Source organism: Schistosoma haematobium, chromosome 1 (assembly GCF_000699445.3).
Source record: "Schistosoma haematobium chromosome 1, whole genome shotgun sequence".
Classification (NCBI taxonomy): Eukaryota; Metazoa; Platyhelminthes; class Trematoda; order Strigeidida; family Schistosomatidae; genus Schistosoma; species Schistosoma haematobium.
This window is the reverse complement of record NC_067196.1, coordinates 38,199,755-38,271,378: the sequence shown is the minus strand read 5'-3', so window position 1 is coordinate 38,271,378 and position 71,624 is coordinate 38,199,755. Positions and strand designations below refer to the sequence as shown.

At 35.1% G+C, this 71,624-nt stretch overlaps 1 protein-coding gene across 2 annotated transcripts; it reads left to right on the top strand.

The window, feature by feature from the left end:
* Positions 1-14,433: 14,433 nt before the first annotated feature.
* Positions 14,434-59,890, top strand: PACSIN2_1 (Protein kinase C and casein kinase substrate in neurons protein 2). Of its 2 annotated transcripts, XM_051217875.1 has the most exons (8): positions 14,434-14,926; positions 18,711-18,980; positions 29,568-29,693; positions 33,874-33,974; positions 38,654-38,774; positions 42,260-42,477; positions 55,648-55,895; positions 58,701-59,890. In XM_051217875.1, the coding sequence occupies exons 1-8, from the start codon at positions 14,633-14,635 to the stop codon at positions 58,811-58,813; spliced, it is 1,491 nt and encodes a 496-aa protein (XP_051073972.1). In that variant the 5' UTR covers positions 14,434-14,632; the 3' UTR covers positions 58,814-59,890. The 2 variants fall into 2 exon arrangements, with proteins under 2 accessions (XP_051073972.1, XP_051073971.1); XM_051217874.1 differs by lacking the exons at positions 14,434-14,926; positions 18,711-18,980 and having other exon boundaries at positions 27,866-29,693; positions 33,874-38,774.
* Positions 59,891-71,624: the final 11,734 nt, after the last annotated feature.

Here is a 71,624-nt window from a genome sequence, read left to right as displayed (position 1 = left end):
CTCCTGATGGTACTCTGTGTTTAAATGATCGTGTTGTCATTCCACCTTCATTGCGTAAATCTGTTCTCGAAGATATTCATAGTGGTCATTTAGGTGTTGAGAAAATGAAGTCCTTGGCAAGGCTCACATGCTGGTGGCCAGAGATAAATGCAGATATATGTCGTACGACAAACAATTGTGAGAAATGTCATCAGTTGAAAAATCATCCTTCGAAGTGGGTGCCATGGCCAGTATCGTCTGAGGCCTGGCAGAGGATTCATGCTGACTATTGTGGACCATTTCTTGGTAAATACTACGCACTAGTAGTCATTGATTTTTTTTCAAAGTGGCCTGAAGTCTTTTTCACAACTTCACCAAATTCTGATTTCACAATACAAGCATTAAGAAAGGTGTTTAATCGAGAAGGGGTTCCCATGGTCTTGGTGACTGATAATGACTCACATTTTGCTGCAGATGCAGTCACTACCTGGTTGAAAGGTATAGGGTGCAAACATCTATTTACTGCTCCCAGACATCCGTGTTCTAATGGTCAGGCAGAGAATTTTGTTAGGACATCAAAGACTGCTATTGATTCTATAGCCCGCTCAACATTTAATGAGCTGGAGAGGGGAGTAGATACCTTTCTATTGCAATATAGAAATGCCAGACATTCGGTGACGAAGGAGACTCCAGCGAAGCTATTGAAAGGAAGAATTCTTCGGTCGAATATGAGATGTTTGGAGTCTACAGAAGTTACATACTATCGAGGAAATGATCTTCGACCATCTACGGGTATTGTTCTGAAGAATGTCGGAAAATCGATGGTGCGAATTCTAGACATCGATGACTTAAGTACACACAGTCGACGTATAGATCAAATACAATTTCAGGAACCAGGTGAGTCAGTTCCAGTTTCGATTGTTAATTCTAATGCTAATGAGCATATTCTAGATAATACAGAATCCTTATCCAATACAATGTCAGACAGACTCAGGACGAATTTGAGAAGAAGACGTACGATTGATTACAAACACCTAGACTCCAATTTATGCTGTGGCGGATGTGGTGTTTGAATGAACCAATGATACCTTTGCACTTGTTGAATGCTTGATTTCGAATTCCAAATACAATACATTCGTTTGTGCTTGTGTCTCACTTCTTAATTCAATTGCGTTATTTCTGGGACTCTTAGTTCATACTACAATTCAAATAATTGAAATATTATAAATTATTAGCATAAATGTTGTTCATACGTTTCAAAATTACATATAACCAAGTAAAAACCAACTTACGTAAAAATAATTACTTCTGTAACAGCTTATCACGTGTTTGGATTCGATAAAAAGTTTAGGAAGTAGACTTATTGTCCATTTCTTAATAGGCATTTACACCTAACCTAACGATACAGAAATATGAGATTTATATCTTTTGTGTCTTTAGTCTTCATATCGTAAACGTGTCCGTTAGTTTTAAGTACAACTTGGTATCTCTCAGGCCTTACGCTATGCCATGCAGACAAAATCCGATGAATAAGACTGTCATTTGGTAATTCTGTTAAGTCTGTTTTATATTTTGTCAGACCATACTGTAATTGTACCTTATAAACAACAACGGCATTGATTTAAATACGAGTGTGTCTATCTGATTTTTGCTTCACACCATGGTAATTTTTATTCCCTTCACTTCTTGAACAAAGCAATGTATTCTGTGAAGTTATACAGCAGGAAAATTTTAAGGTTGTTAGTTTTCTTACTGTTATTTTTTTCCAGGAATGATTCCGTATTCCTGAGTTTGCCTCTTTAGATTACGTTTAGTGTAATAGAACTTCTTTGTAGTTTGATATCTGTGCGCATTACAGTAAAACGTCTTAACTATGCCCACTTCGCATGTTCACTTTCCATCCACTAAGGTCCACTGTTCAAAATTAACACCATTACTAGCTGCAGACAAAGATCTATGTCAAAACGCATTCACTTGTAGCTAATAATCATCAAAAGATTGCCACTTGTGTCATATCGTGTACAAACTAAATCAAGCTATTTGTAGTCATTCAAAACTGTAGCCGTAAATATACAATTTGGCTAAACTCCATCAAATGAAGATATATTGAGAGGAAGATGGTTGGAGGTAGTCTGCAGTAAATTCTGAAATTAGGTTCTGTGCTATTTGGCGCAAGTTGTAACTGTGATTTTGAATGAACCGATTTTGTTCTGTGTCACCCAACTTCACATTTATAGACATCATAAAACAATTTAGTCCGGAATGAGAGGAACCTGGCATAAATATCTTTCGTCACCACTTAGTTACCAACAATTTGAAGATAAATTGATATTCTTGGTGACAGTTCAGCTAGACGAATCCTTCTTCGCGATAAATTGATAACCTTTAAACCAACCCTAATTGCGCAATAACCTGAATTAGAACATATGTAAATGCCCCACAAAAGACCATTGTCACATAATCTCCAAAATCTACTTGAAACTGACGAGTAACAACGGACGAAGTACCCATTATTGCTATGCTGCTTACTACAAATTAATAAGGCTTTCAGACAAGCCGGAGAGAATACACGTCAATACAACCTGTAAATCACCAACGTAGATGATCTGTGTCGAAATGATTGGAGGCCTACTCGAGTTAGACGTGAATGGTGTGATAAACTAGCTAATGTCGAAGTCACACCTCGTGGTTAGCACGTTACGTGGACTACCCCATTGACGTATCAAGGTACCACAGATGCTTTGAAGACTGTACAACACAGAGGGCATTATTACATAAATATATTAGTTAAGGTAGATACAAGCGAAAGTAAGACCACTGCTGCATGGGCCAGTCCATGGCATACGATTAACTAATGCGCGTTTTTGTACATGACCTTGGCAGGGAGCGACGATCTGTTCGGCATTCAGTGATCCAACTGCCGGATGACATTTCACTGGCCCTACAATACTCCCCCACCAGATTCAGCGGCCGTTTGAATCGGTACCAAACATGTTGGGAGCAGTCGCGCGCCGGAGAGTGCCAGACGAACATTATAAATCCTCCAGGTATTGCTTATCTGTAAAACAAATGGAAAGGGGGCGGCAGAAACTGGTCGGGAAACAGCGAGTCATAATATGTTAGTAGAACGTTGCTTAAACGTAAATTGATTAACCATAGAAATAATGAAAAGAACAAAACGTTTTATTGTTCTATCAAGTCGCGCTGAAATATATAGCCTTGACAAGTAATTCAGTTCCTCCGATGACAAACGTTAAGTCTGCCGCAAGAGTAATGATGCTATAGCGATAGTAGGATAAGTGTATTATCAATCGATGTCGATGTTTGTACTGTCATTAGTTTAAAGTTGTAAGTCGGACAGTGTCGTTGACAGCTATTAATTAGTGTCGAATTCTAGTTATATCTATATCTAACAGACTAACCGTAAGTACAGAAGTATAACCGTGAAGAGTGGTCGTGATTTCGTTGTGCAAAGCTATTGGCCAACTTGTAGTCAGAGTTTGAAAAGTCGATGACTGCTGTTACAGTCAGTAAGGGTTGAAGGCTACAAATCCACAGCAAAGGTGGCACGATGAAGTCTCTAAAAGATGATAAACGGTGAATGCTGCGTGTTTGTTCGGTTAGTGAACAGAAAAATATCGAAAAGAACATAAGAAACCAAGAGTGTCACTCTGGACTCATGTCAATTATACCTGTGAAAAACGCTGTCAATGTTGGGATAGAGGAGACAATATCATTTTCAGTCTGCAGGAGATTCGCTCGACTGCATAAACTGATGATTCGCGCGAATGATATTGTCGTCAGACCACCAATTGAACTGGACAGGTTGTAAATCGTCGAGTAGTTGAACAGCCGATTGATGTACCGGAATCATCTGTTAAACAACAGCCACGAGGAAACAATACTTCATAAAATGAAGTGCGACATCGAAGTAGAACAACTACAATAGTTCAAATGTGTTACAATGTCAAGTCTAAATAACATCGTTCTTACGTATACTGACAGTTGCACTGAACGTTCGTTTAGGTATAGTTAGCGTAACAGTTGGATGTGTGAATAAAAACATATACGAAAACTATGGTTGGGTTCGTGGAGAATTTTCGAGGACGTTTAGATATTTTCCAAACCCGTATCGCATGCAAATAAACCGAAAATAGAATTAAAATGACTGTCGTGTAATAAGGAAGTCGAGCCATGATTTACCGTGTGAATTAATAGCAAATACAAGGGGTATAATAAACATTAATTAAAATGGTAACCACCAATGTAACTAAGGTTTAGAGGGTCCAGGTAACGTGGCCATTTCGTAAAAGGCTGATGCAAAGAGCTTATTACCTAGCGTTAAGTGACATATTAAATACGACAACATGTGTACTTGGGACATGGACTAAGCGTGCTCGTGTACATGCAATATGTTTTACCACAGTATGTCGACTAACGAGTCATAAATGTACATGATTTCGACTAAAACTTGACGGCATTGACAGAATATATGACTGGTTTACGTGAAAGCAACTACGAAATGTTATCACGCATCATAAATATAGTACGAAATAATCTAATGAAATTATGAAACTCGCCTGGGTTACTCTTGCCTCTAAGTAATGAAGATATGAAGTAGGCAGTAGTTTGAATCTGGATTATGTACGAGGTACTGTTGATTAAATTTTTCGATTAGCACAGCATTGTAGACTGAATCGGTATAAGTCCAGAATTAATTTAAGCCGAATACATAGCATTACCTGACGAACAGTCTAAACGAGATCTAAGATCGCAGGAAATTTATAGTTCAAACTCACCGTAAATTTATAGCATTCGTATCCTCTGTTTGGCCATGGAACTCAGCAATTGGAAATTAGGCAGACAGTGGTAAAAAAAGCAAAACATTCTAGTGGATAGTGGTTAAGCAGAAAGATGAATTTATAGTCGATAGTTAATCTTGTCTTATTTATACCAGTGGATAAGTTACAAACAGATGTGCGTTCGTGTTGCCTTGTGGCTATACTCACGAGTGGTTTATATTTTAACAGACATATTACACAGGAGCATTTACATGCTGCTAATGCTTGTTAAAGAGCCACGATAGCCGATTGTAATCGTAGTTGATTGGTTAGTTCTGTCGATTGAACTAAGTATCTAAGTTTAAATACTAATCAACATTGACATGAAGCAACGAAAGTTCACAGTGATAGATTAACATAGGCGATGATAAAAATGAAAAAGAATAAGTATAGAATGCAATAATAAAGATCATACTGATACGTTGCGTTATTCGAAGTCTTGCTCACCAGTGTAAATCACCAACGTAGATGATCTGTGTCGAAATGATTGGAGGCCTACTCGAGTTAGACGTGAATGGTGTGATAAACTAGCTAATGTCGAAGTCACACCTCGTGGTTAGCACGTTACGTGGACTACCCCATTGACGTATCAAGGTACCACAGATGCTTTGAAGACTGTACAACACAGAGGGCATTATTACATAAATATATTAGTTAAGGTAGATACAAGCGAAAGTAAGACCACTGCTGCATGGGCCAGTCCATGGCATACGATTAACTAATGCGCGTTTTTGTACATGACCTTGGCAGGGAGCGACGATCTGTTCGGCATTCAGTGATCCAACTGCCGGATGATTTGGCTAGGGCTCAGTGACATTTCACTGGCCCTACAAACCTATCTCTGTTCGATGAGATCTGCTTAGATTATCTAATAAGAGCCTTCCAGGAATAAAAGACATTCTCCTTAACTGAGATCACTTCAACGCCTAACCCTGTGATTGATGATCTTATTCTAACGATTTGACACTTGCAAGTAGATTCGTGTGTGATAACAATGCAAGTATCTTCCACATTTTCATACTTGACTAGACAAATCCAGAAGCCTAATGTCACATATTTCAGATTGTCTCCATGAAATACTAGTGCGTTAAATGATAGTTTTCTTAGTTCTGTGCTTTGTTCAGCTATTTATTTTGTGTAGCTACAGAATTTAATGTTTCAGTGTGCTAAAATGCAGAAGTTAATGTAATACTCTGAATTTTGTAGCAAAATTTTTCCTCATTTTGCTTTGTTTTCTGCGTTTTGGCTGCTGCCGCTACTGAAGACGATGTATTTCTTCAGCCAAGCTGGCTAGTCTTATCGGTTTTGTTTTGACCTGTTTTCTAGATATCCAAAGCCGAAGTTCGTTTTTATTTAGCTAAAATAATTGTTGCTGCCGCCTGTGACTCTAACTGTTCGCATGTTCGTTCCAGCAGTAGGGTATATCGGTATTGATTTCGAAAGGACCCAGACTTCCGACAACTATAGATGAAGTCACAGATGATACCAATCTATTGCAGAGGGTTTGTTATGAAAAATATGCCATATAGCAGTAATAGAGGGGTTGTACTCATTACGCTGTGCGTCAAAGCACGCTTAACATTGAAAAGCCGGAAATCTGCTATTAGTGTGTAATGTATGTTTACTGTTTTGGTCATAAAAAGAAGCCGAAAGGTCATGCTCAGGGAGTAAAAAGGTAATTAACTGTTGTTAAGCTCACTTTCTTATAGATCATATTTCGCCACTCGCAAATCTGTGTTTTTTAAGGTATGACGTCAACCGGTACCTAATATGTTCACCCTTACGATGAAAGTACCTGCAAATTCTCACCTTCATATTCGAATTATTTTTGGACAACTGTCTTCCAGTTTGAGTGCTTCGTACGCCCTAGGAGACTAGATTCCTACATTATTTGTAGTTCCAGTATAACTTTCTAACGCAGTAGGTTCAGAGTAGACACTAGTCTTTCTAAATAAGCTTGTTAATCTAAGATCCGTATTCTCTATTTCAGTTAATCGATGAAGACGTGTGCCACGTGCATCTGCTGTATACTGCCATTTTACTGAAATTCTAACTGTTATATCTTACTTCAGAAAAATAAAATTGTTATATGCAGCAAATACAGACTTATTTGTTCTGATGGAGGTAGGGGGGTTCATGGGATTTTTAGCAGGACTGTAGTAATATTCTCACTAAAAAGCTAAGCGAGTGCGTAGACCAATGTAAGGTACCATGCAGGGTGCCTTTGAGTTACTAGTGTTCCATTAGTGCGGGTAGGGGCATTGCTTGCTTATCATATGGCATTTGAATAAGGAGCTATAGGATTAAACTCTGGGACGGTTATGATGTGTAACGCGTGTCCATCCATCAGCTGCCGTGACAACTCATGGTGGCTAGAATAAGTTGTGAAAGGACCCGAGTCTGTAGGTTTCCTAGGAAAATGACGAAGATATGCACCAAATCACCTTATGAAGAGCGCCTCCAATCACTTAACCTTAACCGTTTAGAGTATAGACGTCTTAGAGGTGACCTAATGGCTTACAGTATCCTTGACACTTTCAGACATCCTCTCAAACACCTACTTGAGCTTAGTTCCAACACTAACCTAAGGGGTAACACCCAGAAACTGGAGACAACATAGGAGAACGTACTGTAGACACAACTTCTACTCCTTAGGAGTTGTCAAATTCTGGAATTCGCTGCCCGCCGAGCTAGTCCAAGCGACTTCCCAGGAGTCCTTTAAGAGGCAACTGGATCTATCCTTAAGGATAGTATCACACTATTATTTACCAATTTCTTTCTCCTCTTTTATTGCTAACATACTTAGATCCGTGCCTGGAGGTTTTGGTGATCCCCTGCTACTAGACACGGAAGCCTGAACACATGAATTAGGTGCTGAGAGGCTCGTGTATCACAAGTTTCTTGCAAAGATTAAGTAGATAAGACAAAGTAGCATTAGATTCAAAAATTTATTCAAGAACTTTCATCAAGAATCGAATATCAAAAAAAGGTTTAAACCAAGTTCCCCTTTAAAAGTTGTATTGGTACTGTTAAGCTGCAGTTTTTGTTGTATTTTTCCAAACGAAAGAGTAAAAGAAGTCAAAAAATACTGGAAGTGGTTGTGAGACTAAATGGACGTCCAGCATCCTTTTTTATAATCTGCTGTTCGTTGGATCTCCCGTAAACAGTTTCATAGGGCCATAGTTCTAAGGGCGAAACGGTTCTTAGGATCTGTGAAGACTCACTCCTGTTGCATTCTAAATGAAAAAATAGTAATGAATTTAGTCAGAAATGTGGAATAGATAAATAACCAAATCAAATGTTTTTTAGCAAAGAATTTATACAGTTGTGGTTTACTTTGAGTTCATGAATATTAGATCAGGTCAGCTACTATTACCTGTGCAAAGCATAACATGGACTTAGTACCGTATCTCAATGCTTTTATTATTTTGCTCCCACTTAAGTATTACCATGCATCTGCGTCTGGTTTAACAGGGAGACATACAAGCAGAGTTAGTATCTGATAAACTAAAAGTCCCAGTTGTCAAAAAGATTCTTAATAGCCAGCAGCATTTGATTGAGACACAGAACACTCATCTTCTAAGGCTGTATACTGCTGTTTTGCGGGCAACTAAAAGCTCAGACGCTTAGCTATCTTGCTACCGATGTTATTGCTGGGGAAATCGTTTAGTGAAAGTGGTCTTGAAACATGAACAGTGTTAGACGTACTGTCTACAAATAAACACCAAACGTACTTATGGCTATCTTATAATGTATGACAGCAACAGCATCAAAGGCACGTTTTTTCCTACTTTTAATCAGACTGTTTTGAATCAGTATACTCACTAAAAACAGGCAGCTCTACTTACTAAACTGATCTGTTTCGTTACAGGCTTCAAGCACTATTCTTAAGTATACCATAATTCTTTCAACTAAAATGAATTATACGACAACCAAGAATACTAAACTAAGCAAGTGTCATAGTTATTGTTTCACTTGCAAAGACATGTTGCTCAAAGTAGTTAAATGGACATAATTAAGCCGATGAAACCAAAACACGAAATATAGGCCAGTCGAACTTACCTAAGAGAAAACGAAGGATACATATATACTGCTTTCATACTGAAGACAACAGGCAGTTGTTCATAAAAACATAGTTTGCAGTACAACAAACCTTTCTTCAGTAAAATCATGCACTGACAGTCTATCTGGAAACAATCAACTATGTGAATAAACTCACTATGACTTGAGATATCATCACAGCGTGCGATGGACGTACAGTGTAACGCAGTCGGACGTGGCGAATAAAAATTAAAAACAGAGCAAAATTAACTACATAATCTAGTTATTTAATTAAAAATACATTATGAGATGACAAAATCTGTGGTTGCTTGAACGCACAGATGACCCTGGGCGATACACTAAGTTTACGTGGTTGCGTTGCGGCTTAATTAACCCCGTGTTGCTAGAGTGAAATTTGATTAGAGCATCCACTTGAGAGAATGCAGTGGTAAAATACACTGAGTTGTGAAAGTTAAAATGGTGGAGTAGGTTCAAATGGTGGAAGGGAAGTCAAAGTTAGAATAAGTTAAGCTGTTTATTTGAACGAAAGTGCATCGAGAGTAAAGTATTAAGAAAACATATAACTAAATCTTTTATTGTCTGATTTCATTGAGGAGTTTGAGATCCGATTCCTTGACGTGGTGGTAGGGTTTGCCTATCACGATGAGCCAGTCGATCTATAATAGCTGAAACGATCGTTTCTCAAGGTCCTACCATGCCAGATAGGTCGGTTGAAGAGCGGTAAGACTAAAAGCAACAAACTCAAGATCCGAAGGCGAAGTCGTACTTCTGACTGTACAGAGGCAATGCAACAGTAAGGTGTTTCGTTCAGACAACCAGCATAACAGCGATGCTGCCTTCACACAATGAGGGGTGTGGTTAGAAAAGGTCGACCCTCTAGCAGTAAATAAATCCCCAAAATAAATAGCTCTAAGTTTTCGACATTGGATGCTGACCATATGTTTTAATGGACTCATCTAGCTGAAGGCGCTCGGTCATGCATCCGCACCAGATCACGTGTGGTAACGCTGTGCTCAACATCTTCCGCAATCGCTAGCCAGATTAGGTCAGAGAATTCCGATATATTGGCAATCGCCAAATACACTCTTCCGATCTCCTCGACTCTGTCTTTTGATTTCTCTGGGTGGGAACAAATTATATTAGGTGTTACTGGTAGAAGCGTTGTCAAACACTGAATACCTGTGTCATCTTCAACCCTAAAAACGCACACCTCGCCTTATCCTACAGATATCCGTCTCCGGCGGTAAGGTCTCAACAAGTAGGGAGCTAATACAAAAAATAAAAACGAACTATAACAATCATGACGAAAAATCCATTTATGTATCCGAACATTCTGTTTTCTTTACTAAATTTTGGAAATATGCATAATTTCAAGCTTTCGGCGACGTAATTATAATTTATGGACGGAGCGATGAAGCCAAGTACTGCGAGTCTTGGATTATAGCGCGAAATGCATTCATCCATAAGGCAAAATTGCAGTTTTTATTATAACTGATGTCATTTCGTGACAAAAACCTTTACTTTAATTGCCAACACTATGTCGTATCTCTGAATCTTAATCTCGGTTTCTTTAGACTCCTTTTTCTCAATCTGTTGAAGTACACTTGGTTAAGAGTTTAAGTAATAAAAAGGATCAAGTTTAAGTGGTCGTCTCTTAATTAGTTTATCACAATTGACTAAACTTTACTAGGTATTCTACTTTTCACCCTTCTCGATTTCCCTTTTTCAGGTTTTCTGTGATATAACATCTGACTTCGTTGTACGCCTTCATTAATATCTCCGATATTTCAGGAGGATATGTGGTATCAATAGCACAACAGATTAAGTTAAGTTTGACTCTTTTTTCTTGTTATTCACAGCCCTATGTTTTAATTCTATTAGTTCTACACCACGAGCCATTCGTTTCAACGCAACATTAGTTTGGCGTGCCCCCTTTTACATCGAACATTGGAGTCAGATTAACATTGTTCGTATTCTTGTGTACGAACATTTAACCCCTTGTTTCTGTGACCAATTTGTTTTACAACTTGTTAAACTGAGTAACTTATTACAGTAGTTCTTAGCGTTTATAACAGTTTGACCTTACTTGTAAACTGGTTTACCTAATGTAGCATGTCACTTGGGAGTGAGATATTATTGTTGATGTCGTACATATACCAACGAGGTCTCGAGAAATACCAATGAGGCCTATGGTAGAGGGAGCGTAAATATATATATAAAACAAGAGTGGACCTAATACACTTCCCTGGATGACTCCACTAGTTACTGGTCTAGGTGATGAGAGATAGTCACTGTACTTTAACATTTGTTTACGCTCTGTTAAGAATGAAACGAACCATGTTTAGAGTGAGTTGTCGATTCCGAAGGACTGTAGTTTGACTAGAATCCTTTTGTGTGGGAACTTATCAAAAGCATCCTTAAAGTATAAGAATAGGACTGATACAAGCAGTCTGTTGTCTAGCTTCAGAGTTATATCATTCAGGTAGTCTACTAGGCATGTATTGCATGATCTGGACCTAGGAATTCCATGCTGAGAGGTCGACACGAGATTATTAGTAAGTAGATGTTGGACTACCGCCGCTTTAACTACTTTTTCCATCACTCTTCATACCAATGAAGTTATGCTTATGAGACGGTAATTTTCAACATTTGCTTCAGTTCCTGTCTTAATTTTGGGAGTGATGTGTGTAGTTTTCCAGGCAGCGGAATAACACGCGGTAGAGAGTGGTATCGCAAGTAATTTGAGAAGTAAAACACACATCATCACCACGTTTTAGCGTGCTAGCCGGAAAACCATCTGGTCTATCGGTGAAAGAGTGTTTCAATGTACTAATTGCTGTAGAGATATTTTGTACATTAGTAATTTCACAGGGAGGTACTGGCATTCGTTCCGAATCACTTGGTGGTTTTTCGCTAGTTAATGAGAAACAAAAGCGTTCACTAAATAGTTCCGTAACAAGTTTAGGATCTTCGTATACGTATTTGTCTTTAATGAATATGTTCCCTCTCAATTTAGAACGTTTACGTTTAGTAAGAAAGAGTATGGTGAGTGCAAATGAGTTGTTAATAAGTTCGGCAGCACGTTGTTCGTGTGCAACTCTTTTTCGTGTAAGTATTGCCTCTGTTCGGACAAATATTTCTGTCGTCGTCACTAAAGAGGGGAAGTCATTAAAGTTATGGGATCGAGTACACTGTTTTTGAAAACGTCTTCGTGTACCGATCGGTATATAGAAGTCTTCGGATAAATTAGGTCTCCAGTATTCTAAAGGTACGATTTTGTTGTTGATACTTCTGGTGTTGTGATAAAATATATGAATTAGTGTGACGGTATTGTTCTCAGTAAAGAAAGTTCCGCAATCAGTATTTCTTAGGTAATTGTGGAAGTTATTCCAGTCAACCTTGCCATAGTGTCTACGAAGTGTTACAGTTTTACGTTTATCGGTTGTGGTTTTTATAATAAGGCTACATATGACGATGTTATGGTCACTACCTGGAAACGATTTTAATATACACATTATTGTGGGTGAGGTTATCGGTAAAGACTAAGTTCAAGATATTTTGATGTCTGGTAGGGCTACTAACATAGTGAGTTTGTAACAGCTTTGGTTGGTTGGTAAAGAGTTGACCTCAAACAACCAAGCATATGCCAAAACAGTACAGGTCAAGTATTCATTCACTTCCTTATTTTTTATAGGCGTTATATTTCTTATTATCTTATATTTAATGTTGAGAGGCTTTGTTTGTCTGAACAAATAATCCCACGCTCCACTGTGACTGTGCGACGACCTAAATAAAGACCTATTCATTAGTTGTCTGGTTTCTTCAATCAACAGCACAAGGGTTACCTATAGGCACGAAAAGTTCACTGTTCGAGCTCTGGACATTCAGTAAATGATTAATGACGTTTCAGCGCCTTGACTGGGTACCAGGAAATTTCAGGCATGTTGAAGTCACCACATATAAGCTTGCCTGTGAATGGAACGTATGATGCCAGTGTGAATACCTCCGATAATATTGCCATTTCACCCACTGATGCGTTAGGTTGACAGTGGACATAGCCGAACAGTAAAGTAATGGAACTCGATGGCTTCAAAACAATTCACACCGAATCCTTCAGTTTGTTTAGTTCAGGCATATCACATAAAAGCGATTTTGAGCTAGAGTGTAAATAAGGCATCCTCCGCCTCGTCCTTTAAACTTATCACTTGTTTATAGGAAATAGTAATCAAGAGATATACTTAGGTCGGAAATATTAACTTTAGTACATGCTTCAGATATCATTATGAGCGATGGTTGATAAATGGATACAAACAGGGCTAAATCCGTCTTTTTATTGCGGATCGACCTAGCGTTGATAAGACACATATTTAACAAATGACCTACTAATTTAAAATGGGTGAAAGTATCTCGATTAAAGTTGTCATAACCCTCGAGGGTGTGGTATGGGTTTAAAGTGAGGGATTGAATGTTCTTCAACAACTCAGTATTTTGATAGATAGAGTTAGTGTGGGATGTATCAAATGAGCTAGTAAAGTTGCTTGTAGAGTTTACCCAGGAGGAAGGGGTGAGGTTACCCTCCGATGAAAACTGTACGGAGGGAGCAAGTTTATATCCCTCATGTGAACAAGAGTGAAGCAACAGTCGAAACCCTAACAACGTTTAGATGATGACCATGTTTCAGGAACCTTAAACAGTATGCTAATAATGATTTCGGACAAAACTCAAAAGATGAGCAAAATGCATGTAAATACAGACAACCGTGGAAATATCGATAGATAAAAAGAAGAAACAAAGGAATATTCATGGCGAAAAACATATACAGAGGGATTTTCTCAAACATTCTTACCAGCCGGCGAAATTCCTCCGTACAACACAGACGTCCCTTTGATACTTAAATTCATGGTTCCGACCTGATAAATTAACATTTTTTAAAGACTGAGTAGAATTTCTAGCGATGCACCTGCCTGACATCTAGCTTCCTACTAATTTATATCGAACCAGAACATGAATTGTATGCTAGCAGAACGTAAGAACTACGATGTATGGATTAATTTAAAATAGAAAGAAACAAGAAAATTGGAGATTTGACCATCCAGTAAACAAATTGGACGGGATTATATTTAAATAGTGAAAGTGACTGATGAAAATCAGGACCAACTTTCACGCGTGATTAAGTCTGTCTGACAGCTAGTAAAGAGAGATTTTAAGAAAGTTGGAAGCGGGTTGGCAATGAAATCTATAGTGTAAAATAGTTCATTCACAGAGTATTAGAAGGTCCCGCTTTATTGACAGTGCCGTGGACTGAAAAATTAAGTAATTTCGGATTTTTTTAAAAGTTGATTCGTCGTTTCCTTAAGGGCTCAAAATAGTACCTTATGTAGATTTACTGTCAACTATCTTTTTTTCTGTTTGATTTTATATTTCTAAGATCTCGACTGGAATGGTAAATTTATAAAGATACGTAAATCTGTTGAATGAGGACTTTTCCATTTAAGTTCATAATCATTTGGCATAATTACCAGGATTTCACCAAACCAAATTTAGAGGTCAGAATATTAATTTTCGAAGTTAAAAAAACTCCTGGATTCAAAGTATTCAATTTGAAAGAAGGAAATCAACTTCTAGTGGTTAATGTTCAAGTACAAATATCAGATTCCAACGTAGAATTTTGCTTTGTCTTAACGAATTTATGACCAAATACAATTAGCGCGCAAGTAGAAATATTCCGGCCGTTTATGTTCTTTTAAGAAATGGTCGGTAATGGTGAATACGAGGATCAAAACTCCTCAAATGCGTCATCATTTTGGGAGTGTCGAGAATATCATCGCACGGTTAAACGCGTGGATGCTGCATACAAACTCTGTAATGAATTATGTTTAATGATACAAGAACGGGCAGAATTAGAAAAAGCCTATTCATCTAATCTTAAGAAATGGTCTTCTCGGTGGCTTAGTTTCCTTGATTCTGGTCTAGAGTATGGTTCTGGATCCTCCCCTTGGAAAGGATTATGTAAGGAAGCTGAAGCTGTATCAAATGCCCATCAAGTAAGAACTTTTTCAGTGACTTAATTATCGCGACCCCTTTCAAAATGCTGGCAAATCTCTGTACTGCTAGATCTAGTGTTCAAAATGTCAACTGAGTTGGGTCATACGATTAGTCAGTTTTTGTATTTGGGTAGTGGTTTTAGCAACGATTGAGCGAATGCATACATGATGAAATCGCTCATGTTATACACAACCTTGGTTGTCGTCCTCGTTGCTGACTAGTCCTTATTAAAATACAATCTCTGTGTACTTTGCTGTTTTTCCTTTTGAGACCTTTGGTGGCTATCTTAACTGCGATTATTTATTTGTCATTAATTAGTGATAATCGGTAGCCTGAGCGCATACCATCAGTGCTTATTTGTTGTTCGTAAGTTTATACTAAAAATCATTCACGGAATTCGAAAGTTGTAATAAACAACTACAAAATTATATCTATTAGCTTAGTCGGGAAAACCTTCGGTTGGGTATTAAGTAAGTCATAATAATACTTCCAAGTCATGGTTTCAGAAGAATCAGTAACAGCATGATTTGCTACTTTTTAAACTCGGGTATCTAAAGATTACGACTTGGATAGTGATTAGGTACAAATTGGGGCTGTTTGTGACTTCATTTTGTCTCATTCAGGAAAATACACTTTCAGAAACTTACTAGAATAATATTAACACATGCAATTGACCTTCTGTCCTCAGTACACAAATCCGCACCTCAGTCGTTTACCTAGTTTCGTTACATCCCCCGTATTGTCTTCTGGCTAAGTAGATTAGGTTGGTTCGTGCTACAGTAAAGTGGTTTTAGTCCACTGTCAACAAAAATAAATCGTACCAATCTATCTGCTTATTGGGAATTGCCAAAAACCTTAAAATAATTTCATCACTTGTCCTAGATAAGTGTGTTGGTGTCGGATTTTTTATTTGTGGTGAGGTTATCTTTTTAGCACGAAATATGATGAGATCTGTGGTAGTATTTAGTAGGTGGCATTGTACGTCTAGACATGACAGTCATCCCACGATTCACATAAAGCTCTTTGTGTCAAAGAATATAATCGGCTTATTACTAAAAATTGACATGCCCTAATATATAGGTCAGTATAGGTAAGTATTGAGCAGAATTCAATCTTTACTTTCATATTGGTTACAGTTGACTGTGTTCAAACTTTAGTGGTTGTCAGTGGCAGTATGATTAAACTTATAACTATTACTAATGTCTTTAAAAGCAATCTATAGATCTAATTGTGAGTGGTGAGTATCAAGTACTACGTTAACTCGTCTATTTATCGAGTTTATAGGGAGCGTTTTTAAAATAATTAGTAATTGACGTGAATGCTAAAAATACTTTTGGATGTTCTTGCGAATAAACCTCATTTATCTAATGAATATGGTGGTCTTGAGTGATTTCAAAGGTATGAGGGAAGTTATCACTTCCCGGTTGCTTACACAATGAAGGGTCCCTTTAGAGGTAACTGAAAAGGAAATTGGATTAGTCTTAGTGACCGGAAGCGTGACCGCGATATCCAAGAGGCAGCTGCTTGAGGCTGGCCACGCATGACCTTTTTGTGGGTAATTTTTATGTTAGCTTCGTAGTTATTGAGACCTTACCGCCGGAGACGAAATAAAGCGAGGTGTGCATTCTTCGGATTAGCCTTTCCTCATCCCCCTTCTTTTGTGGGAAGACGGCATCGTTGTAATGCTGGTTTTTTGAAGGAAGCACCTTACTGTCGTCATACCTCTATACAGCCAGCAGTACGACTTCGCCTTTAGGCCCTGGGTTCGCTGCTTTTTGTTCTAACGCTCGTCAACCGACCTGCCTGGCATGGAAGAACCTTGAGAAAGGATTGTTCTAGCCAGTATAACCCGATTGATTCATAACGACAGGCAAGGCCGACCACCAAGTCAAGGCAGCAGCACCGGTCAGGTGTAAATAAGCATAACACTGTGTGTGTGGCGCATTCTTGTACCAATATTTATGTGTTCAAATAAATAAATTAATAATAATAACACTGTGTAACCAGGGAATATCACATACTAATACAAGTGGTCACAATTAAATTTTACTAGGAAATTATAGCCTATCAAAACAAAGCAATTATTCAGGTTCAAACTGACCAGCATTTAGTTTGTTCTTACTCACCGCCTTCTCGCGGCACGAGTGTTATTTACGAAATTGGGAGAACAAAAAGCAAATGTCCAACGCTTTAACCGGGTTGGTGGATATGGAGGATCTACCTGAGGTAGTTGGAAAACCCTGATTCCAAACCAATGGTGCACATGGGCTCCAGTATCCTGAGGGAACAAATGGCATGTGAACCAATCGTTGGTCACCGGCTACCATGGGACTGCATCTCCTGGCGTTGCTCCACTGCCCTGTGGATTAGACCTTCAGGTCAACGGCTCCGGGTGTGGTCTTCCCTAAGAAAACCACCTGCTTTGGTTTGGGCATCCGGGTATTATCCCAGCCCCCTCTCAAGTCGAATGATTTATGCGGCACATATCTGTTTGGTACCACCTTGCACCAATGTTTGTGTCTGAATAAATAATAATAAATAAGATTGTGGAGATTTTAAAAGTTAGTGCTTTTCATGGTGAATCACGGGTCTTTCTATTACAACCTAAGCTCTTTTTATGGTGGTGAAACCTCATGTTTGTTCATTTGTCATTCGGTCTGTAGATGAATAACGATTAGAGCCTTATGTATTTCAAAACTTTTCATAGATTATTTCTTTTTCATAAATGGCTTTGTCATTGCTGTTAAAATGCTGTGAATTGTTCAGACATTTTCACTTTTTCTACAGATGGTAACTATTGTTAGTAAAAAGTCCTCTCAACCCCATTACTTGTTTACTGAAATCAGTCTCAGTGCCGTTCTTTACGATATCTTCTAAAACTGTAATATTTTTACAGCTTGTCTTTTATATTTGTGCGTTCAGCCACTGGATGCCTAAGCTAAATATTCTAATATTTCAAATGCCTGAATTTAACCTATACTACTCATCTTAACATTACTGTTGCGCATGTATGTTTGTACTTTAGACCGTGACCAGTCGTTATATGGGTTTCAATTACAACTACTGCTTTAGGATATTAATGTTTAAACAACTAGATACCATCTCTTGGAAACACTTGATAATTACGAGTTAAATCTTAGTATACAGACCTGCATGTGGTCTTGAAGTATCATCCTGTTCCCGCCCCCAAATGTAGCTTATTATATTAATCATTTTATGATTTTTCGTGTTACGTTTTGAGTTCACTGAATCTTCCCCCGATTTCGACTGCTTTTACAAACCCCCTTTTACTTTCTTAGAAGTTTAGTACACAAACTTTTATTTATTTATTCCCAGTTAATGTGCTCATAGTTTATCTTTTGTGAATCCAACTGGATTTTTAACTCAGAATTCCTTACTTACGTGGATAAGTTGGAACTGGGTTAATTTGAGATCGTTTTCTTTCATCCAGAAATAATTAGTTCTAAAAATATCCAAAAACCTGTCTCAGATTCTTGGCATCTCAGTTATATCTGTGATAATGATGATTGTTAATTGGATATGTATTAATATCCTATCTTCTGTGGTGTAGTACCTGAATATAAAAGTACTTGGTTGGTTAATAGTTAATTTCTTTGAAGTTCATAAACGGTATTAGTTTTTTTAACTCATTACAAATCTATCTATTTATTCATCTATACGCGTTTGTTCATGATTAAAGTTTATGCCTTAAGGGGTCATATCTCTTCTAGTTTTGATCTTATTCAGTTTTATATAATTGTACTTCTACTCTTATTTTTAAAGAATGTACGCAATATCCTAATAGACGACATTCAAACTGGAGTTAAGCAATGGCAAAAAGAGCACTTTCACAAAAGTTCGTTACCTCCGCAGACATTGAAAGAAACAAAACAATTTGAACAAGATTTTGAATTAGCGCAGAAACAATGGTCCAAACGTTTGAAAAAAGTTCACACTACTAAAAAGGAGTATTATCAAGCTTGCAAGACAGAACGTTCACTTCAAGTTCAGGTTCGGAATGCTAAGAGTGACCCAAGTGGTACTGCTGAGCAGGTAATGTATCTATTTTTGCAAGTCAACTATATGGTTTTTAAATGTGCTTAACTTCACACTTTTTTGTGTTATGTATTTTAATTGTTTAAAGATCCCCACCATGTTTAAAGACTAATATATGAACGAAAAATATTCTTTTCGATACATTGTTTTCAGGTTCTACAATCATATATCCAAATTAGTAATTCGAAAAGTGGCCAGGTTTAGGGCAAAGTGGATGGTTTAAAGTGAAAGCATGTGAATTTAAGATTGTCAAACAAAATAGAATAAAACTATTAATGTCAGAATGATAGAATGTTAATTAGAATCAGCTTATATGTTAAGTGAAAATTTTAAATTCGATCAAATGTTTAGTGGAAGATCATATTGTGCAGAAAGTTTGACTTAAGGTGGGATGAATGCTAAGCAAATAGACCATGTATTGGGGAGATCAATAAGGATGTTTTACCAATAATAATGACAATAATAATACTAAGGTTTCTGAATAAAGATAACAGAGACAGCTAAATTTGACTACGAAAGGTCGTAAGTACAATAATCAAACTAGGTCACTCGATAGCTAAGATTACTTTTGATTAACTGACCTTGAAGTTGATCAGGGGAGGAGAAGCGGTTTAAGATATTTCTTTTGTATGCATAGCTCCGGTTTCTTAATCTGGATGGCTACTGCTTCAGCCGTTTGAAGGACTTTAATTCTGACAAACTTTGGCAAAAAATTACTGACCCGACAAATAATTGAAAGGGATTAGTTTATACTGGCGCTATGACCAGTTTGCACTAAATGGGCCAATATCGAGCTGTTGACTTTCTTCACCAGACCTTTGCTTAGCCACCCTGGAAGGTGTTCGCGAGCACAAAAATGTAACTTCCTAGAACTTCGACCAACATAACTTGCTCCACAGGAACAGTCGAACTGATAAATACAAAATGAGGTAATTCATCTTTTAGCCTTGTTGTCACCATTGGGTGCGTAGGAAACACTAATCATAGTTCTCTGGCGTTAAAAGTTTTTTTGGGTTATTCTGCGTAATCTTTGAGTTGGTATTTCGCTAGCCGCATCTCCTCTGAATTGTAGGCGCATGATTTCTTATTCACTGTTTATATTTCGCCTATTCTCACCGTGATCAAATATTTAATTGTAAACTTTCTAGGGTATCCGTTCTCTTTAAAAGTATTACGCAAAGTGTTTAGCTCTTCAACTATATCCGTAGAACATATAATGCGTATTCGGTAACTAGGAGTTTTGATCAGGTGTCTTTTGTACTGTAGAGGTACAGAGTTAAGGAAATGTGTGTACTGCTCTGTCCAGGTATTTTTCTGTTTAAATTCCTGTTTAATGATCCACCCGTTCTCTTCGTTAAGAGAACGTCCGTAAAGGCTATTCTACTATCACTCTCTTATTCAGATGTAAATTCAATGGCTGGATGTACTTCATTAAACTGCCTAAGAACCTCTTGCTGTGATTTACCATCTTTACAGAGGATGAACGTATTATCCATATATCGGCAGTTAAATGTGAATTTTCGAATAATCTTTTCGAGTGAACTATTTTTTAGTTTGGCTAGAAAAATGTCAGCTAATATAGGGTTCAGTAATAAACCAATTGCAGTAACATCTGTTTGTTTATAGATTTCTCCGTTGAACTTGGAATTCACATTCATTGTGGATTTCAGTAATAACTCTTACGGCTTTGATAGGAACTGTAGTTTCAATTTCATTTTCACGCAGTTGTTCACATATATATTCTACGGTCTCTATGAGTGTAACATTTGTGAATAATGATGTTATATCCAAAGACATCATCTTTTGTTCGAAAGTATTTGCATTTTTGATCTTGTCAACAAATTGCAAGATATCCCTAACATTATGTTTTTCAAGTTTTTCGTGGAGAATTTTCAATATAGTTACCAACCATTTAGCTATAGTATGATAAGGAGAGCTATACATATCTAAAATTGGTCTTAATGGGATCCCCGATTTGTGTATTTTTGTCAGTCCATACAATCTTGGTTGATAGGTCCCCACTGGTTTAATTATTTCACATAAACCTGACGAAATAATCTGTTGGTCTCTGAGCTTCAAAGATCTGGTTAGCTCATTCTCTATCATATTATTGAAATCCTTCTGGCCAGTTATTTTTTGAAATTTCAGTTTGTCATCTAAGATGATACCCATTTTGTCAATATAATCACTTTTGTTAAGAAGAATAGTTCCTGAACATTTGTTAGGTTTCGTAATTAGTAATGTTTCATCCTTTTGAAGTAGGTTAATAGCTTCCTTGTGCTTCTTTGTAAGAATGATTTTGTAATTGAATTTATTGTTCGTATACTGGTGACACCAGTCTGCAATAATTGATTTAAAATGTTCTAGTTGTTGATCAGAATTTGCAACTAAATCTCGTGTTTGACTATATAGATTGTCGAACTTTGTATCTGTATCAATGTGTTTACAGTGATTACGAGTATCAAGAATTTCAGACAAGGATAATACTTCTAGTTTTCCTTTATCTAGTTCAACACTTGAGAAGTTATGCACATACCTTTTAGAGTCGGTTGGAAATTTGCTTTCAGTTGTTTTATTTCTCAGACCACATGCTTTAACTTTAAACCATCCACTTTGCCCTAAACCTGGCCATGTTTTGGATTATTAATTTGGATATATAACTGTAGAACTTAAAGAGAATTTATCGAAAAGAATATTCGTTCAAGTATTAGTCTTTGTCATGTATTTATTTAACTATATTTACCCTTGTCTTTTTTCATCAGTTCTTAAATTTTATTTTAATCATACTCAAACGATGAGGTAGTTTGATTCAGGTTCATATGGTAAAATATGAGAGATATATCATCAAGACTATTAGCATTAACTTGTAATCGAAACCCTTGGGTAAGACGAGGTTGGATTTCGTGGATTAATGGCTAAAAGTCTAATTTTTAAATTATTGAGTCAATTGCTGTATGCTGATTTCACAAACCAGTTTGTATAGTAATTATCTGATGCACTAAATCACTGTGAACAATATAAATTAGTAATGAAATTGCTGAAATGACGATCACCTATATAACCTGAAAATTTTCGAGATTGTGATAGTCAGTTAGTGTTTTAGTTAATGCAAACGTTTAAAGAAAGAAATATCTAATGATTGAAATTTTTCTACTCATAATTTGAAGACAAGGGTATTGAGATAACACACAACTTAATGCCATTTAGGTGGTTATCAGATATTCCAAAAGTATTTTAACGATACTGTTTCACCTTTTGCTCGTTAAACATGTTTGTTCCCGTAGATTATTTTGACTATTTTCGTTTAAATAATTTAGCTACGAGAGACAAACGAGATGCGGATTAAAAAAATTAATTAATACAATAATAATAATTTGTAATATTCCATTTTGATTTTTCATTAATTTTACATTTCTTTTTATTTCTGTTACTAATTAGTCTCAACTCGCATCAGTTTAGTATTCTCATATCTTTAAACATGCTAAAATTGTAACCATAAGTAATAAAAAACAATAGCAGTTGAAAAAGTCTTTGACTTTTTCGATAAATAATCTTCACCATTAAAATGATAGCCTTCTTAGGAAATAAATGAGCAAATAATAACCTAAAATATGGATAAGAATAAGTAAATGAAATTCAAAATACTGTTAGGAGCTGATAGTGAGTTTGAAGCTAAATAAGTTGTTCAAAAGTTTTTGTGTTGAACCAACAGCTTAACTGCTTTGTGTTTGAACACTTTTTCAGCTCATAAATTTGAATTATTGAGGAAACCTAAACTACAATGAAAAATTATTGAGTTCTTGATATTTTTTTAGTAATTTTATGGGTGCTTATAGCCTACAAACCAAACCTTATTTTCATCTTTTAACTGATTTCAGTTGGTATTGTTTACTTAAATCTTCCCATTGATGTTTACGGGCTGCAATTGATCAGTCTCATATTGGCATATGTGCATACTATGCGTATTGCCTTGATATCGCCTTAATTCACTATCCATCTTTGTTTAGAATAACTACTTTTATTGCAGGGATGATGACCACAAATATGTCTTCGGAAAATTTACAGTTATCCTTGAAAATCATAAAATGATTCTTATTGTTGTATGTTAATAACACTGCAACTATCACTATCAGTGTTTTGAATTTTCCCTGTTATTTATCACGTGACAAGGTCGCCAATCAGAACACCGGCTTGTACGACCTTTGCCCTGTGCCAAACCAATGACGCGTTAACCAGCAGAGCAGCCTAGAGTCAACTCTGAGTCCTTATTGGTTCTCCTTCCTCAGCCCTGCCCGTTTTTGTCCAGAAAATAATGTTAGCTCCCATTATGAATCATGCATTCCAGACGTACAGTTTGTATACAAACAAACCAGACCGCATCACACTATAAAATAAAAAATAAAAATTATACAAGATCAAGCCAAAAGTGACTATGAGTGTGAGAGACTGTAACTAATAAATCGGGAATAAGTTAAGAATGGTAAATCGTATCGTAATAACCAGTCGGTCAAGTTGAAAGGATTATATATATATAGTCTAGTTACTTAATAATTATCCAACAAGAATATATGTAATGATGGCTATAAGTAATTTCTAGCTGTGACCATTCATTTATTCTTCGTTAGGATATAACAACCAGGAGTTTCAAATCTTTGGGAATTAATTTCATTCACGAATAAATACAGTTATCTCACTTCATTATATACACACTAAATTCGAAGCTAACGAAAGAAGTCCGGCATCATTTACAGGAGTAATCGAAGTGACTTAAAAAACACAGCATTAGACAAAGTGGAAATCTTTTCTACTCACATATGAAAGTTAACAGCTGAACAAAAGGTCAATTAGTCTCTAATTCAAATAATAATATTACCGTAAACTCACATAACAAAGTTTTGGAAGACAAACGAATACAAGTGAGGTCACCCAAACTCACGTACGTAATAATTATGGAGACATTTTATCTAAAAGAAATTGTTTCTAAACATAGCTTATGAGTTATTTCATTCAGTCAGCTGCACAAATTCAATTACGCGCCATATTTTAGTACTCATCCAGTCTTTTGCAGAAAGTATGCTTATGCACGAACACCGGTTTTAAGGGTAATTAGTTTCCTGAGAATCTCAAACTTTCTTAGAATCACAGTTTTTTGATCGAAATTGCAAATCTTGCTTTTTAGTCAACTGTTATTTCCTAGTGACAAACTGTTGCGCAGCCAGTAAGATAGCATTTAAGAAATGAAACAATCGAAAGCTTTGTGGACTTCGTCGGTTTAATTACAAAATAATATATTTCTCCACCATGTTTGATAATTAATTGTAAATAACAAATCTGTCTTTATATAGTGGTACAGTTTCAAGAATTAAACCACTGAATTATGATATATTCTGTGAATTACTTTCTTTTGTTTCATCTTTTCTAACCATAAAATTTCGAACCATACTTAAACTAAGCATAGACAGTATTACCGAGAATAGTAGCTTTCTAACCCAATCATCAAGTTGAAAAGGGGTAGCACAATATAGTGATAACATGAGATAGACTTGTCTACCCATTACGAATACTTTCTATATTGAGTGGTTATGCGTTTTTTTAACATTATACTTTCCAACATCTTAATTTTTATTCGATGCACAATTAAATCGATTCGTAGGTGTAACGACTTGATAACTATAATCATTTTGTTTTTCATTATATAACCAAAGAATAATCTTAAAGAGAATTGCTGTAGTAAGTTTATTTGTTTTTGCTATATTGGTAGGAAGATGCTAAAAAAGTGAGTTAGCTATTAATGTATGGTTTTTCGTATGGTATAATTACTTTCTTCGTTGCTGTTATTCATTCCTCTTTAATTTGTTTAAATGTATGAATTTCCTACCTCTGATTTACTATGCCATATAAATTGGTTATTGTTTATTTTTGTATTTATTTTTGCTAATTATCTTAGTTTATCATTTTATGAGTGAATTTGATTCAATAATCTGATGCAAGTATTCAAACATTTCACGTGTTAAACTCTTCTGTAGTACAAGATAGAAGCACCTGCAGAATACAAATTATAAATATTAAGTTATTAGTTAAATGAGCTTTTCGTAGGTGCTTCCTTATTTTGTCCTCATTTTACATCCAAATATAAATGACTAACAGATTTATTAAATTCTGAGTTATTTCGTTCATGTAGTAGTTAACATATTTGTTGAATAAACTAGTTCGCTAGTAAGTTTATCAAAAATTTATTTGAAGGAATCACTAAAAGACTAAAGGACACTAAATAGTGACTTCGTTTTAGTTTGAGACTACTTAAACCATCCAGCTCAGAGAACAAAACTCCACCATAAACTACTTAATAGTCTGCACTCATGAATACATACACTTAGTGGAACCCAGGATCTTCAGTTTTTACGACTAGCATGATACATTTAGACCACTGATTACTAAATCCATTTGTTTACATTTGAATATTGTGGCATACTCACTTAATTTTATCAGTGAGTTACACGAGTCACGTTCTTTACTCGACAATTCATGACTTCTTATCGTAGCCTAAGGATATTCATTTTGATACTAATCAATTAATAAACATGACATTTCTATTTAAATCATTTTGTATAAATTTCTGTATATTTTTAAATTAATTCACATTACAATCTTAAGCTGAAAATCAGTGAATGCAGAAGACAACTGTACAGATGTTTATTTATCAGATCACGGTTTTTTGGTTACTCTTATTTACTTTTATATTTAATTATGGATGAAGTATGTTAATATCTTGTAAATACTTCTTCGCTTCCCCAAATTTCTGTTTGTAATGTGGTGACTGAATAAGTGGATATTAGATATACGTTGATGAATTCATTAGTTTTTTCCTAAAATAATGTGTAATTTTCTCTGATTATGACAAACTGTTAATCCGATTAAGAAATACTGATTCATTTTGTTCTGTCTTATGTTGATAAAATATGATTAAAAGGATTTAACTTTAAGTATGTGCAAGATTTTCTTTTGTTTCATTGTGTAATTTTATGCCAGCTTATTTCTTGTTCTGTTTTAAAAGGAATTTCCAACTATTTAGTTATTACATGATTTAAGCGTTCTAAAGTGCTTTTGACTTCACACGTCAGCACTAATTAGTTTCTATAAGATGAATTATATTTATTTGTAATATTGGTTCTTGGCTAATTAGGCATTCATACAAGGGGACTGGTTAGCGTTTTTTTAGCGAGTTAGTTTTCTACGGGATGGGGTCGCTAACCCCATGCCCAACCCTCTTCCTTTATCCGGGCTTGGGACCAGCAGTAGCCCCCTGAGGGACTCAAGGCGGAGTTATACAAGGGGACTGAATGTATGTTAGTTCAGTAAACTACTACTGTCATAACATGGAAATTGTTGAAATAGCAGGTATGATGGTCAGAATTTAGCTCAATTTAGTTTATAACAAAAGGACCTGGTCAGGTAATTGGCATTATGTAATGCAAACATTTACTGGTCTTTGAAATATGTACTGAGAATAAACCCAAGTATATGAAGCAGTGGATTGTCCTTTAATGAAGTTAGTAATGTGATTTTAATGATCTAGAGGCTTGTTTTCCTAATTCGGATGAAGTTTGGTTTTGGAATTGACAATTATTTAACTTATACTGACCTGGCAATTTTTTGTTTCGTTGCTTAAATGTAAGCTGCATTGATTTGTCCTCATGTCTATATCTTCCTTAAAGTCTGATCACTTTGGCAGTCTACTGTATGATGATTAATATCCCCCCGCAATAAACTGAAGTGTAATAGTCGCATTTATAAAAAAACACATGACTGCAGTAGACTGAGGTTAATGACCTTCAGATAATATTTCTTTTGGAAATTTGAGTCAACTGAATTCATCGCCCAAATATAGTAAATATAAGTTCTAGAAACCGTTCTTCACAAGTTGGGCGTAACAGTTAGGAGGTTCATCGATAAATATATGCGTATGTGAACGCCATTTACTACTTCCATGTTATGTATTTTCAGCACACGGTAAAATTGTCTGGGATTTGAGTTGAACACTTCTTGAACCGTCTCTTATTATTTAGCTGGCAGTTATAAAACATTTATGCTTTCTGGGATCCCTATTTGGCATTTAATCCTGAATAAAATAGCCGTGTCATAGACTGACTGCAATTTTCATTTTAACAGTTTAGCAGCTCGGTCATGGTGATCTATTATTTTGAAGCTTTTTAGTTTGTTCAGTTGTGGTTGTTGTTTAGTTTCTTTTTTAGAAGATAGAGTCTGAAAACATTCACTTTGACTGAAATATTAGTTTATAGGGCACATATTGTTTTTGGTTATAGACTACCAAGTAAACAGACCAAATGCACAAAAGGTCTTCAACGTTTCACGCTCTGTAAATACTTGTTTCCCTTATTAGCATACTTTTCAAGTCTTTTCATTTTGCTTCGTTCGGACTACTTGCCAATTTTTTTGGTGTTTGTTTGTTCATCAATATTTTATGTTTATACATGTAGTTATTTCCAGATACTAATGTATTTACACCTAACATGTTATGAATGATAACCTATTTCTGTAGAGCAAATTATATATATATCCTCCATCCCATTGATTAGTCATTCGTATTATCTTGTTTTTGTTTTCTTCTGTCTGCTTTTGATAAGCCAAATCGTTAGGTATCAATTAAAGTTGTTTATTTAAAGGTACTGTGATTTGTGTATAGTTAGGCACAGAATCTTTCCTTAACATTCAACTACGTGTGGATTTTCTGTGCAGGAGGTGCATTTTTTTATACTACAGTTCATGTCCAGTAGTACTTTATATTTTACGATAATAATTCTCTCTCTCCTATATATATATATATATATATATATATATATATATATAGCATAGGGATAGTTGAAAAGTTTTATCGTCAAAAACGAACCATACTGGAACCTACAAACGTTCATTTCTGCATACTATCACTAATTCTATTATTTAACAGCGTTGAGATTATGCTTCCTATGGCGTTTTTTGGCTCATGTCCTAATTTCATGTTTTAAACTAACTGGTTGCTTAATTTCGAAGTCCATGTGAGGCTAGTTTACATAGCTCTCAGTTGTTGCCTCCATTTGACTTATCTTTAGATAAGATTAATGCAATTGTGGAAGAAGTGATAACCATAGTTTTGTGGAGACGACAAAATGCTCAGCAGCCAGCAAGCAGTTCCTAACGAATCATAGAGCAATGTCTGTCAAAATAACTGTTGCAACTCTTTGAAGTCGATTTTCAAGAACTTTTTCTGGAATGGAACTTAATAAAATCCTACGGAAATGGATTGAGAACAAGGACTTTTTTGCCTCATCGAACGATAGTGTAGTGGTACGAGTAACATCTGTCACTATGTAATCGACTTCTGAACTGATCATACTTGTATTATTTTATAAATTAACATGTCTATCCATACATATATACGCTTCTGAGTTTCCCTACAATATATATAAATGTATAGTATATCTAGATTCTCTTTTAGCTTTTGTCATGCTATGTAGAAAGGCGTTAGTTGTAGCGCTAGGCATAAAGTAGAACATTTTGGTTACATCATAGTTTCCAATAAAAATGTTAATTAACTAGCACAACACCAATTTTTTTAAGACATATGAGGAAATTAAATATAAAAGTTCGTGTGTTCTTAATGATGAAGTCATGTTTTCAGATTTAAACCGAATATAGGTCTTAACTAGTAATGAGTATTGAGAATTATCTCCCAAACAACTGTTATGAGCTCTGGATATCTAGCTTAATTTATTTCAACTATCACGTTATATTTCACAAACATGTATAAATATTTTATTATACATCATGAAAACTCCAATTAATCGCACTTAATTTACTTATTTATTCAAATGCATTGATATTATTGCCAAGTTGCTACCGAATTATGAAATGAAATGAACTAACATAATTCTACATATTTAGTTTAGAGAATTTATTATTTCTATGAATTATTATTCTTTTTTAAACAACTATGGATCGTTTTTAAATGATATAGTGTGTGTAGTTTGGGGTGTTAGTCACTGATTTATTTGTTTTACCATACCAATTATTATACAGTTTCAGAAGGTTGGCTATCATTATTCCATTTTGTTTCTTATTTGTGTTCTAAAGTGTAGTTTGATTTGCTTGATTCAGTGCACTTTTTAATTATCATTAGTTCACTGCTGAAATATGAAACCTAAATAATCAGTGATCTTTTCATTCATTGATGTTTGTTATTAATTGTTGTATGTCAAAACTGCCTCTAGTTTGATAAATGTGTTACTTAAAATATAGGCTTTATAATTTTTCTTTTGTTTAACATCAATGTGATAAATTCTACAAGCCAAATATCTTAAAGAATCATCAACTTTTTCCCACTCTTGAAATTCTGTCGGAAAATGCTGCTATCACTAAAAAATCTAACATAAACCGGTATTTATTTGTTTAAAAAAGTTCACTTTCTGTGATTCAGCTGGGAAAATTATTCTTAATATCGATTATTCAGAGCTCTAAATTCATGAATCTACTGACAATATTCAGTTCCGTTGTAAAATTAACTGATTTCTTTTGAAATTCTTATAGCTCAAGAAAACACAAGAAAAATTAGCTAAAGCGGAAAAAGATGTTTATCGAACTCGTGATGCATATAAAATGGCATTGGCTGATTTAAATACTGAAAGTTCACGATATGTTGAAGAAATGACCAAAGTAAGTAGTTAATATTGAATTCCTTGTAGATAGGTTGTTTTAATTGTGCTTCATTGTTTCTTTTTGTTCGATTTATTTTTCTACGTATTTTAAAACGCTTATTTTGTTGTTAGACTGATAATATCTATCTTGAAATAGATCTTTATTTTTGAATTCTCTCTTACCCAGTGAGCAAACTGGATTGGTGGATGTGAAGAGTACACCTAGATTAGTTAAAAAAACACTGATTCTCGATCTACTTTAGTTGTTACTGGTTGCTGTGGGGTTACATCTGATATTGCTCCACTATGATGTCAAAAGCTTGGGGTGTGACCGTCTAGGAAAATTACCTGCTCCGGTTTTATTTAATCAAAACATTATCATCCTGTTTTGTATGACCCATTCTTTCAGTACCCTGTTGTGCCAAAATTTTTGCTTGTTATGAGTAAAGAAATATTATGCCTATGGAAGATAGCGATAAAAGTTGTCATTAATATATATATATATATATATGATTGTTCTACAATCACAACTATGTTTGTTTGTAAGATCATCTGATTCCGGTTGATAAATTTATCATTCAGTAGGTCAGTGCCATCAATTCAAACATTAATATCTACTGGATGATGTATAGAATCACCTACTAGGTTATGGACTTTATCCGTTGTCGATATCCGACTGTGTGTAGACCAGTTTCAATCGTTAATATTCACTTGATAGGGCTTTTGATTTTAAATTAACAAACCGCAGCTATGTATTATGACATAAACGTAATAAAATTTATGATATCTGTTATGACACTGTATTCGCATTCTATAACCAAACTTCTCCGTTTTGTCAGGTATATGTTTTCTCTGACGTTTGTTTTGTATAAATAGTGTTATTATTTTACCATATATTGACATTAGGTTTTTCTGTCGTTTTACTGGCTCTTTGCTACACAATGATTAAGTGTTTATTACTTTTTAACAATTTACATTATCATATTGGTTGTCAAATGACAACTATGCAACCAATGGTCTAAAGGTTCATACATAAAAGTCATATTTTATAAACTTGGACATCTTAGATCATTTTCGAAAGCATACAGGCATTGTAAATTATGAATCACCCAAATGGATGTTGCCTATATATATTACGAACGCACTATAAAATAGTCATCTCTGGGTAAGGGAAAATCGATCAGCACTTTGAAAAAACTAGTCATTCTACTTATTCATTGTGCTTCCACATTTACTACAGTGAATAGAATTTTTTTGTAAAACTACTATTAAAGCGGTCTCGTATGGGATATGAAGGGATATATGCTAAAAATTCAGTTAGATGTATAAAAATAAAGTACTTGAGTTAGTAACTAAAATAATTTGGTGTCAATATCGGATAATAACGACTAAGTTACTCACTATTTTTGTTTGGTTCGACTGAATAATGATGGTTCTAGGTAGGTGTATCGGTACATACACCCAGTAGATTGCACTGATAATGGAGAATTTCAATTGGATGGAATTATCTCGTTTTTCTTAACTTAGAAATAAAGCCATAATTACTTTATAAAAAATTAGTGTTCGAGTCGTAAAAATATTTATTCTGTTTAAAGATCTGACATGATTTCTCATAGTTTTTTTCAACTGATAGGAAATTTGTAAGTCAGCAATATTCTCCACAAAGTCAAATAAAAATAACCACTGTTAGGCTCTAGGGATGATCTCAGTGAGTTTTATTCCTTGTACATTGAGTGGATATCAAAAGACACTTGTGTAAAGTAACATTTATTTGGAGAACATAGAAAATATGCTATTGTTAATGCTATCTTATGTTCTTGGGACGAAAGTGAATTTTATGCATAGTACGAATGGAAATACTACAATACTGGTAGCCTGAAACGCTATTTTAAACCTGATCTATTTTGGTCCCCTCTTTTAAGTAGGTTCTGATGTGTAGTGCCTGTAAATTGAACAATTTAATTATAGAATTCGGGGTGACCTAAATAAGAAAGTTATTAGCAAATACAATAAATCAATAATGCTATTTTATTAAAGGTTTGTTGCTTTAATTTCATTTCCCTGGAAGGAGTTTAATCTGAAAAATGTGATTTTACTAGTTTACACAAAACATTATGAATTTTATGGTTTACCAAACTGCTTCTCATTTTTGTATCCATTTATTGTATTGGGACCACTAATCTATTGTTGTGTCCGAAGAGGATTGAGTTATGGGTAACTTCCGGGAACTATTTATAGTTTAATTTAAAAAGATGGTATAAAATAGTGAACACCGTAAAGTATGTTTGATATTATTGATCTAATAATAATGTACAAAAGTCGCGACTTCAACTTGAATTTGAACAACAGCTGTGTAAATCATAGAAACTTTATCATTTTGAACATTAATGAAATAAATTGGAAAAGTTTGAAAAATAGTTTGCACTTATGACCACATACATTTAGTTGAACCCAGAATCTGAAGATCTTGTGACAAACGTGATACCTGTAAACCATTTAGATCGTACTCCAACGGCCTACATTTTCAACTTTCGTTGATTGTAGATCTGGATGAATTCGTATCCAACATCATTGATAAGTTACTATCCCCTAGTTTGGCCGATTCTATGTGCCACAGTCGATCAGTCGTAACGTGGAACCTGGCACGTATGTGCATCAGTTCAAGTTATCATACTCCATTATCAAAGATGTGAAATTGTCAGGTCAAACTCCGGCATAGTAGAAGTAGTAACAGTATGGGTGGTGGTAGAAAAGATTAGGCATCGAATTTGCGCTTCCAGAAAATATAAATTAGTGAGATAAAAACACACAAAAGATTCTGGAGAATCCAGAAACCCAGAATTTAGAGGAGATAAAGGATGGCTGCATCTGCATCATTCCAAGCTATTTCGAGCCACATGATTCTTCGCCATAGTTTGCTACCATATTGAAACAGTCTCTCAGTAGATAGTGTTCGACTTTCATCCAGTAAGTCGTAGAGTCGAACTCCTCTCCACATACTCCTGTTTGAGCAAATAAGTACTATCATTAACCTTTACACTTGAAATGTGACTCAAAGTTTAGTTGATGAATTTTCATATGATAAACGAACACCAATAATTTAAAGGAAATCCATTTCTATACCCCTCTATTAGGTATCTGGCTACAGTTTAAACAAGTGTTTAGCTACTACATAGTATTACTATATTATGAAATAATAATATATTAGCAGCTTGTTCATATTGATATCTTTTCATTAATGTATGCATTCAATATATAGGTCAGTATCTTTACTTTATGAATGTTTCAGCCCTCTAGAACATATCCGGTAAACTGAGATGAATATAAAACTCTTTCGTACTGAATGAATAAAATCGGACAATGTTGCGAAAAATCCTTATTTTAAACTTAAAACGAATGTTCATTTTCCAGTTCCTTTTTTTCTGTAACCGGAAATCACTAATGATTAAAAGACTTAAATTTGTATACGTTAATAAGTGTATAACGAAAACTACTAAATCTTCATAGTTGTTTGTTTTTATCTTTGTTAACTTAGTTTAAGATACCCACATCGTGATCAGAATATTTCTGTTTATTGCGTTACAAATTTGTTGTTAGATAGTTGAAGGAAAACCACAGAGAGCATAAACATAAGTTTTATGTTAGTTAAAAATTACTAGCAACATATATTGATCTTCGTGAAATTCCTACCCGTACCATAGTCAGAAACATCACCTCTAAGCCATTTTAGCTGTCGATAAACATTTGTAGGGTTGAGATGTTTGTACTAATTGGTCTCGTCTTATGAATGATAACTCTCACCGCCTTCAACCACAAAGATATTAAATGAAGCCATTATGATGTGAAGTCACTAAACTAAGTGGGAACATATTAAGTTGATCGATACTATTCGATTTGAACTAAGGACCAGATAATGCAACATTCGTTATTACTTAGTGATCAGATATTGTATAAAGTCACAAGTTTCGATATTTTATGTACTTCACGTATAACATTGTTTAAATGTGTTTTCTTTTGAACAATAAAAACAAGCATAACAATAATAGCTAAAGAATTTTAATAACGATAATATATATGCTAATTTTCTTATTAGGACAAGAATTCATTTTCTTATGATGATTTAATATTCTATAATTCAATTATTTCTTTTGTCTACTTTACCTTTTATAGTTTTCATTTCTTTTGCTTTCTTTTTTAAGGTATTTAATCGAACACAGGATTTTGAACGTGAACGTCTTAGTTTTTTTAAAGATATATTTAACAGTCTACATGGTGCTCTTAATGTTTGTGCGAAAGTTAAGTAGGTTTTCCCAGTGTATTTAATGATAAATTTAATAATAGTAGAATTTTAATGTTAAGAATTCATTCATTAATGTTATATCAGGGTTCGATTGATAATGACAACAAGATAAATTGTTTCATGTTCATGAGATAATTGGATAATATTCAATAGTTATATGATTGACTGGACGTTTGATTAGCGGTAGTACCTATGATTGCTTTATCATGAATTTACAATTTGGTATTTTTGTTATTTACCTTACATTGCGATTCATTTATCAAGGTAAGGTTTATTTTATCAGGTTTGAAGGTACATTGAAAGCTCAGAATACTAAATAAACGCATAAACCAGAGTAGATGAAGTTGGGTTAATACCTATGACTTGTTCATTGGAAACCCAATGTTTTTAACTACTAAGAGAACCCACTACAATGTACTTCAGTTTTGGTTTCCGTATACTTACCTACTTTGGCCTATCATCGCTCTTCAGGCATAGGTCACTGACCAGAGATCTCCAACCAGCTCTGTACTGGGTCCTCTTTTCTAGTTGTTGACAAGTGCCATTCATCGTCTTAATGTTCGTGTCCAAGTCCTGGCTCCGTGTGGTTTCGGTCTGCCTCTTTTCCTTTTGTCTTGAGGATTCCAAGTTATGGCTTGCCTTGTGATTCGATTTGGTGGTTTCCGTCAAGTGTATCCTATTCACCTCGAGCGTCTTTTCCTAATTGCCTCCTCACTTGGTAACTTATCTTTTCTCTGCCAGAATAGGTTATTGCTGATGATCTTTGGCCAGTGGATCTTCCGTATTTTGGGTAGACAACTGTTTGTAAATACTTATGCTTTTTCAGTGGTGGTGGTATTAGTTTCCTAAGTTTCAGCACGGAACAGTAGACCTGCTTGGACGTTTATGTTGACAATCCTAACTTCTGTCTTAGATTACAATTCTTTTGAGTTTCGGATATTCTTCAGGTGTAGGAATGTTGTTCTTGCCTTGGCATTTTGTGCCTTCATATTTAGATCAGACTCTCTTTGTTTATCAATGATGCTGCCCAAGTACGTGAAGATTTTCAGAGCTTTGCCACTAAATGTAATTTGGTTGGTGCCCAATGTGTTATACTCCAGGATCTCGCCTTTTCCTTTGCGAATGTTGACGCCTATTTCTGCGGGAGCCACTGCTATATTGACTGTTTTCATCTGCATTTGTTTTGTATGTATAGAGGGGCTAAGTCATCTCAAAATCATCCGTGTTCACTGTATTCCGTGCTCTTCCTGCAGGTCCTCATAATCCAATCAACAACCAGAAGAAAGAGAAAAGGAGATAGTAAGTAGTTTGTCTGACTCTACTCCTCAGTCGAAATGCATCTGTTAACGCTCTCCTTCATAGGCGTCATTACCAAGGTTTGATTTGATAATTTCGAATAAATTGAGCATTGAGTTGATTGTTCCCCTTCATGTTAGACTTCACGATTCAGTCCCAAATCGGAGTTCTGTGTGATGGTAACGGCGTCTTTAGGGACTCCAAAGTGTCTAAGAAGATTCCGTAAGTTTTTCCCATTCACTCTGTCAAATTCTTTCTTCTAGCCAAGGAATTCGCTGTATGTTGATGCATTGTCGCGATTTAGTCTATCCGTTATCGATTCTTAAAAAAATCAGATTGCTGATCTTGAAGTTGGGTGTCGACAGTGCTGGTTAAACTGTCCCTAGCATTCAGAATGGTGTGGTTACTCTGTAGTTCTCACACTTAGATCTTCTGTATCTAATGAGGTATCTTTATTTCCAGTCTGTTGGTGTTTGTTCTTCCTCTCAGATCCTTCTGAGTAGAACATGGAATGTCATTATTTTTACATCTGTGTTTGACTTCAGTGCTTCAGTTGGTCCTGCTGCTCCGACACTCTTAAAACATACGATTACCTGGGTGATTTCCCCTGTTGGTGGTGGTCCACCATCGATTGGAAAGTTTGTGTGCATTGCTTCGATGTCCGGTGAGTTCAGTTGGGCTGGTCTATTCAAAAGCTCACTGAAGTGTTTTAGTCACCTCTTCCGCTCCTCTTGAACCTCAGCAATTGGTTTTCTTTTTTATTGAATGGTTTCCCTGGCCTAATCGATTCACCTATCAAGCTTCGTTGTATCATATGATTCTTTCATATTTCTTTCTTCTGCAGCTTGTTTTACTAGTTTCCAGTCTTTCTATATATTTCCACTTGTCAGCTGTGACGCTCTTTTTCTCTCATTTGTTTGTTTTTGTGTATTCAGGTTTTTCTGCATTTTTCGGCTTCTGTTGACTGTTGTTATCTTGTTTTCCAATTATTGAATCTTGCCTAAACTGTTTTCAGGGATTAACTCGTTGTTTTGCCGCTTCTTGTGACCCAGCACCTCTTGGGACGTCGAAATCATTGCTTCTTCAGTCCGTTTTTTATTAATGCAGATGCGGTCGATATGGTTTTCCGTAATATGATTTAATGAAACCCATGTAGTTGTGCGTGTGCGCTTGTGGGGGAAAAGGGTACAATCTGTAGCCATTTTGTTCAAAGCACATAGACCTACCTGTTTTTTGCCATTCTTATTCCTTTTTCTCAGTCAGTATCTCATTATAGTACGTTTATGACCGTCGTTGTCCGTCTGGAGTTCCGAGTTCAGGTTCCCCACAAAGATAATCTGGTGTTTTCCTGAACATTTCTCTACGATGGACTCCAGCTGCTCATAATGTTGATCTTTATCGTCTTCTCTTTTATGATTATTAGGTGCCTAGAACTAGATGACTTTCATTGTAATCCTTTCCTTGCTTGTTATGGAGGATGCTTTGATCCTGAATTCATGGGTTTCCTATCCTTCAAGTGCTTTTAGTGCCTTTTTGAACGGGATCAGCAAAATGTCTGTGTTTGGTGGATTGCATTCTCGATGACCCCATTGAAGTTATTCTTCTTTTCCAGACTGTCCAATGAGTTTCATTTATTCCAAGTATAGCGAAAGTATACCTTCTTAATTGTTTGGCTATTCGAATGACCCTCTCAGTTTCCTGCATTGTCCGGATATTCTGTGTACCTATATTAATTGTTGCTGTGCTAGTTATATGGAACATTAAATTCGTAGCTTCCGAAGAATCGCGGCTCTCACTTTTAGCTTTCATAACTCTTCTATATGAAGACTTTAAATACCTGGGCAGAGTTTACACAATGTTTATAATTTTTTCTGGTCAGAGTTTTTTTATCAAGGTTCTCTTACGAGATGAATTTGATAATCCTTCGCCTGAGCCTCCTTCATGCGGGCTTAGGACTTTATGGAAACCTAGGGAGCTCCAGGCGGGTTTGGTGTTCTGTGTGGTTCTTACATAAACAGTTTGTTCAAAGTCAAATGATTGGCAGATGAGTTACAACCGATTAATTATTATATAATTTTGTTTACTTATCTCAGTGACAACTTTGTAATCCTTTCCTACCATCTTTTTCCTGCACAGATGAACGTTTTCAATAGTTTTTAAAAGGGCGATTTACATGCATTCTTTACTCGTTGCTTAAGTTGCTGTCGACGAAGTTAATTTAAATGTTTTACGATCTTTCCTTTGCACTTAGAGTTGCCTCGTTCTGAATTCTAACCTTTTCCTTCAGGACAATAATTGTGTGTCATACATTCCGTATGGTCCCTTACTTTGTCTATTTATAGAGGATATGTTGCGAATTTCCTGTTATTTTAAATTGAATTGACTTCGAACAGTAGAATATTTAGAAAATAGTTTCATGTATGTTTCAATAATTGGCACGAATATTCTATGTGTGTGAAGTTTTTGAAGTAGTTAGGTGTATAGTTACTTACTAATATTCAACCATAACTTAGTGCATATATAAAGTTTCACATGAATAATATCATTATTTTCAATACAGTGAGGTTCGCATGTAGGCTAAGCCATGACAGTCATTTCAAGCAACATAGAAAACTTGTTAAAGAAAATACATGGAGCAATAATAATAATAATAATAATAATAATAATAATAATAATAATAATAATAATATATTCTAATAATAATTACAGAGTGGATCAATTTTTACAAGCTTAATCAGGTTCGTACAGAATTGGTGAAAAATTTGAAAAGATGTACTGCATAAATAATTTCAATCTAACGTTTGTCATAAAGATATTTCAAAGTTTAGTGAGTACATAGAAAGGTTTTACACTTCATAATAATAGTAATATAACCGACTACAGCCGGCGATGCGCAAGTATGATAGCAATCTAATCTACATATCGTAAGCTGGAATAAGAATAACTATTGGAGTTTCATATTTTACAATATGAATTGTTTCCGGACAATCGAAGCATGATCTGGAAGTTGTTTAAAGTAAAGAATGAAAAGCGAAAATTTTGATTTTGTAAATTATTTGTTCAATTCTCCCCATATCAAAAATATCACTAAATCATTCTGGCTCTCTCTATCTAGGAAAACTATGTAAGCTTTTACTAGCGGTCATTTTATGTTATTCTCACCACAGTATATTCCATAATAAAATGACAAACACAAATTCTTTTGACATAGTAATGAATGTATAAGTGTTTAAACGAAACCCGTTATGTATAAATGTATAGGTGTCCTTATGATTTCTATCATTTTTAGGTTTGTGTATTTCACTTAACTGCATTTTCTTACGTTCCATACCAAATCTTTTGTAACAGAGTGACATTTTTTTTCTTGTTGAAAATATTTTTAGTTACGGTTCTATCTACAGTGAGTTAGCAGAGAGTATCTCACAATGTGATGTTGAAGCAGACTTAAATTTGTGGTCGTCAAATCATGGAGTTGATATGCCTTTTGTTTCCCCACAATTTGAAGTAAGAACTATTCAAAATGGAATCTTACTCTTTAGATTTATGTGAATTTATTCTTAATATATTCTTTGTTGATTGTTTAATTAATTTAATGTGATTAAAGGTACCTTTTTTGACGAGATCTTTATGATGAAATATCTGTTCCATATATTCACTACACTGGAGTTCGTAAACTGACAACATTTTATGATCTCGACTGGATATCAATTGATAAAGACTTGTGTCCTAAACTTAATCCAGCTATCTTTATGCACGAATCTATAGCTTTTAGGCTTTTTTTATTTACTGTTCCTTGTCGAAAAATGCCAGAAAATGTAATATACTGTTTAGTATTCCTCGCTATTTTGTCATGTGAAGCATAACTTAATTGACTGAACCTCAGAATACGACACTGAGTTATTGGTATGAATAACTTCAGAGTTTTACTAGCCTATTCCCATAATAAGTGTAACTCAAGGTGTGTTACAAAAACTTTTCTATCGAGAGTTTAGTAACTAAACTGTAGTGAACAAGAACTCAGGTGGGGAAAACCAAATCGCACAGTGCTTTAGAAAAATATGAAAATCACACATTAAACACATCATTTACACATTTTTTTTCCGTGGTCCTTTACATACTGCATTATCACTTTTATTCTGTTGTTACTTTGATTCCTCTCTGATTTTCTTCCTGTTCTCTTTGTCGCAGTCTTCTGCTACTAAATAAGTTTTTCAAAGATTAAAACCAGTCGGTCATAATTACCCGTTAGGATCTGGCACGAGTATTCTTTGATGCAAGTTGTCACATCATACTAGTAAATGGAGGTGAATTTAACTAGTTGGGAACTAGTTAGAATAATAGTAGTATTAATGATATTGAGAACGACTAGGTATAAGGAATATGATTAGAAAAGAAAAAGTGAATTTCGAGGAATCAAAGTATAAAATAATATTGAAACTCAAGATCTAGGAGATAATAAATAGATCTATATACATCTCTGTGTCTGATTTAAATATATATCACTTGAAGTATCTAATAATCGGTTACGATTATCACTCAGTGATCAACGAGGTAGATAATCTCCGCCTAATAACACAGTTCAAACCAGTAATCAGTGAGATTATATTGGATGGGATCATAATTAACAAATTCTGCAAACAATATTTATTGAATGATATTTGTCTTCTAAAAATAATTTTATCCCTCATAATCATGGTGGATAATGAGAGTAACAATATTTTATCCAAGTGCATATTTCACTTTATCTTTTCAAGAAGATACACAAATTAATGTCGAATATTTTATTTCAGATGTAAAGCGATATATTGTTTGCTCAAATGAGCAATACGCTTAAACCGTTGATGTGTATACTCATGTTCTACCGCATACATGTTGTGCTTCTATGCATCCACAGACTGCTACAATAATGAATATTTATTATCTTTAATGTTTAAATTAGTACGGAAATATTTGTTCTCGTCCTTTTGTTATGATTTGTGCGATACAGATGATTGTTTTGTCATTGTTGTCTCTTTATTTTTCAATGGATTCCCCTTTTATACCTTATATACTATCGATTTTGTGTCAGGATCTCCCTTTACTTTCTAGATTTCTATCCCAAATTAGTAGTGGAAAAAAAACTACTCTTTTCCCATCAATAATTGATTTTTTTGGGAAAATCGTTTTGCGTCAAATTCACGCAGATTGTAGCACGTGAACATCTGATTTACGTCAAAATATCTGATTTCTTCTGTCTTTCGGTAATATGTCTATCCTACTAATGTTAGTAATATCAACATTTCCTTAAAATTAATAATGACCTTAAATATTCTACTGATAATACATGTCTTAATTTGAGTAGTGTATCTGTCAGTCTACCACTAACTTATAGAGTTTCATTGGCCAATTTTCTCTTTTTTTCCACCTTCTAATCCCTCATTATCAATAGCGATGTTAAGTTGTTGAATGTGAAATAAGTAAAAGGAGATGAGCAGAATTATTAGATCATATAAAAGAAAATAACTAAATATGGATAGTTTGTTTTGATTTTGGGTGATGTTGTCTCATATTTTTAAAAATACTTTTACTATCACGTACTAACTGTGTACTTTATTATTTATTGTGCACATCAAGGAAACCGTGATTTTATTGTGAATAATCATAAGATATCTTTTGTAAATGGGTTATCTTGTGAAGAGTTAGGTAAAAACAATGCTCTTCAGTTTTTTTTTTCTTTCACAAATTATTTATATTACGTTAATCATAGTCTTTTATGCATATATAATTCTGCATACAGTTAATATACAGATCTATACACTAGTCCTAATAAAATAGTTGGATGCAAATGCAATAAATGAAACCACAACTTATGTGGTTAATCTACTGTCAAATAACGTTTAATGTATACTGTGTATCACAGGTATTTTATGTGTAAGCTGACAGAAATCAATCACTCAATTTAAGCTTAACCGTTGAAAATTAGATAGATTCTCTTTAAAAACATTAAGATCTCTTATTTGTCTATGCTCAAAATGTCCATTGATATGTGTAAGTGGTTATCGTGTGATTTCATTCTCATAATCATTTCATACATTTTTATATAAATGTTGTCTTAACTGTTTCAGGACTTGTAGTTTTTAGTCGTTTAATCAGTTATTACTGATTACTGCTTGATGTTTACGTTTATCTTTATTAATCCTGCTAGTAATGTTAATTGCTAAATAAAAAGGTAATTGAATTGCGTCAATGATTGTGTAGCTTCTTCCACAGTTAGTATAATAAAGAAACAAAAGTAATATGATTATAGTTGTGATTACAAGTTAATCAGTATGCAGTAATACGTGAGATAGCTGGATAATGGTTACTTAATAATATCAAACCAATGCTGCAGATCTCTTAAGTCAACGAAAATCACGAGGTTAAAGAAATATCTTAATACAATAACAAAATAGTAAACATTAGAAAATAAAATCAAGTCTGCTAAAAGTAACGATTTCAGTATAAGATCCTTGTAGGTTATTTGGAGCCTCTTAAAATTAAAACTTTATTTAATTTTTTTATCATTATCTAGTGGACTGTGAACGATCTTTGGTTATGAAACGTTATGTACACGATTCCCTCAACACTATGTTTATATGGATGTGCACTATATGGTAGAGTTATTGATGGAGGAGTTTTCGTAAAAAATATCTACCATTCTTACAGTCAATCAATCATAAGCAACATAAGACTTGAAACAATGGTACATTGGTCCAAGTCACCACATCATATCGGTAAAATGATATGTAGTTAGCAAAATAAATAGCAAAAGAGTCTAAATAATCACTCATCTGATCATTGAACAACTAATCAACATATCACTGAAATTTTTATGATTGGCGATTTCAGTGGATATAACGTCCAATCTTATTCAAGGATTCATTTCTTGAAGTATAACTATTTCAGTGTGTCATACAGTTTCATTTTTAAAAAAATATAATTTGGTTTTGATTTTTTCCTTTTTTTCATAGGAGTATTCACCAGACCTTGCATATATTACTGGTAAAAAACGTGCTACACTAACTGATCCCGATTCTCCTGTCACTTTAACTAATATAACAATGATAAGTCATCCATTTGATCATGAGTCTAATGAAATAACATCTAATAATTCTAGAAGTAACAATAATAATCATAATAAAAAATCAGAGAATACTATCGTTTCATCAGCTAATGGTCGAAATTCTGAGTAAGTCTATATTATAGTACTCATGTTTTGTGTTTGTTACCTTTTCAATTTTCCGCCGTATTATATAGTTTTATTGTATTTGCTATCATTTTCAAGAGGTAAACGTACGTTTTGTTGCAAATCAAATACTATTATTACTGTTTCTGAACATTCTGCAAAATAATAATTTACGTTACTTATTTTTTTTACTTACATCAAAAATTCGGTCGTGTTCATTTGTGAAAGTAAAAAAATGGAATTGTGTTTGGTGCATTGACTTACATTTATTTATTTAAACACATAACTATTACCTTATGGTTGGGACACGTGATACGTATGCCCAACCACCGACTGCCCCGGCGTGTGATTGTCATGGTGTAGGAGTAGGTTGGAAGAAAGATAGGGGCGGGCATACCAAAACATGACACAAGTCCATGAAGTCACTGACAAGTGGACTGAGCCATGTTGGTAGGTATAGACTACCTGGTTGGGACCTGCGAGACAATAGTCACCGATGGTTAGAGACCCTGAATGACATGGCTCAAAATCGTTTGCAATGGCGCAGGTGCATCCACTCTTTGTGTTCTCCCAAATTCTAATCTTCTGGATTCTTCATATCCTTTTTTTCTCTCTTCCGAATTACTTCACTGTATTATACTCCTTGAATAACATCTTCAAACCCTAATGTTTCCTATTACTGCTTTTACTTTTACTACCTCTACCACTATCGGATTTGAATCGACAACTGCATCTCTGTGGTAATGTGGTATGGCAACTCGAACTGATGTACATACGTACGAAGTTCTACGTTGTTACTGACTGACAAATATTGGTACAATGGGGCACCAGATACATATGCGCCACCGAAAATAATGAAAATGGGAGGAGATAAACAATGTAAGGTGCATGTGGAAAGAAAAAAGGATAATAACGACCACAAATTAGTGTATGGTAGTAACATGATAATAATAATAATGTGGGAAACAGTAAGGTACAACCATAAATAATTCTTTCAGTTAAGGAAGCTACGGCCACTTTTTCTGAAGAATGTAAGAGACGTTTACTGCAAGATCGCCACTATTTCTGATATCGTCTCTAACCACTGTGTAGCACCATCTCTAGGACTCCAACCAGAGTCGTGAAGGACCAACAGAAGCTAGTCCTGTATAGTTTTCTTTCATACTACGACACCATGCCATCCACTGACCACCTCTCAGCTTTTTCCAACCAGTCCCAGCGTTGGTAAATAATGCACGACGTGAAATTCTGTGAGACCACATTCGTAGAACATGTCCAGGCCACGGAAGTTGATGTTTCAGGATGGTTACACCAATTGAATTATCGTCCCTGCGCCCTAACGCACGATGCCGAACCTCTGCATTACTAACATGGTGTTGCCACTGGATGTCGACAATCCTTCTGAGACAACGATGATCAAACACAGAGTTGTCTGGCATCCTCACCTTGGAGAGGCCAGGTTTCCCAAGCATCGAAGAGTTGGAGTTCCTTGTGGACTTCCGCCTCATTTGGTGGATCAGTTGTCACAGAGGGTAGGACAGTCTGATCGATGTTGCCGGAGCAACAGGCCAGTCGAACTGCCCTCCGAAGAACTCTGCCCATCATCCAAGGCGTCGATGAATGTTAGTGATTGGCATTCCGTCATCCTCACAGATTGTTTCGCTCACACCAGACTTCTTGCTGCCAGTGACTCGGATGAATTGAAAGAGCTTCCAGGAGTTACCGGATGCAGCTGCTGCTACCAACTCATTAGCACGCTCTGACCACCAGGCTTCTCGGTCCTTACGCAAGCTTTGTACAATTTCATTACGTAACAGGGCATTCAGGGGCATGCAATCCGCACTTAATCAGTTGGCAATCAGTGTCCGTAGGTATGGTATATGCTTTGCACCTTCGAAGTGCAAAGTACTCCTACAAGACTGGCAGGATTCCAATCCTGTACTCGCCCTGGATGGTGAGCAGATAGACGTAGTCGAGAAGTTCGTGTATCTGGGTAGCTGCATAAGTGCTGGTGGGGGTGTGAGTGATGAGATCAATGCACGTATAGTGAAAGCCAGAGCGGCTTATGCCAATCTGGGCCATCTTTGGCGCCTTCGTGATGTTAGTCTGGCTGTAAATGTTCGGATCTACAACGCGTCGGTGAGAGCAGTTTTGCTCTATGCTTGTGAAACCTGGCCTCTCCGAGTTGAGGACGTTAGACGACTCTCTGTGTTCGATCATCGCTGTCTCCGAAGGATTGCTGACATTCAGTGGCAACACCATGTCAGTAATGCAGAGGTTCGGCATCGTGTGTTCGGGCACAGAGATGATAATTCAATTCGTGTCACCATCTTGAAACACCGACTTTGGTGGCTTGGACATGTTCTACGAATGTCGTCCCAGAGAATTCCACGCCGTGCATTATTTGCCGACTCTGGGACTGGTTGGAAGAAGCGGAGAGGTGGTCAGTGCATGACATGGTGTCGTGGCATGAAAGAAAGCTGCAAAGGACTGGCTTGTGTTGGTCCTTCACGACTCCCTGGTTGGGGTCCGAGAGATGGTGCAACACAGTGGCTAGAGACGTTATCAGATATGGCTCAGAATAGAAGCCAGTGGCGATCCTGCTGTAACCTTCTTTTACTTTCTTCATAAAAAGTGGTTCTGTCTCCCTTACCTGAAAGATTTCTTCCGATTGTACCTTTGCGTTCCCTGATTACTAGCACATTACCTTACACCAATCTCTTCGTTATTGTTCTCTCTTTTTTTGTTGCGCTCCTTAGCTTTTTTTTCTTTCTTTGTATTCCTCTCGAATTTTCATTGTTTTGTGTGGCGCATATATATTGGCGCTCTCTTGTACCAATATTCATGTGTCCAAATAAAAAAATGATTACGTAACAACCTTCGTTTGTGGTCAAACTCACGGTGACCCGGAGTAGACCGACCTGTCTCGATGAGTTATAAGGAACCTGAAGAAACCCAGTGCTTATAAGCGGACGTTTCGCGAAGTCGCGAGCGACTTTACTCGCCATTTTCATGGCGTCATGAAATTGCAACCAATGCCCATCTATACTTTTTGGTGGGATGGTAACTAGCCTTGAACCTAACTCGGTTCTATATTTAGTTGTAACAGAATGTGCAACAAATTTACTGACATCGATCCGTTTGTGATGATGCATTTTTTGGTCACTGAAACTTGAGATAAGATTAACGTGAACAAGGGCATGATCAGAATCCAGATAGATAATCCAAAAGGAGCGGCAACCTTGTACACACCATCGCTATGTGGTCAATCTGAGTCCATGCTTGAGATGCAGAGGGAGGATGCCAAGTAGCAAATTGGCAATGACTGTGCTGGTAGTTAGTGTTAGCCAGAGACAGGTTGTAGTCTGAATACAGTTACTATAGACGATCACCATTGTCCGACCTGAGACTAACAAGTTCCCATCGGCTACCTAAACGAATCTCTTCTGTGCCTAGACGCCTGATCTGAGCATTCAAGTCACCGGTTTGTGCTATAATGTCTGTAGTGGGACAGTTAGTTCATGGTAAAACTCATCCTTGATCGCATCCGGACTGTCCTTTGCCGGAACATTGGCAGAGATGACGAAAACACATCGGTTCTCACACCGATTTCTTCGTACTTTTATGGGACTTTCTAATCTAACAGCAGATTACCGACTGTTGATGGGGATCCAACCGATCAGTGCTGCCTCATCTCTAGCGCCTAGTACGACACCAACACCAGCGAAACCAGATGAAGATGCTATAGGTTCTCCGGATAACCGCCGGTGATACAAGCCTTTTGAAGCGACAAATGGAGAGCGAATTTGTGGTACTTCATCGAGTCTTGAATACGGGTCTCGGACAGATAACCAATATTAATATTGAGAACTTTTAAGGACATAACCAACCCTATCTGTTTTTCGATCGGCATTAGTGTGCGAACGCTGAAGGAAACCAGTCTAAATGGTATACGCGTTTTCAGATCGTTTCAGTATTCGGTGGAAGCATCCAAATTTCGGCCAGACGGTGAATTGAGATCATTTAGATAGGATAGGGTTCCCACTATAGGTGAACTGAAATATAATTTAAAAGTGGGGATACATGAGGTGAGAATAGAGGTAGATAAGTGACGTAGTATATAATAATAAAAATGAGAGTTATCAAATGAATGTGAAATGCTTGAATTCTAATTGGAGCAAGCATAGTATTTTGTGAAATAATTGTCATCTCATCAGATTTGTTTGAGGGCTGTGATACTGCCCGGGTGCTCAGACCGAAGTAGGTGGTTTTCTTAGGAGGCCACACCTGGATCCTTTGACCTAAAGGTCTGATCCACAAGGCAGTGGAACATCGTAAGGAGATACAGTCTCATGGTAGTCGGTGACCAACTACTGGTTCATATGCCATTTGTTCTCTCAGGATACTGGAGCCCATGTGCACCATTGTTTTGGAATCAGGGTTTTCGGACTCCCCTAGATGAACTCTCCGTGTCCGCCAATCCGGTTGAAGCGCCGGATATTCGCTTTTGGTCCTCTCAATTTCGTAAATAACACTCGTGCCGCGAGAAGGCGGTGAGTAGGAACAAACTAAATGCTGGTCAGTTTGAACCTGAATAATTGCTTTGTTTTGATAGGCTATAATTTCCTAGTAAAATTTAATTGTGACCACTTGTATTAGTATGTGATATTCCCTGGTTACACAGTGTTATTATTATTAATTTATTTATTTGAACACATAAATATTGGTACAAGAATGCAGTGAGTAATACTTCCCTGTCAGAGGCTATATACGCGTGGCCATGTGAGAGCATTTCGAGAAGGAGAGCTGACTCTCCCCACTCTCGGCCGTATCAGGGCATTTGGGGACGCAGTCAGTCAGTCAGTAACAACGTAGAACTTCGTACGTACGTACATCAGTTCGAGTTGCCACACCACATTAGCACAGAGATGCAGTTGTCGATTCAAATCTCGTAGTGTTAGAAGTAGTAAAAGTAAAAGCAGTAATCGGGATGATTAGTGTTTGGAGATGTTACTTAAAGAGTATAATACAGTGAAATAAATTTGAGAGGAGAAAAAGACAACGAGGAATAAGGAGATCAAAATTTGGGAGAACACAAAGAGTGGATGCACCTGAGCCATTGCAAGCGATTTTGAGCCATGTCATTCAGGGTCTCTAACCATCGGTTGCTATCATCTCGCGGTCCCCAACCAGGTAGTCTATACCTACCGACATGACTCAGACCACTCGTCAGTGACTTCATGGACTTGTGCCATGTTTTGGTCTGGCCGCCCCTATCTTTCTTCCAATCTGCTCCTATACCACTGAACATCGCACGTCGAGGCAGTCGGTGGTTGGGCATACGTAACACGTGTCCATGCCATTCCAACTGACGAAGTTTCACTACGTCATCAATTGATTTGCCATCCTTACCTAGTACCCGTTTCCTAACAACTGCATTACTTACTCGATGGCCCCACGATATACGAGCAATATTTCGAAGACACCTATGATCGAATAGTAGTAATCTACGAATATCCTCTACTCTTACCGGCCATGTTTCACTGCCGTAAAGTAGGACGGGACGAACTGCTGCGCAGTAAACATGTCCTTTGGTTGATAGACGGATATTTCGCCTACGCCATAAATGACGCAAGTTGGCAAAAGCTAGTCGAGCCTTCTGTATCCGTGCTGAGATTTCGTCACACACCAGACCACAAGGGCTGATGAGACTTCCAAGATAAGTGAAGCGATCGACACGCTCAATTACTTCACTCCCTATCATTAGTTCGGGTGTCAATGCAACCAAATCCTGAAGAAACATTTTGCATTTCAAGAGGGAGAATCACATCCCGAATATGCCTGCATTGTTGCTTAGAGTGGTCAGAAGACTGCATTTTGTCAGCGTCTCCACTAAATAAAACTATGTCATCAGCATATTCTAAGTCAACAAGTGAACCTCTCGGTAGAAGTTCAACCCCTGTAAATTTAGATGAGGAGAGTGTTATCTCTAAAAGTACGTCAACCACAAAGTTGAACAAGAATGGAGAGAGTGGACAGCCCTGATGAACACCACTTGAGATAATCAATTCTGATGACAGTTCGCCATAAGCTCTCACTCTACCAGTTGTGTTCGAGTAGAGAGCCTTTATAAGGCTAATGTACTTCTTTGGTACTCCTTTCAGTGACAAACACTGCCATAGAACTCTATGATCAACAGAGTCGAATGCTGCCTTAAGGTCGAGAAATACTACCATTATGGGGCGTCTGAATGTGTGTCTGTGTTCTAGAACCTGACGTAGTGTGAATATGTGGTCTATACAACCACGTCCAGGTCGAAAACCAGCCTGATTTTCTCTAGTCTGTTCTTCACGAGCTTTAGTTAGGCGTCGAAGTATTATCGAAGCTAACATTTTAGACACTATATTAGTCAAACTGATTCCTCTGTGATTGTCACAAGAGGACTTTTGTCCTTTCTTATAGACTGGCACAATCAGTGATTGAGACCAGTCAGATGGGATTACGTCCAGTTCCCAAATTCTACCTAAGACCTCAGTTAATCTCACTGCTAATACTGAACCACCATCCTTAAAAATCTCAGGAGTAAACCTGTCAGGGCCTGCTGCTCTCCCTCGCTTCAGATTTCCTATAGCTTTTTCGACTTCATAAAGAGTCGGAGGACCTACACTAACTTGCCATTCAGGTTGACTACAGATCGTGGGAAACCGAAGTGTGGCTGTAGGCCAGTTGAACTGATCCCTAAAGTGTTCTGCCCATCGATCAAATCTCCTGGATTGAGAATGTATAATATGTCCATCTTTCTCTGAGTGTTTCGCTAACAGTCGGGTTCCTAATTCCGGTTTCCTTAACGAGTCTGAACAATTGTCTGCTATTACCTATTGCCGTTTCCTTTTCCATCTCTCTTGCTTTCGCTACCCACCACTGTTCACGATCATTGCGTAGACTTCTTGTCAGCTTGTGCTTACGCTGACTCTGCTCTTCATTATGTTCAGAGCCAGGTGGGATGAGTTTCCGAGCATCAATCAGTGCGATAGATGCTGCTGAGATCCAGTGTTCCTCCCTAACCTTCTGGTTTACCTTACTAGCAGATATCACTGCTGTTTCCACAGCTTTTCGGATATCATTCCATGCTGCCTCGGGGTGGGCATCACATACATGGCTGCCTGTTTTCCTAGTTGTTCGTGAGATATACTCTTAGCTTGACTATCATTAAGTAGGACCCTAAGAGGTTTACTTGCAGCGTCTTTCCTACGTTCAGTAAGACGTAGACAGATACGCGCTCGTACTAGAGCATGATCTGAATCTAAGCATGTGCTCCAGAATGAGCGACAGTCTTCTATCGAGCCCCTCCATCGGTGGCTGATAGCGATGTGATCTATTTGGGTCCAACGTTGGGACGAATTAGGGGGTCGCCATGTTAAAAGATGTTTTTCCTTATGCTTAAAGTTAGTATTTGCAAGGAACAGGCGGTTATCTGAGCATAGCTGCAACAGACGGTCGCCATTATCTGTTCTTTGAGCCACGATGCTATAAGATCCACCCAGGTGTCTTTCCTTTTCGCTTAGTTTACCTACTTGAGCATTAAAGTCACCGGCCATTATTACTACATCCGAACGCCTAGCTTTTAGGAAGAGGTCGGAGAGCTTTCTGTAAATCTCGTCTTTTACATCATCTGCGCTGCAATCAGTGGGAGAGTAGGCAGAGACGACGAAGAGGCAACGACGAGTGTCTCTATCTTTTCGGATCCTTACTGTTCCGTTCAGTCGGACAGCGCACAAACGACTGTCTACTGGGATCCACTTCAAGAGGGCTAGTTCTGCCCTAGGACTCAATCCTATACTTACACCGGCGAGGCCACGGGAAGCAGAATCAGGGCTTCCAGATACACGAAGTGTGAATCGAGTCGGTTCTTTATTTTGGCATGGTGAGGTCAAATGAATGACGCTACTTGGATCCTGTATGCGCGTTTCGGAGACGCAGCACACATCGACGGCGCGGGATTCTAAAGTCCTAGCTAAGGAAGCCTGCTGTCCTATTTGGCAAAGTGTTCGTACGTTAAAAGCTCCTACGTGTAGTTTAGAGCGTGGTTTCAGGAGACCAGGAATAGCGTTCCACGTACTCGAATCGTTTGCCCTAGCGGTGCGAGGTGATAAAGAGACGTGAGGAGGGTTAGTCATGGAGATAAGAGAGGTATTAGGAGGTGTAGGAAGGATTTGAATGTGACCAACTCGGTCTCGTGTGCTGTTACGGGTATGAGGGTTGGTGTCACTTCCCGGCTGCCCACACCGTGGAAGGGTATTTCTTGAGGAACCTGAAATGGAAATTGGATTAGTGTTGGTCTTGACGACCTGGGAGCGTGACCGCAGAGCCCAAGGGACAACTGCTTGAGGTCGGTTGCACACGGCCTTTTCGTGGAAGGTTTTTAATGTGTTAGCTCCGTTCTTCAAAGGGCCTTACCGCCGGAGAAGGAAATCCGTGAGGTAAGGTGAGGTGTAACATTTTTAGGGTCGACCTTTTCTAACCCCACCCCTCCTTGTGGGAAGGCAGCACCGCTGTAGATGCTAGTTGTCTGAGGGAAACACCTTACTGCTGTCACACCTCTGTACAGTCAGCAGTACGACTTCGCCCTCAGACCTTGAGTTGCTGCTTTTAGTCTTACCGTTCACCAATCGACTTGCCTGGCATGGTAGAACCTACAGGAACATATGTTCCAGCCAATATAGCTCGGTTGGGTCATCACGATAGGCAAGCCCGACCACCGCGTCAAGGTAGCAGCTTCGGTCGGGGGTGGAAGCATTGATTTATAACTTTCTTACCAAGTACAGGTTTATGTACTCAACTTTGAGTTAAACTGCTTTTTATTTATGATAACTAGTAATACTATGAAGCACCCGAACTGAAGTAGTTGGAGCGAAGTTCGAACCTATTACCTATTATTTGAAACCCTAGTACTTTAAACATTGGACTGCGGTTATGGTAATCAACCCCAGTGTTGGTTAAAGGGTGAATGGAAAAATCCGGTTTGTTTTATGCTATTTGTTACTTGTTTAACTCTGAACAGTAGACTTTTCTCACTGAAATATTAACCCTTGATCTAGATTATTTAGTTTAGCCTGACAGGATCCATGTCATTTTTATTGCTCAACGCCAACATTGTTAGTAAAATATGTAGTCAAGTGGTGAATCTCCCATTGTGAATTTCTAATGGTTAAATAATGATTGAAGTGGTTACTTGAATTTAGAATCAGTGGCGTATATTCTGTCACGATTACTTTCATCTTCAATAGTTTTTAAATAAATAAAGTTTTAAGAAAAAATAAATAATTCCACAGAGGATTACTAACCACAGAAATAAAAGCATCACATAATCGCTAATAGATGAGCCACATGACTATCAACTATTATGTTGAATGTTCAAATGTTGCGCTATCGAATTCGTTTCTATCAGTTTGATATTATTTTCGGCTTTCACATTAAAAGTATAACTTGAAAATTTATTATTATTATTATTGTTGTTATGTGGAAAAAAGTATATCTTCATCGCCTAACTAAATTGAACGAATTTTTTTTCTTGTTGGCACGTTTACTCAACAGATAATCAGTTTTATGTATATCCCAGTACTATTAATAATTAGTCGTTGTTAACTGTAAATTACACTTACATTTTATTTCTGTTGTATAAATATATTTTCCCATTGGAATTAATTTATGTAAAGTTGTAGTCTTGTGTTTATTCTTTTTTTAATTTTTTTAATTTGAGATAATTAAGTATAAACCTGAAGATAACAGGATTCATAATCAAGTTACGTTCTGCCTATATTCACTTTCATATTTACGTTAATAAATGCTGTCAGGTAATAAAGAAATCAATCATATAATGTGTGTATAGGTTAACACAATTGTAGTAACTCAACAAAATAACTAACTAGTTACTTTATTGATAATAATCTGAAGAGGTATGTACTCTTCTCGCAACTCATTGTTTTCAGTTTAGGTATACCACATGCAAATCTCTTCTTTCATAATTGATATAGAGTTTCTTACTTTTTCCAACCTTATTTTCCCCACTCTGAAAAACTATTCACAGCCAATTCTAGTCTTCGTATATATATCAGACAAGAAAGTACTTCCTATTTGGGTTACGTGTCTGGTTTTATTCACTAGTTCTATGATTTTTCGAGTCATAATAGTAGTTTGATAAAATTATCATAGGTGTTTGAAGACTGAAGCACAAAAGTGACCTCTCCTGGAATCATATGTTTTGAGAGTATGGTTACAGTATTCACGTAAATAAAAATTACAGACTAAACCTTGTCAAAGTCCTGTATTTTGATCATCTAAGTTATAAACTTTGTTTAAAATCATTTTACTTTTATCATTAGGTTTGATTAAAACCCAGTATGCAGAGAACACATAAACATGGTTAAGTCATTTGAAAAATAAGCATTTGAAGGATACAACTTCTATGGGTCGCTCATTCACCAATGACATTCAGACCTATTTATCTAAATGATTACCATTATCATATAAAATTCTTTATATGGCACCATCATAATATCGACCTGTTTCTCCTGTTTTGATTATGGGTGTGTATTTCTTTTTTATTCTGTTTCTAAATTGAAATACAGCAAAATAATAACAACAAACATCCTCAGTGACATGGACAACAATAATAATAGTATCAAGAATTGGGATTTTAAATTAAGACAACACAGATGTAAGCGAACATTATCGTTTTTAGTTAGATCATCATCAAGCTTTACTCTAAGCACATGAATATTTGTAATTAGAATATGAGACTAATCAAGGTCAGTTAGTGATCACTATGGAATAGACAGCATAACTATGCATAGTATGTAAACAGTACACATTGGTAGTAAGAAGACAAATGTACTAGTAGTGATAAGAATAATATAATAACAGAATTTCCAGTCAATAGTTTAACATGGAAGTAGGTCAAACGTGGAAAAAAAAAGAACATTAAAATAATCACAAAACACTATCAAAATTACGTAATAAGAAGTATGTAAATAACTAAGTAGTGAAGAATATAAACGGAGGGAGATGAAAGAAAACAAATTAATACGGGATGTGGGAAAATTAACAAAATCATTTATTAAGTCATATCCAGCCAAGGAAGAGATAACAGTGTCATGACTTTATTCTGAATACATCAGTGTCAGTTATAGGTTCCGATTCCTACGGCTTCTGGTATGTGTGAGTGACGAGTCCCATTGAGAAATAACCAGACTATACTACAGGTCACTCAAAATGTCTTATTTTCTTCTACTATATAATTTCTATTAATATAGTGTGACAAAATATAACTGAGGATTATCTTTGTCTGGCCCTTTCCAAACCAAGCTAGGAGATTTTAACTCATTCGTTGGTTAAGTTGCCTGGTAGTACATCCAGTACAGTTATTTCCACAGGAGCAGGTAAATTTATAGATGCACATCGAAGAGGTGAACCCAGGTAATTTATCGTTTGTTCAAGTAGATATCAATGGTCCACTAGAAAATGTCAACACAAGACTAGTTGCGTTGATTGTTTTATTAACTGTCCTCGCTAATCTCTCATCCAGGACATCGCTAACCACATCTCTGTTGAATTGTAGATTTAAGAATGGGGGTTTCTTACAATTGATCATCTCTAACTTATATTTCCGCGCGTACATGTCTTTAAAAAACCTCTCGGTTAGTCGTTATCCGTCAATATGTTATCAATATACTCCAGTTCCTTCCTTATAGTGTTATCTCAGCAGATCTTTTTCCGCTCTGTTTGTGAGACACTGAATCAGTTTTTTGTAGAGGATGGGTGTAAAACTGTAGTTAGCGTGCAGTGGGATGCAAAGGAGCTCTTTTTATACACACGTCTCCTCGTCTTAATCAGATATCATGGAAATTTAGTGTATTATCACACTCGTCCTCACCATTGACAGTGATTGCCGGGTGTACACTATTGAACTGATTTAAGAGTTCCTTATTAGTATTTTGGTTTATTATGATCAATGTGTTGTCGATATAGCGGCAGTATAGATCTAATTTATCTATATCTTTTCATTGATGGGTTTATTATCGATAAGTTTTTGGAGTTTGATGAGATCGTAAAGCTTTTTATCGACGTATCCTGTTTTGTTTATTAGAGCGACATCTCCCTTACCTGGCTTGGTTATAGTCAGGGTGTCATCTTTTCTTATTATTGTTAAAGCGTCCCAGAGCGACTTGGTTAATAGACGCTTAGTGGTGCGTTTATTATTCTTGTATTGTTGATAACCATCGACTAACGCAGTTTTAAACCTAGGTAGCTCCTTCGATTCGGTTGAGACCAAGTCAGTTGTTAGTGAAAACAAATTCTCAAACTGTACGTCAGTGTCTAGTTGGTTGGTTCTGTGCCCATAATTTCAGGATTTAGGTGCCAAAGATAAAGCTTCTAGTTGTACTACATCTAATTCAGCACTGGGAAAATTATGGACTTATCGCTTCGGATTGAAAGGAACTCCACTTTCTGGTCTTTGATTTTCCAGTGTTTTCATTAATTGTGTCCTTGTCTTCTTGGACCTACTTTTGGACGCGGTATCCACATAATCCATAAAAATTCATCTTATTTCCAATAAAAGATTTTTAACAAAACATTCCCTCTGTAGAAGACTCTTTTCCAAGTCGCTTATATTATTTTAAATTAGAGAGTTTTCATTTAAAATGTTATGTATAGCATAACCATTGTCGTTATTTTTTGAACTTTTCAAGATATAGACTATTTTCATAACGTTTATAAACTGTTGTATATACGTAATGGATATTCAAAAAACAAGACTTCTTATTGAACCGTTCTGTATGACGTATGTCCGTTTTCATGATTGCTATTACTAACATCATATATGGAGTGACATGGTTGTATTCTTTGATAATAAATAATAATTTCCTTGCATTTTCACATAGTTTACTCGTTTCCTTTTGTAGAAATAGAATTAAGTTACCCTAAATCGAATTAACTACACATTATGTAGTTCTTTTTACTTGGGGATGGGGGTGGAAAAGCTAGTTAGTTAATTAATCCAGTTGTTTAGATCAATCAGTCAATGATAAAAACTATATAAGTGACAAAACCATTTAGATATATACTAATCTTATAATAATTAATTTTTCTTTTTTTTTTATGATTAAATTTTAGTACAAATAATCCTTTTGATGATAAAGTTTCTACAAATCGAAAACCAACTAATGGAGTTAATGCTAGTGTATATGCTATGAGTTCAAGTTCCGCTGCTGCTTTTGCCGGTGATGGTGACGGCGGCATCGATTCTATGTACACTGAAGAAATCAATGATGCAACTTATGATGATGGTCGGGAAGGTGTAAAAGTACGTGCACTATATGATTATGTTGGACAAGATGGCGATGAAATCAGCTTCGTTGCTGGTAGGTATTTAATTTGTACCCTTTTGATTACAGTTTTTTCACTTTCTTTGTCTCAATGACCACTAAACAATGAATCAATGTATTGACTAACCTATTCTAATGTGTATTTTTTAAAAGCTCTAAAGTTGAACAATACTTTTATCTGTTTCACTGGATTTTTTCTATCAAACTGATATCGGTAAATCATCAAAACATTTTGTATAACCAACTAAATTAGCAAAATGAACTATTCGATCGAGAAATGTTAATGAAAAAATAAGTACACGAAAATTACTATTTTCTTTTTCATATGTTATCTTAATTTTGAGGATAATAATAATAATAATAATCTCATATTTCATGTTTATCAACTTGTTTTCATTTTCGTACATAATCTCTTATTGTTCACGCTCGTATTGTTTTTAGCGGTTGCTCCTGACTAATTTGATAAAACTTAACTATCAGGGAACAGATTCTTGTATTTAGCTTTGATGTACACTGTACGTAATATCTGAATCTGCGATTCACTGATTAAAAACCAAGTACTTTAACCACTGAGATTGTATACTGTAATTTCATAACAGATATTTACTTAGTTGGTCCCTATACTTTCTGTTCAAATATTTTCCCCTGAGATTGTTTCATTTTTATTCTGTCATAAAAGACGTAAGCAGTGTTGTTTCCTCCCAGTTCTCCTTTTAGTGGCTTGTATGCCGATTAGGTTATCATTTATTTCCTTTTTCCACTGGATGTCCAGGTTTTATGATAGCTAACTACTGTCAACAATATTCAGGGGAAAATTAGTCAGCTGGAGATTCTAGATATGCCTTGATGGTGCGAGTGTCAGGTATCAGGAGATGATGAAATATTCATTCCACCATCCATTGTCAAACCTAGTCCATTTCAATGTAGAGTTACTTAACCCAATAGCCATATTGTATAGTAATCGATTAAAGTTGACCCACCATAAGAACTAGGTAATACGACACTGTTTAATATCACTGATTTACTTTAATATTTTTACGGTTACCTTCTATTAGAAATCTTTGTAGTGTTTGGTGCGTTGTTTATTTATTGCAATTCATTAATCGATTATGTTTTCATGTTGCATTTGTGTTTAGTTGATTTTATATTTATATTTTTGTATTTTCATTGTGTCGTGATCTCATTATTTGACTTGGTCATTTTACGGAGATTTTCAAAAACTTGGTTTTTTAATGATCATTATCATAAGTAGGTGACTCGTAAGATTATAGAGAATAACACATTATGGCGCATATGTATTTGTTGCCTAATTGTGCCAATCCTTATATAATAGTAGACTGAGTTGGAGTAATAGGAAGAGCAACTTAGCAAGGATAATCATAATGTTTACGGTATTTCTAGTGTGGTATAGTTTAATTGACTAAGAAGGTTTATTAAGATAGTGAATATATAATGGTGTTTAATGGCGGTGTCCATTGGTTATATGAGTAAGTAAAAACTGCATATATATGTACTACCAATAGCATATCGAATAGTTTCCTTTTTACATTATTTTGAATCAAGAACTTCATGAACTCATGGCGCTGAAGTTGGTTTGCTTTCAAAACTGATTCTAGTCAGAGCAGTTTGTTTAAGTAAACAATGGTTAGAGTTTCCTGCTATAGATTTTTCATTTCATGATGTAATTTACGTAATACTATGTCCTTAATCTTCATAACAATTGTTCGGTTTTTCTATCAACTATAAGTCATTCTATCAAATGTATATTCTAATGGTGAAATAATCATATTATGTCTTTTATCTTCGTTCATTCGAACCTCAACCTTAAAGTGTGATAAAACAAATTGTTGAAGATTCTAGCTATTTCATTAATCAACATAACCTTGGTGAATAAGTAGACAATTCTTTTCAATTTAGATGCTAAGTCACATCCACGTCTATGGTGTGTTAAATATTTTGTATATATATGCTTGGGGAAAAACGGAATAGTTGTTTTCTGTCTTTTGGATTCGAATGTGTTTTTGAACAAAGCGAATTTAAGCTTATATCAGTTTTATGTCTTGAAAAATTACCACCACATAAAACAGTCTAAATTTTTATCTAACTCACTTATAGAGGTTGTTTTGCTTTTACTTGTTAACAGATTTCATGCTTGTATTGTTGTGTAAATATTACCCGTTCTCAGTAACTTCTTTACATCTTATTATTCTATTAATTGTGAATTGCATATCTCTTAATAATTATTCTTTACAATCCATACGCTTTCGTTTAGAAGTTGATTTTTTTCAGGAGGTGAAACACGGTTAAATCTACTCCATACGCCGCATATATTAGATCAGCTTTTTCTTATTCCATTTATTAAGTCGCTCATAGTCATAACAGTCCTAATCTTTCTTCATAAATTTCAAACGTTTTACTCATAACTAATTTATTGGGAACTCCAAGAAATTATTTTAACAACAGAGTTATATAAGAGGCTAGATACTAGTAAAATGTTTATCTCATCTTAGCTTGTGACTCTTAATCGTGCGTGTTAGAAGCACCACATGAAATAAAACCCAAGGATCGACAAGCTTCTCAATGACCCGATATGGGTTAGCGAGTAAACATTTCTGTAGAAATCTCGAATGGAAATGAAACAACTGTTCCTAGATCTCTTGTTTCCTAATAATTTCCCAGTTAGTGTTATGATGTAAGTTGTCTCTTCGAATCATATGAATTTTATTAAGATAATAATGTTAGCAGCAGTAGCAATAATAATAATAATAATCAAGATAAGTAACTATTTTAAATTTATATAGATACTAACTTTCTAAAGTTTTTTTTGTTTATTTATTATAGGTGACACGTTTGAAAAACTTGAAGAACCTGATGATCAAGGTTGGTGTAAAGGACGAAAAGATGGTCGTGTTGGTCTATATCCTGCAAACTACGTAGAACCTTGTTCAAAATAATGCTACACATAAAATATTTGATCCATCATTTCTTTTCATCTGTGGCTTCTTGTTGTTCTTTGAAACATTTTTACAATTGCTTGTATTCGTATCGTAGAGTATTGAAGGAATGTGCAAATAGTTAAAACATGGAATTTACATCTTTTTTTATATCTTCGTTGATATATATATATATAAATATAAAGGAGCGGTTTCTCCCACATGTCCTACATACTTTTTGTAGATGAGAAAACGTGACCCTATCATATTTTAAAAACCATTTATTCGAGTTATAGCGAACCACGAAAAGAGGACCTAACAAATTTCATTTATTGATGATTATTTTCGGTTTATTTTCTGTGCCGCATGGATTTTTTCCAGAATGAAAATTGCTATTTAATGTTACATTTCTTCCTTTAGAAAACAATGATTATCGTTTTCAATGTCATCACCATTGTGTAATATCTGTCACTTACAAATGTTGCTCTGTCACTGTTGAATAAGGGATTTTCAAGTGTATTCACCATATAAATCAACTCTTACTATTTCCTTTATCTTATTTTTGTGAGTTGAAACACCGTATAAACTTTGATGAACAATATACATATGTAATAGGAATAAATCTGAAATATTTATCAATTAATTTATGCTTGAGTATAATAATTTCGCTTTAAACATGGGCGCTGTCTATTCTACTCATTTCCCATCTTTTTAAAATAATTTTTGTCCATTTTAGTATACGTACATATTATATTCATATTTATGTATATATATATGTCTTAAAGTCGTTATATTAAGGCAAATTTATAGAGTTTCTCATTGTTGCTATATATGAATGGTATATTTTTATTTGTAACCTTATCATTAGTTTTTTTCTACTTATTAGCATTACATTATATCCTTTTTTATTTTTTCCCTCATGAATTGTTTGTCATATTATTTTTTCTTACATTCTTTCATCGTTTCTCTATTATATTTTGTTATCTGACAATTGAGTTGTCTGTTCTTCTATATCTGTGCATGAATCATAACAGATTTTCATCGTATTACGTTACTTGCTTCAATTCGGTTGAAATTTTCTTCCATCTTATATATATATATATATATATATATATATATATATATATATATATATATATATATATATATATATATATATATGATTAGATAGATGAGAGACCGTATCCGCTAAATAATTTCTTAAATTATACTGAACTGATAGATCAAAATGATTGAAAAATTTCATACTTATCACCAATTTTTTAAATTATTGTTCAAATAGATCAATGGATTTTTTAATACGACTGAAGGAGTGCAAGTAATAGTTTGATCATGTGATTTAGGACTAGATTTCTACTAAGCAGATTTCAAAAGATGAAAGCCTTTAGTTAACTGATCGTGTGTATACAATTTAGAATATTACAGTTGTTTACTTGCACGGAAATTTGTCTGACTATGTATTACCTGTCATTTAGTAAACAAATAATCGACAATAAAAATGTTATTCGTAGGCAATAATCAATGTTCATTTGTTTTGGCAGTTGCAACGATTAAAATAAAAAATAAATAACTTCTAACATGTCTATACGTTTTAGTGATCTCATATTTAAATTATGGCATTTTCATTAACGGTATCAGCAAATGTTGACTTGATTATCAAATCAATATTGGTTGATTTTGGTCAAAATAATACGGAAAAAATAAAAGCGATGTTGATGCATTTTGTTTTATTTATCAGCCTTTTTACAAGCATAAATACCATTGCTTTACCAAATGATCAAAACAGGAATTTGAAGATATTCCAATACGTGAATTAACGTAACATAGTGCTTGTTCCTCATGGTAATAGACTAATAAACATGTGTTGTCATGTTGATTTGTATTGATTGTTTGAATTATCTCATTGATACATGAGATTGCGTGCATCCTGTGCAGATTACCTCGATATTCCCACAAGTCACAAGCATTATAAGAAGAGATGGATGGTGGCTAACAGTGCAATCCACCACGTACGTTTCCTCCCATTTGGGACTTGTTAAGTCAATGTACATGCATTCCAGAGTTGATGTTCACTCTAAAACTAGCCACCATCAATCAATGCTAATAATTTAAAGCAATCCGTACAGGATGCACATCTGCCAAAAGAAACTGGTAAATTGCAGTCCTAAACATCTGTGGGAAGATGTGAATTGCAATTTACCCCATTGAACAAGCTAAGTGGGAAACACGGTGGCGTTTGAAGCAAACATTACCGGTTCGGGTCGCGGAGTGAGAATCAACTCTCCGATTCAGCTGACGAGTCCCGAATAGGGCGAAACGCATGTCGGATTTTCCTACTGGTTACCATTCACCTCTGCTTATGTGCTAGGTCGTTTTATGTTGTGTATAGTATCCGTATTAAAAAACGATTGATGAAATGCAGAAATCAGGATATATCATCAGGTATTCTTTTGCTTTTGGTCGTCATTCGTGAGCCTGATAGTTCACTCGACGTTAATAACTGCTGATGAGTAAACTGTACTTGAACGGTAGGAAGTTTTTGAGTACGGACAAGCCTTTGTTTGATTAGTATACTCTCTGGAACGAATACTAATTGTTAAGTGATTATCCATTTGTTTGTTATGCAACCTTAGGTGTATTTTGAGAAGTTATTCTGGTCAGTTTCTGGAGATAGTATTAGATGTAACTATTACCTGTTAATATACTTATCTGTCATTCATGTATTTGTGTGATTGTCAATAATAGTATTGACTGCTTATATCAAAAGTGAAGCAGTATTCACTGAATAAAAATTACTGTTATATATACACATATCATTTACGTCATGAAAATCAACACATTTCATGTTTTTACACGATAAATGAATTATGTAAGTTCTCACACCAATCAGAACATTCAAAAACAAGGTGAGTATCGCTTGTCGTTCTGATTCTTAACTTACGTGATTATTCAAGTAAAATGCCTGATCATGATATAACAATTTCGAGGTTTAGTGTGGAATATATCTATGGTATTTAGGCATTCCTATGTTTAGTAATTGTAATATTTAACAATAATCAGTGGTCATAATTGACCGGTGAAGCTAATCCATGTTTGTTGTCAGACAGCTACCCGCCGAAGGCAATTGAAGGTTGTAGCACTATTTCGTGGTTCGATTGAAGTCAGACATAAACACCGTTGGATGGCTGCTCAGAGTTTGGGCGCTGGATCATGGGTCGATTTACCGAATGTATTATCTGGATGCGCCCTGCTGAGAAGTCCCTTACCGGGACATAAGTGGTCGTCCAGGTTTCCATTGGTGACCTAAATTTATTGATTCATAATTTCAATGAAATAATGGGTCAAAAAGAGTATAAAGTTACAATTAATTTAAAGTAATTTGAAATAACTGTTCGATGAATAATTTTATTAAACACTAGATACCTAAATTCACAATTCCCTTTTGTTCGCTTTTTCCTAACATTATCTTAAGATGCCATTAGTTGTGCTATCTCAACATATTTTCTTATAACAATATTCAATCTAACATTAACTGAAGTCCAACATTGTTTTTTTGTTAATTGGTCAGTATTTGAATAGCGTATGTAACAAAATGTTTAGGTCATTCCTCTGACATTTTATTGTATTTCGTTTCGAGTAGCATCAATGTTCTTATCGAATTAATTAATAAAGTGTGTATAATTCATATTTGGCACTGGTTTTACATGGTAGTGATTATATATTTTGAATAATTAATAATATGGTGAAGTGATTTTACATCTTGGTACATTCAATATCCGTTCATTTTAAAGTTTAACGATTAAAGTATTAGGGAATTTACACAACATAAAGATTGGTTGACTTAGTTTTAAAGTTAATCATGTTAGTTTTGTGGTAAAATAGCACAGTGCGATAAATACAAAACAGTGGTACTCAGTATTGATTCTTCTGAACATACTGCGATGAAAAGTTCCCAATCAGAACGAAATATGTATTCTATGCTCTATTCGTTTCAGTGATTCATTAATTGTCATTTTTGGATAATTAAATTTTCAAACCGACGGATGAAGGATATACAATTGGTATAAGAATTTTTAGTCGATAAAGAGAGGGTTGCTAGATTTATTTTACTACCTTGTTGCACAATAAAAACTCAATCACTGTTCACGTGTGTTATGGGTCAGAGGATTTTATCGATAGGGTTAAACATTTTGTTTTCTGTATTCTTAATGTTGTTACTTTGTATGAAACGTTACTTTGTTGTGATTACTTGCCCAATTAAGATTTTCATTGACTAACCACAAAACTAGAGCTAATAATTCAATTATTTCACCTTAACGATAATCGTTAGGATTCCGTATGGTGCAACTATGTAAGACCAGAAAATCAATCGAGAAAATACATCTTAATTTGGAATCGAAAAAATACAGTAGCTAAGTATTTAAATGTTTAAAGATAAGGATGATAATTAGACAATAAAGAAATTGAGAATGAAGTCAAGTGCATCTGAGAAAAAGCTACGTATTTAGGAACAAATCTGAAATAATCTTAATTATAGATTGTACTCTTGTGTAAATTACTTATGCTGACAGATATAAGTAGTATGTAGCCGCAATCGGATGTAGAATGTCCGGCAGCAGGAGATCGAATTAAAGAGAGTTGATGTTCGAGTCCCGGAGTGAACATCAACTCTGCGATGCAGGTACATCCAGCTGACGAATTCCAATTAGAACGAAACGCGCGTCCTGGATTCCACTGCTAACCATTATTCATTTTTGCTGAGAATGCTTGTGACTTAAGGCTATATCTAGGCAATCCGCACAGGATGTGCATGTGCCAACATGAGACTGATCAATTGCAGTCCTGAATAACAATGGGAAGTTACAAGTAAAACAACACCAAGTGTATTTGTTCTTTATTGTAGATTATTATTATATTCTATGCAGTCTAGAACAATTTATTACTGAGAATCAGACAAAAATCCCGATTTCTTTTAAAAAGGTATTGCGTTATCTTGACTTTCATTATATAGAATGGTGATTTTCTTTTATTGGACACATAGATGGAAGAAATCTACAGCTAAATGACTGAGAGTACGAGAGTAGGATTCTCACACTTTATGATCAATAATCTAAAGGAAGCTTTATAATTAATACATTAATTATAGGTCATATAATTTAGATAATGTGCTTTGAAACTTAAATTTAATCATCAATAAACCTTTACAAGAAAAACGTCTTTGACAGTCATCTATATTCGTAACGAAGTATGATTCACCATATTAATTTTTGAAACATCATCATCGAGTATCTAATATCCACTTAAAAGAACTAGACGAACACAAAATTAGACGAGTTTGATAATTATTATTGAAGTTAGGTAGTATAATGAGGCGATTAGTGCAGGGATTTTAACTTTTTACACTATCATATGAAGGGCTATTAATTATCCTTTTACTATAGAACGTTAAATTAGTTGAGTAGTATATTAAGTTACATATAGTTAACTAAATAAAAAAAATTCTGATTAAATAATAAATAAATTTTGTATTTAAATCAGTTAATAAAGAAAATATTTACTCAAAGATTTCAAAACATGTAAGTGAGTTCGAATCCCACAATATGTATTCTAGATTCTACTATCGATTCAAAACTGGAAAGACAATATTCATAACTTTCCTCTGACAAATCGTATGAAATGAATAATATGGGATAACCATATATAAATAGTTTTCTTTTTCAAGAGATTCATAAGATTTATAGAATGCTCTTTTCAAAACATGATTTGGCTACAAATTTCATTGTACCCTGTAGACTGATTTGTACTTTTCTAGAGCAACTTATACAATAAGCAATACAACATTCTTATTAGCCTAGATTTATATTGAAATACAGCAATAATGAAATTACATAATATTATTTCTTGATTTTATAAATATTTTATAGATACTCCAAAAGTAAAACAAAACCTTTTTTCTTTCGAATGTAAAGTAACTGTCAAGTCGTAGACATAAGATGCATTTCATTTAGTACATTTTAAAGATATTAGGGCTTTTTTTTACAGTGACAACAACAACGACAACAAAAAAAGAAAGAAAGAACATTTGACTTGAAATCAAGCCCACAATATTGTATTTATCAAGTGAATTACATAACCAAGATACAAATTGTTGGCATTTTGATATTCTGATAAGTATCAACTTAGAATAATTAAAATGAATTTCTTATTACATACAAACTAATTATTCCATAATTATTTATAATTTATATTTTATATTAATTAGGTATATAACTGAAGTAGTTCACCTTATGAATGTTAGTTATTATTTCTATTGTCTGATAACTTAGAATCTACAATCAAACAGGTATGTAAAATAATGATATTCATTATTATAAATATTGATTCATTTTTTAATTAAAATTTTATTATTCTCTATAATAATTATATAGAAACAATGTTATTTCATGAATAAATGAAGCAAAAGTTCTTGGAACAAGTATATGACGCTTTACGAAAAAAAACCTTTCTTAAAGAATAAGCTTAGATAATTCAATCAAAACACTAATGAATTTAAATTAATCATATAGGAGGACTAATAGTTGAAAAATTGAAGTAAAATGAATAGATGAAAAAGATGGAGTGATTTAGTTTCTTTAAAGACAGCAAATCATCAAGTCTTTACTATTGTAACTTGTTGAAAGGAACAACTCACAATGAAGTAGTGTGTATATTCAATGTGAGATTAGTTCCAAGATATGTATATATATTTTTCATAAATTAGTGCTGATTGACAACAGGAGGATGCGATCGATTGACCCTTCTAATAGTATTTCGATCTAAAACATTTTGCGCTCTGTACTGATGTTTAGCTGGTTCATATTCAGGATCATATTAGTGAGTTTGTCATAGAGTATTAAATAGCAAAGAAAATGACACCATTTTATAAGTTAAATTATTCGATATTGCTAGTTGTCAGGTGGGAGTTTATTTTTAAGTCACACAGAAAAAAGGGATAATTCTGTTTACTACCTTTCATTAATTTTCGAAATAAAATTACAAGTTAGTAAAACATACGGTACCAGACAGGTTAAACACTAGCTAACCAGTTTACTACATTTAAACGCTGAATAGTTCTGCTATAAACAAATATTTCAGTAAATTGTGTTAGGTGATTCAATGGTATAAAACTGTGTCATTGATAAAATGATCATAAAACTAAAGCTGAGAATGAAGGTGTATGACTTGTTTTTATAGTTTATCTATTGCTAAACAAAGGTAATCGTTTATTACCAAACAATCAAGACTATTTCCTTTCATTTTAGTGGATATAAAGTAAGATACAAATTTACTTTATTAGTTCAGACATATCTTATTATTGATTATCAAGAAATTTTAAGCAGATTCAATGAATTTACCGGTTTAGATTTAGTTGCCAACGCTTGAACTATCGAATTAATTTAAGAGAATAAATAACATTTAACAGATTTCATTGTACATAGATACTTGTGCAAATAAGATTTAAAAAATAAATGGTATCTTAGATGTCTGTTGTTTGAGGTATTTTATTTATTCGGGATTATCCTTGACTGACACGTTTAGCTAAGTGGCATTCATTAATCCTTATTTTTATATGTGATACTTTGAACTACGTGTCTCTTATTACAAAATTAAACACCATCGTTCATTTATCAAACAATTATATGTTCATTTTCATACGTTGTTATTTGAAGATTCTAACTTTGAACATTCTAGCTTAAGTAAAAATTGTTGTGTGAAACAGATCAATATAAAGTTCATTTATTCTCCTCAGTAAAATCTACATTTCATACATGGTATTAAATTCATTTCAACATTTATTGGAAAAGATACTTATATACATTCTTGAATACAAAAACATGTTATGTATGTTTAAAGTGAAACCCAGTCATTTATAGCTGAATTTACATTTGTTTAGAAAAAAAAGTTCATTATTATATTAGTGAACAGTAAACTGAAGAGGTCAGTATGTCGATTAAACAATCAAATCATTAAAGTTCAATAAACGTTAAGATGATCAACAGCTTAAGTTACCGTACATTTGAAATCGATTACCTTCTGATTTGATATTTAAAACAAATGAAACATTAAAAAAATATTATCTGTTTACATTAGTTAATACGTGCCATGTATACAGATATTTGAACACTTGGTTAAGTTGAACTTATCACATGAGAATTTCTCTTATTATCAATAATTAGTTTCATTGTTTCAATAAAACAACAATGTAGTGAAAATTCCCATTTTGCCATTTAGTAAATAAAGAAGGAACGAATTGAGCGAAGAAATTTCTTTTCAATTAGTTTTTCATCATGGCTCTACACTAATATATATACGTTTTACAATAATAATATAATACTCATCGAGTGGATACGTTACGTAATAATTACATAATGACATTTAAATTAACATTCAGTAATTGGAAGAGAGAGGATTATTAATATTCAAAGTAATCAAGAAGTTGCTATGTTGCGTAATATAAGAAACAAAGAAGGAATAAAATTTTACCGGATGGTCAATAGGATAGTAGTTACGTAAGAATCAAGAGATGAATGTTGAGAAGTTATAAGACTCAAAAGCGATAGAAACAAAATTACAAAAATTTTAAAATTAAAATAAAAATGGAAGAAGCATGATAAATAGTTCTTCTGACGGAAATGTTATACTGAAGGCCAGGGTAGAGAAAGTGGTTGTACGAATTTCTTTTGGATGCAAAGGTCAGGTTTGTGAACATGGATTGCGATGGCTTCCGCAATGTGCAAAAGGCGCACTCATAAACCATGTGGTAGATTTGATGGAATATTGTAGATAACCTTAAAAGCTTTATTCACTTCGACTTGATGACCTCTGTCAACCAAGTGAGAGAGAATAGAACTTTTAATCACTTTCACCTGTCCTTTGCTTAGCCATGTTGGATGATGTTCTGTAATGCGGTGACGGACCTGTCGAATTGTACGCCCTATGTAACTGGCTCCACAGGAGCAGTTGAAACGATAGATACACATAGATTTGGCGAATTCTGGCAGTCTGTCTTTAATGGATGTTCTTATTTTCGGGTGGTTGTAGAAGATGACATTTAATTTGGCAGCATTAAATGTTTTTGTACCGCTCTTCTTAGTTTCTGAGTCATGACTTCTTCAATGGTGTCGTTTATGAATTGTAGTTTTATGAATAATACCTTCTTGGGGACAGTGGGTATTTTTGTCCTTGTTTTCTTCTCCGTCATATGTTTTTCGATGAATTTCATTGGGTACCCATTCAGACTGAGTAGGTTCCGAATACTGTTCAATTCATCTTCAATAGTGTCTTCAGAACAGATCATTCTAGCACGATGTGTCAAGATCTTTATTAAGTTCCTTTTGTATCTGATTGGAACTGCACTGTGGAAATGAGTGTATTGACCAGCTGCTGACTTTCTGTGTACTCTTCTTTTTATAGTTCCATCTGTTCTTCTAGTTAGTTGGACATCTAGAAAAGATATGCTATTATTTTGTTCATCTTCTGATGTAAAGTTAATTGATGGGTGAACGTTATTAAATATATTAAGTAAATTGTGCTTATCATTTTCTTTTTCTAATACTATGAAGGTATCATCTATATAGCGATAATAAGTTGGTAAATGGGTAATTGTACTTTTAAGTGGTCCATTTTCCAGTTTTGCAAGGAAAATATTAGCCAGTAGAGGGGCCAATGGTGATCCCATGGCGACTCCATCTAGTTGTCTATAATATTCATTGTCAAATCTGAATTGGACGTTCATAGTGCATCTAAGAATTAACTGTTTTATCGCGCATGCGGGAATCGGGGTTTCTATGCGTCTCGCCGTTAGTTCATTGCAAATATATTCAACCGTTTCGAGTAGTGGAATATTAGTGAATAATGATGATACGTCAAGTGATATCATGAATTTATTTTTGACTGATAGATTTTTTATGTTCTCCACAAATTCAAAGGAGTCTTTGACACTATGTCTGACAATTTCTTTGTGTAATGGTTGAAGAATTTGCACCAACCATTTTGCTAAATTATGATACGCTGAGTTATTCATATCTAATACTGGTCTAAGGGGCAAGCCACTTTTGTGTATTTTCGGTAGGCCATATAGTCTTGGTGTAATTGTTCCTGTAGGTTTCAACATTTCGAACATCTTTTCTGAAATAAAACCTCGTTGTTTAATTTCTTTCAGTGAATCAGTTAGTTGTTTTTCGATCTTGTCTGCTATGTCGTTTTTCACAGCCAGTTTCTGAAATTTGCTTTTATCATTTAGAAGGGCTTTCATTTTATTTATGTAGTCATTTTTATCCATGAGTACTATCCCATGTCCTTTGTCCGGTTTCGAGATTAATAAATTGTCATTAGTTTTAAGTTTCCTTAGAGCTTCTGTATGTTTTTTCGTCAAAATCCCTTTCGTGTTATGTCTATGATTTACGTATTTAAAACAACAGTCGACTAGTGTTGATTTAAATCTTTTGACATTATCTTTTGAAGAAGTTACTAGTTCTGACATTTGAGCATAAAGATTTTCGAATTGAATTTCAACGTCCATTTTATTGACTGTTTTCTTAAAGTCACAAAACTTAGGGCCTAGTGATAACGCTTCTAACGCGGTTTTGTCCAGCATAACACTAGAGAAATTGTGTACGTACTGATCTGGATTAGATGGAAATTTCATTTCTGGAATTTGTTTGTCTAGATTTTTCTTAAGTTTCATTCTTTTCGTTTCTTTTCTTGAGTTAACAACCATCTCGACATAGTTCAGATATTGTTCCCTTAAATTATCAGGGAGGTCTTCTACAGCGTAAATTCTCTCATTGATATTTTTTACCATCTCGGTAATGTATGAGTTTAGAGAATCGATTTGGTTAAGAGCGAAGCGTTTGAGAGTCCTTCCATTTGGTCGAACTCGAGAGCGACGTAAAGATTTCCAATACAATTTCGGATACAAGTTGATTTCTATACATTCCTTTATAAAATCAACATTTGTCATCGCCTCACTGAGCTTTGCGCTATACTTTAGATACTCATTGAGAACCTTTAACAAATCCCAGAAATGAAATTTCCATCTAATCCAGATCAGTACGTACACAATTTCTCTAGTGTTATGCTGGACAAAACCGCGTTAGAAGCGTTATCACTAGGCCCTAAGTTTTGTGACTTTAAGAAAACAGTCAATAAAATGGACGTTGAAATTCAATTCGAAAATCTTTATGCTCAAATGTCAGAACTAGTAACTTCTTCAAAAGATAATGTCAAAAGATTTAAATCAACACTAGTCGACTGTTGTTTTAAATACGTAAATCATAGACATAACACGAAAGGGATTTTGACGAAAAACATACAGAAGCTCTAAGGAAACTTAAAACTAATGACAATTTATTAATCTCGAAACCGGACAAAGGACATGGGATAGTACTCATGGATAAAAATGACTACATAAATAAAATGAAAGCCCTTCTAAATGATAAAAGCAAATTTCAGAAACTGGCTGTGAAAAACGACATAGCAGACAAGATCGAAAAACAACTAACTGATTCACTGAAAGAAATTAAACAACGAGGTTTTATTTCAGAAAAGATGTTCGAAATGTTGAAACCTACAGGAACAATTACACCAAGACTATATGGCCTACCGAAAATACACAAAAGTGGCTTGCCCCTTAGACCAGTATTAGATATGAATAACTCAGCGTATCATAATTTAGCAAAATGGTTGGTGCAAATTCTTCAACCATTACACAAAGAAATTGTCAGACATAGTGTCAAAGACTCCTTTGAATTTGTGGAGAACATAAAAATCTATCAGTCAAAAATAAATTCATGATATCACTTGACGTATCATCATTATTCACTAATATTCCACTACTCGAAACGGTTGAATATATTTGCAATGAACTAACGGCGAGACGCATAGAAACCCCGATTCCCGCATGCGCGATAAAACAGTTAATTCTTAGATGCACTATGAACGTCCAATTCAGATTTGACAATGAATACTATAGACAACTAGATGGAGTCGCCATGGGATCACCATTAGGCCCTCTACTGGCAATATTTTCCTTGCAAAACTGGAAAATGGACCACTCAAAAGTACAATTACCCATTTACCAACTTATTATCGCTATATAGATGATACCTTCATAGTATTAGAAAAAGAAAATGATAAGCACAATTTACTTAATATATTTAATAACGTTCACCCATCAATTAACTTTACATCAGAAGATGAACAAAATAATGGCATATCTTTTCTAGATGTCCAACTAACTAGAAGAACAGATGGAACTATAAAAAGAAGAGTACACAGAAAGTCAGCAGCTGGTCAATACACTCATTTCCACAGTGCAGTTCCAATCAGATACAAAAGGAACTTAATAAAGACCTTGACACATCGTGCTAGAATGATCTGTTCTGAAGACACTATTGAAGATGAATTGAACAATATTCGGAACCTACTCAGTCTGAGTGGGTACCCAATGAAATTCATCGAAAAACATATGACGGAGAAGAAAACAAGGACAAAAATACCCACTGTCCCCAAGAAGGTATTATTCATAAAACTACAATTCATAAACGACACCATTGAAGAAGTCATGACTCAGAAACTAAGAAGAGCGGTACAAAAAACATTTAATGCTGCCAAATTAAATGTCATCTTCTACAACCACCCGAAAATAAGAACATCCATTAAAGACAGACTGCCAGAATTCGCCAAATCTATGTGCATCTATCGTTTCAACTGCTCCTGTGGAGCCAGTTACATAGGGCGTACAATTCGACAGGTCCGTCACCGCATTACAGAACATCATCCAACATGGCTA

What these genes read in the sequence shown, in the direction of transcription:
- PACSIN2_1 (XM_051217875.1), top strand. Translation starts at nt 14,633, where the DNA reads ATGGTCGGTAATGGTGAATACGAGGATCAAAACTCCTCAAATGCGTCA. An exon ending in CAAGTGGTACTGCTGAGCAG is followed by an intron (nt 18,981 to 29,567) that starts GTAATGTATCTA and finishes AAATTCTTATAG; the next exon opens with CTCAAGAAAACACAAGAAAA. An exon ending in GCTAATGGTCGAAATTCTGA is followed by an intron (nt 42,478 to 55,647) that starts GTAAGTCTATAT and finishes ATTAAATTTTAG; the next exon opens with TACAAATAATCCTTTTGATG.